This window comes from Hemitrygon akajei, unplaced genomic scaffold (genome assembly GCF_048418815.1).
Source record: "Hemitrygon akajei unplaced genomic scaffold, sHemAka1.3 Scf000167, whole genome shotgun sequence".
Taxonomy (NCBI): domain Eukaryota; kingdom Metazoa; phylum Chordata; class Chondrichthyes; order Myliobatiformes; family Dasyatidae; genus Hemitrygon; species Hemitrygon akajei.
In genome coordinates this window covers 500880-572968 of record NW_027332053.1, presented here as the reverse complement: position 1 = coordinate 572968, position 72089 = coordinate 500880, and the positions used below count along the sequence as shown (strand labels likewise).

Sequence of the window (72089 nt, the reverse complement as noted above, 5' to 3'; positions counted from 1 at the left end):
TCTTGGATAACCTAATTAGAACAATTGAATGCCGATACAAGAAGCTTCAGGTTATGAACTGGTAAACATGTGACCATTCCCAGACAAGTCATGTAAAGAGCGTGGACTCTGAACTGAATCTGGTTCTGGGACAATCTAATCAGAGCAATTGAATGTCGACACAAGGAACTTCAGATCATAAACTGCTAAATGAGACCATTCTCGGAGGGGTAGATACTTATTATGTAAAATGTCAGCGAAACAATCTGTGATCTCGTTAGACAATATCAGTGTTGCCTTACTTAATTAGTTTAGACCAGTCAGAGGTAGAAGACAAAAGGCACAAAAATGGTTGTAGACCTATATAATGACTAGTAAGAAGCTGACCTTGGTCAACTGACCTTGAGCCAATGGAATGGAGATCAATTGATGAGGAAATCTATAAGAGAAAAGAACTCTAAATACACTGGGGCAACAACTCTCCAGCAACCAGAAACCCACCATCGCGGTTAAGAAGGACCACAGGGAGAGATGCAGATTGGGACCACGAGGAACGTATGGGCAGTGTAATCATTTTTCTCTTCATTGACTGTCCAGGGAGGCTCGGGAATCCTAGCAGGGTGCACACAAGTGCATAGTTTGTAAACCCACGTGCTTTTTAGTTGGGAAATAGAAGATACTTCTCAGTAAATGCAGGTTTTCTCTGCCTCACAAATCATTATTACAAGCGGTGATACTTGTATTAGAATTGTCGTCCCTGCCTGGTCTCGATGATGAATCTCTTTGTTTAGCTGGTCACTCGAGACGGACCAGGTGCCTGAAGTACTTAGAGATCTGGTGCTAACACAGGATGAAGAATTCAGGGGATTGTGCAAATCCAAAGTACTTGGATTGCTTTCATTAGAATGGATACTTCTAGAAATACGTGTTGAAGAAGTGGCCGGGAAAAGACGAAATTGTCCCTCACAGAGGTTGGTAAATCTGGGAACTATGTTACCACGAGCGGCTGTGTAGGCAAGGTCATTGGGTGTGTCATTGGGCAGAGGCAGATACGTTCTTGGTTAGCCAGGACGTCAAAGGGTATGTGCTGAAAGCAGGGGAAACGGAATGTCTAAAAGAATTAGATCAGCCCATGGTCGAATGGTGGAGCAAACGCGATTGGCCGAATGGCCTACTTCTGCTCATATACCTTAAGATCTTACTGTCTTGTGGTCTAACACAACAGCAATAATATCAAAGATATGACCATTTCGCGCTAGAGAATATCCCTATACATTTAACTACATTTTTTCTCATCAGAGATCGATAGAAAAACCCTGAACATTAAATTAACTAGGCATCTTGTTTTTCAGAGTGTTCTGCTGGAATGTTGAATTAGTATCAGGACATTCGACCCCTCGGTTCTTTCCCTCCATTTTCCATCATCACAACTAAACTGTAATAACAGCGGCCTTAGCCTTGCTTCAGCGAATTTAAACAACGAAATTTTATGGGCCCTAACACTAGGTGAAAACACGTTGAGGAAAGTTCAGATAATAACACACTCATAATCTGAATGTCACCCTTTTCAACATGTACGCTGCTCTCTGTTTCACGATGCTTTTCTTAAAACACGCAAATACTCATTTTACTTAAATGAATCTTTATTACATGTGTTCCCAATCAGAAATATTAATTCAGTGCACGATAGCAAAGGCCACGTTTCTCTAGGAAGTTTTATCTGCTGCAGAGAGTAATCGCAACCTGCTTTCTGGTTCAGTTTAGTTTGTGTCGGCGATTTGATTTATTGGTCTGCTTGTGTTCAGTTTATTGTCAGACTATAATCTCCAGAGACTGTAGAGAGCAAATACCGCTGTGGCTTTCTTGCACAGACACAGTCAGAAAGAAAGGCTCTGTGAATTGTGACCACATGTTATGCCTTTGGAATATATGTTTTCATGAACTCTAGATACTTCCCCTTCTTCAGATTTAACTGCGTTCACATTGAGTAGACCTGCACTGAGTTCCAGGTGATCTGCGGCTGCTTAGGAAGATAAAAACCATGGAATTAGAGAGGAGTTACTAGCATGGATGGAACCTTGGCTGGTCGGCAGAAAAGAGGTAATAGGGATAAAGGGATCCTATTCTTGCAGGTTGCTGATTACTAGTGAAGTTCCACAGAGGTCGGTTTTGGGACCGCTGTTCTTTACGATGTGTATCAATGATTTGGATTCCGGTATTAATGAGTTTGTGGGAATATTTGCCAATTATACAAAGATAGCTGGGAAAGCGTGTAGTGTTTATGAAACAGAGAGATTGCAGAGAAACTTAGATAGATTAAAGGAATAGGTAAAGAACTGGCAAATGAAATACAATGTTAGAAATTGTATGATCATGCACTTTGGTGGAAGAAGTAAATGGGCTTATATTATTCAGATAGGGAGAGAATTCAAAATGCAGGGATTCAAAGGGACTTGGTAGTCCTTGTACAAGATACCCTGATGGTGAACGTCCGGGCTGAGTTGTAATGTTGGCTTTCATTTCTGGAGGTATAGAATATAAGAGCAGGGATGTGATGTTGAGGTTCTATAAAGTCCTCATGAAGCAACCCTTGGGGTTTTGTGTATAGTTTCGGGCTCCTTATTTTAGAAAGGATATATTGGCATTGGAGGAAGGTTCAGAGAAGATTCACAAGAATGATTCCAGCAATTAAGCGGGTTACCGTATGAGAAACATTTGCCAGGTCCTGAGCTGTATCCACTGGAGATCAGGAGAATGGTCGGGCGGGAGCGGGGAATCTCATAGAAACATTCCGAAACTTAGAAGGCATGAACAGATTAGATATAACAAAGTTATTTTCCATGGTAGGGGATTCTAGGACAAGAGGGCGCGATATCAGAAATGAAGGATATCCTTTTAGAAATGAGATGTGAAAGAATTACTTTCGTCAGAGGGTGGTAAATCCATAAAATCTGTTTCCACGAGCAGCTGTGGAGGACAAGTCATTGGGTATGTTTACTGCAGAGGTAGATAGGGTCTTGAATAGCCAATATTTCAAAGAGTACGAGCTAAGAGCAGGGGAGTGGGGATGACTGTAAGAAATTGATCAGCTCATAATTGCATGGCGGAGCAGTGTCGATGGGCCGAATGGCCTGCTTCTGCTCCTATATCTTATGGTCTTATTGCCTTTTGCGTCTGTGACAGCAACAATCATTTCAAATCACTACCATTTCGCGCGGGTGAATATCCCTAATGCCGCGTCTATTTTACAAATGCAACTGCTGTTCATCATCAGAGATCGATAGAAAAACCCTGCACATTAAATTAACTGGGCCTCTTGTTTTTGAGAGTATCAGTAACCTGCAGCTGACCGGTTAGATTCCTTGTCTTGAGCACAGAACAAGTACGCTGAGACGAGGTTTCGGATGTCTTCTCCCATGGAGGGTCACCAAAACCGCCGACTGTTGAAGGCCTGATTACGCTTGATACCAAGGTGACAGGATACCGTAAATAATGAACTTGCTCTGTTGAGCAGCTTGCATAATGGATTCAATGTCCCATTGCGCTACACCCACAAGTCTGTAAGCAGCGACGATAATATCGGGTACCTCAGGGGTCTGAGAGGAGGGAAATCTTCGGAAGAGGGCATCAGGTTTTCTATTCTTGGAACCGCGGCGGAAGGACAGAGTAAAATTGAATCTTGAGAAAAACAGGGATCAACGAACTTGACGGGAGTTTAGTCGCTTGGCTGTACGGATATATTCCAGATTCCGGTGATTAGTCCAGACTAAGAATGGCACCTTGGCTACCTCCAGAGCTAGCTACACAGCCAGAAGCTCACTTTTTCCGACATCGTAATTCCGCTCCGTGGCAGTGAGGCGGTGAGCGAAGAAGGCTCAGGGGTGTACCTTCTCAGCCCTGGCCGAGCGCTGAGACAGAACAGCTCCTAAGGTCAGACGCATCCACCTCCAAAATGAACTGCCTGTCGGTGTCGGGTAGAATCACGATGGGGGCAGAGGTGAAACGTTCCTTCAGGGCAGAGAATGCTTATATATTTTGAATTGAGTTTTTAAGTGATTACAGAAAGAAAGTGAAAAAAACTATCAACCCTTCCCCCGTCCCCCTAACCCCTCCCCACTAACATATCCCTATAGAAAGAAAGAAAAAGAAAGAGAAGAAGAAAGAAAGAAAGAAAGAAAGAAAGAAAGAAAGAAAGAAAGAAAGAAAGAAAGAAAGAAAGAAAGAAAGAAAGAAAGAAAGAAAGAAAGAAAGAAAGAATGCCTGGATATCAGAAGATCCCCACATGCTCCACGGAGTTCAGAACAGCTTTAGTATATATATTTATTTCTTTCCCCAAATAACCAATAATTTTATCTTCGGAGCACCTATATATTTAATCCTGTCTTTTGTAAATAAGGGTGCCATATTTTCAGAAATGTTTCATATTTATCTCTTAAATTATAAGTATTTTTTTCAAGTGGAATACAGCTGAAAATGTCATTCTTTCAACTATCTATACTTAAGTATGAATCCAATTTCCAAGTAACTGCAATAGCCTTTTTGGCTGCTGCCAATTCAATGTTTATGAATTCTTTCTGATATTTATTCAATTTGGGTTTCGGTTTTATCCCTTCAATATCACCTAATAAAAATAATATTATATGGAAGCTGTCTTCCAATAATTTGTTCCAGTAAAACTCTTAAAATTGTCCAAAAAGGTTGAATTTTAGAACAAGACCAAGTAGAATGTAAAAGAGTACCAATTTCCTGTTTACATAGGGAACATTGATCAGATAAATTTGGGTTTTATTTATTTATTTTTTGTGGTGTAATATATAACTGAAGTAAAAAATTATATTGCACTAATCGTAACCGGACATTTGTTGCATTTGTCATACTGTCAAGACATAGTCTTGACCAACTTGTTTCTTCAATTTTAATATTCAAGTAAGTTTCCCATTTTTGTCTTGACATGAATTCCTTGTTTAATTGCCTGTTTTTGAATTAAACTATACGTACAATAATTTTTTTTTATTTTTTTCCTCTTTGAATTAATTCAAAACGGGCAGAGAATGCTTGTACAGCAGCAGGGGACCAGGAGAATCTGACAGCCGACGAGGAAAGAGCAGTGAGTGGTGCAGTCAGTGTACTGTAATTTCTGATGAAGCGGCCATGGAAGTTAGCAAAGCCCAAGAGGCGTTGCACATCCCGAGGAGTCGAAGGCTGGGGCCATTCAACCACCGCCTTGACCTTCTGTTGGTCCATCTGAAGTTACATACCCCAGGAAGGAGACATTGCGATAAAACTCACATTTCTCAGACTTCACATTGAGGTGTTTCTCTGGAAGGTGCTGCCGAACTCTACGGATGTAGCCTGTGTGTTTAGCAAGGCACTTACAATGAAATAAAAATATCTTCGAGATATACAAAAGCAAATTGGTTCAGCATGTCCCAGCGAACGTCATTTACCAGGGCTTGAAAGACGGCGGGGACATGGGCGAGACCGAATGACATACCCAGATACTCATAATAGCCTGAGGCAGTTTTGAAGGCCATCTTCCACTTATACCCTTCGAGGATTTGGTCAAGATTGTAGGTGTTACAGAGATCAAACCTGGTGAAAACTGAGTCACCTTGCAGTAGTTCAAATGCCGAGGTCATGAGCTGAAGAGAGTAATGCTTCTGAACAGTGACTTCAGTCAGTCCCCGGTAATCAATGCGTGGACCTAAAGAGCCGTCCTTCATTTCCACGAAGGAATAACCGGCACCAGCAGGGGAGGAGGACGGCCGGATGATGTCTGCATGCCTGCAGGCAGAGGATGTTGAAAGTACTTCCTCTTGCTTCGGTTTCAGCTATGGACAGTGAGTACAGGCGGCCCCTTGGGGGAGATGTGCCAGGCTTGAGGTTAATGAATTGAGGAGGGATGGCACTAAAGTCAGAAGATTCCTCTCGGATCTGGGTTTGGAGTCAAGGGGATCTGAGCATGGCAGAGAGAGTAGGAGTGACAGAATGGGTTCTAGGCTACAATCTTGCGACTCAGCCAGTCAATGTGGGGGCTGTGTTCAAATAAACAGGGATGGTCCAGGACAATGGGAGCTTAAAGATTCATTAACGTTGTTAAATATTCATGTTGGTTGCCAGATAAACTGAGACACACCAGAGCCGTGACAACGGCAATATTAGCCATTCTATGGTCTTTAAGGGGGTCGACCATTAATGGTGACCGGAGGGCAGACGTGGATACTCCCAACCGGGCAGCCATGCCGGAATCGAAAAAACCCCCTTGCGCTCCAGAATCGACCGAGGCGGAAACTGCTCGGCGTTGCACGGCAGAATGCAGAGAAGCAGGAATGAGGGTGAGTGATGTCGAGGAGGGCAGGACAGGGGTCACGCTCAGCAGTACTCCTCGTTCTGCTTGTGAACGCTTGTCTTTTACTGGACAGGTGGAGATGAAATGGCCTGGATGGCCTTAGTACAGACAGGAACGGGTGCCGATTCTCCTTTCTCGTTCAGTCGACGACAGGCGTGTACGGTCAACATGCACAGCTTCGGGCTCTGGAACGGGAATTGAAGAAGGAAGTAAACGGTAGGGCAATGTAGATTGGCGATGAGCTTGGAATTCACCCAGTGGGCGCAGGGTCCCTTTGGAACCCTTCCCTCTACCACGCTTCTGAAGGTGAACATCAATACGAACTTCCAACTCCAGCAGGGTTTCAAAGGTGGAAGGAAGGGTCTAGGTGATCAGCGTATCGTTGATCTCTTCGGAGAAGCTGTTCATCAGGTGTTCTACTGTGCCTCTGAATTTTGGCCGCTGGAGGTGGTAGGATCCGGAACTCTATGGCATAATCTGACACAGATCTGAAGTGCATATGCAGCACTTCACGGAAAGCCTCTCTCCCATGTTCAAAGCGATCAAGTACTTTCTCACCTCCCCAGAAAATAACAGCCAGCTACTGGAGGAAGGGGAGCCTGCCTCCCGGCCGGCTATTCACCGTTCTGTTTGCCCGAAAGACAATTGGGTGATGACGTATGTTACCTTGGCTCGATCATTTGGAAATGTTGCAGGTTGAAATTCAAAAATGAGGGTGCACTGGGAAAGAAAGGAACAGCACGTACCGGGCTCACAAGCGTATGTTTCTGGAGGAGGCATAGGAGGCTCTTGGAGGGGATTCAGACAGGCAGAATCCAGGTACGGATTCAGGAAAGACTCAGGAAATTTCTCTGGCAAAATCTGGCAACAAACAGGTGAAAACACAGGACTGAAATACACTGAACAATAAGCAGAACGGCAGACGATAAGTGGAGCACAATGAGAGACAGGTGGCAATGGTAATAATGAGAAACAGATGAGAAACGGAATACTCAGTAATACAGGGGTCGTAGTAGAGCAGGAGCGAGGACAGGAGCACATGGCAATAAAACACCACAGACTGATAGCCGGCGGGAAATATACAAAAAGAAAGAGCTCAACTGGAGGTACTGACAGAAACAGTCCCTGCAAGTCTCCCTTCGACATTCGATACATTTCAGTATTGTTCTGCTGAATTGCAGTGAATAGAGGCCCATGGCCTTTAAACTCTGCTACGATGTCAAGCCACTCAATCCTGCAATCATATTCGAGTAATATCCTTTGAACTATCTCTAATGTCAGCACCGGCTTTCTGAGACAATGGGCCAAAAAACGTTGTCGGTACTGAAAGTGAGGCCTCACAAGTACTTTCTTAATCTTCGACACTACACCTCGATTTTATATTCCATTTCTCAAGAAGTAAATGTCAATGCTGAATTTGTCTTCCTCATCACCGACTGAACTAGAAAATTAACCTTTAGAGCAACCTGCAAGAGGACTCCCAAGCCCATTTGCAGCTCAGATTTGTGTATTGTATCTCCATGTAAAGAAGAGTCATTCATTTCTTTCAACAATGTTGATGACCACAATCATCAGGACGTGTATTCTATCTATTACTTCTGTGTACATTCTTCTCATCAGTATATAAGTATTTCTGTAGCCTCTCCACTTCCTCAAATCCACCGGGTCCTCCACCTACCCTCATATCGTTTGCAAAATTGCCGACAACGCCTTCAATGTCACCATCTCAGTCATAGATCAAACGGTTCCAGCGCAGACAGCGGTTGTACAATGTTAGGCAACAATTCAAAAATGAAATGTCTCCCTTCTTGCCCATATTTGCTTCTTACATAGCAACACGCAGAAAATGCTGGAGGAACAGCAGTTAAAGAAGCAACTATCGATATTAAGAGACAGTTTCGGAAACATTCATATGTTCCGGAACGAGTTATTTTTGAGGACTGAAGAGAAAGGTGGAAAGGTGAAAGGTAAAAGAAGAAGTTATCTATAGAATAGAGAATCCATGCTAGGAGGTTTACGCTCACAGCTTTGGTTATTACCTTATTAAGATCACTATGTGTTCCTTTACAAAGGCCTTCTGAAAATCCACAAATACAACATCCACAGAGTATCCGTTGTCTATGCTGCTTGTTGTTTCTCAAATAATCCCAACTTCTTTAACAGGCATGCTTATCTCCAAAGGAAACCATTCTGTCTACAGGCTGTTTTATGGTGTGTCTCCACTGTTCAGAAATCACATCATCTTCCCAGGCACTGATGTCCCATTATGGGATCTATAATTTCCTTTATCTTCAACTCGCCCTTGTTAACGAAAAGTGGATTTTCCACTCTTGCTGAAACATGCAGAATGTATTGATTTTGAAAGATCATTATAAATGTCACTTCACTCGTTTTCGGCCTCCTCTTTCTGAACACTTGGATGTTAACGATCCGTTACAATTTATTAACCTACCGTCAGACGTTTTCCTTTCCCAAGAAAGTTCTACCTAGTAATGACGACGTCACACATTACAGCCCCCTGAAGGAATTGAACATCTGATTTAATACGATTGTCTTAGACTCTTTACCAATGAAGACGGATGCAAAATACATGTTCAGTTCGTCCGCCAGTTCCGTGCCCCTGTCCCACATTATGAACCCTCTGGCGTTCCAACATCCGCTCTGGCCTCTGGCCTCTATTTTAGACTATATTTTACCGAAAACACTTTTGGTATCCTCTTTAATAATAACGAGTAGCTTACCTTTATACTCGAACATTTCATTGCTAATAACCTTTTTAGTTACCTTCTATTGCTTTTTAAAATATTCCCAATTCTCCCACTTCCCAATAATGTTTGTTCTATTACATGCCATCTCTTTGGTTTTTGGTTGCTTTTGACATCTATTATTAGCTACGGCTGTCCATGTGCCTCTAGAATACTCCTGCTTCTTTGTGATATTGTGTCTTGCTCCTTCCGAATTGCTTGCTGAAATTCAAGCCAATGCTGCAAATCCATCATCCATACCAGTGTTGTTATTCAATCAATACTGCTCAACTCCTCTTGCTTGCCTCTGGAATTCCCTATACTCCACGGCTTTACTGATACTTCGGACGTCAGTTTCTCCTGAAATCTCAACGTGAATTCTATCACGATCACTCACCCCTGAGTGCTCCTTTGATTTCAGCTCTGTAATCTTTGTTGAACCCTTTGGGCTAAATGAGGAGCTGCTCTAAAAACTCACGTCGCAGGCGTTCCAGAATTCCCACTTCTTGGGATCCAGTACCAACCTGATTTTCCCAATCTATCTCATTCTAAGGCTTGGATTTCATTTTTTTTACTAACAGAGTCAAGCAAAACCCTCTGCATAAATTCCTGCTCTTTTAATACATCGTGTATTCTTGGATATTAAGCTGCCAGATTTAATCCTCTTTTTTTTTTTGATGCCCTCTAATTGTTACCTACCTGGTTACCGACCTTATTCTTGTACTGCGTGTGTCCATCACCATTTTCTTTCCGTCCGTCCTTTCCGTTGCATCTCATCCCATTAACTGTAATTTAACCTTCTCATCGCCATGTCCTTGCAAGCAGTATCAATGTACATTGGTCGCCGCCATAATCCAACATAACCGTAAAGTTTTTTCGGTTTGATGAGCGTTTGAAACTATTTGAAGAAAAGCTCCAGACACTTTCACTGGAATCACAAAAACAACAAGCAAGTATTTTGGCTCTTGAAGAAGCCGCCCGCAAGAAAGATCGTATAATTGAAAAAATACAAGAAGAGCAAACTTCGACTTCTCAACAGATGGATCGTTATAAAGTTAAAATTACTGATTTGGAAAATCGCTCTCGAAGACAAAATCTTCGATTAATTGGGATTCCGGAAAAATTTGAGAGAGGTGATCTTACCGTTTTCTTCTCTAAATTTCTAATGGATGTCTTGGGTCCAGAGGTACTGGACTCTCTCCCGGTAATCGATCGGGCACACAGTGTCTCCCGTTTTCGGTCGGATTCAAGTTTGAAACCACGACATGTAATTCTTCGGATCCATTACCCTCATAACAAAGAACGTTTGATTCGGGCGGCTCGAAAAAAAGGTATGATCAGCTATCAAGAGTTTAAATTTCGCATTCTGGAAGATTATAGCCCTGAAGTCTTAAGGGCGAGAATGGCTTTTAGATCGGTTATGTCGAAATTTCACCAGAAAGGCTGCAAGCAAGCGCTGTTATTTCCAGCACACTTGAGAGTCACTCTTGATGACGGAACTTTTCGGCTGTTTAAATCTCCAGCGGATGCTCAAAGTTTCCTGGAACAATGACATTCTATCGGGCTGTCTAATGTAATTTAGCCTGTAGATTTGGATCTGTTACAGAATTATGTTTGGTTATTTTTGGGGGGGTATGGCTTACATGTATTTCTTATATACGGTTAAAGCTCTTTTTGCTCGGTTCATTTTGACTATTATTTTTCCATATTATTAATCTATTAGCGTTGAAAATAACTTATTAGGGTTTTTTTCTCCTTTTTGCTTTACTTGTTAAGCTGATATACACTTTTTTATACTCTTAACATTTAAATATTAAGATTTAAGAAAAAATAAAATGTCGTTTCTTCTTCCCGGCAGACTTTAGTGCTTGGAACGTCATATGTGTTTTGATGTGTTTGAAAGTTTTAAACTTTCATTTAAAATACCAATCCAGTATTAGTCATTTATGGGTTTTATCGTTTTAATTCTTTTTTAACCCTTTTGTTTATATACATTTATAATACTAATTTTATATTTTAACTTTTGTTATACCAACCCTCTCTTATAATGTGGGTTGTTTGTATTTTTTTAAACTTTGTTGCGTTTGAGTTGCCGTGTTGAGACACGGGGGTAATTTTAGTATTAGATTGCTTGCTTGCCTCTTTTTGGCATTTTCCTGGGGTTTTGAGGGTGGAGGGAGGGGGAGTTTTCTTCTTTCTTTTCTTTTTGCTGGCTTTGTGCTTAGTTTTATTTCAAGGGCTTGTATGAAACTACAAAAATGGTCGCAGTGCCGTGACTTCCGGTTTCTCCTTGAACTTACTTCCTTCTTCCAGGTTCATGAGTTCACTTTTTTTTCAAACTTATGTGTTAATTGTAATAAATATTGTCAATATGGATAGGACTATTAACTTTGTTTCTTGGAATACTAATGGTTTAAATCATCCGATCAAACGGAAAAAATCATTCAAGGTATTCCATAGAATGAATGCTAATGTTATTTTTGTACAAGAGACTCATGTAAGGAAGGTGGATAGTCAACGGTTGTTTAGGTTTTGGAAGGGTCAACCGTATCACTCAAATTCGCAAGCCAAAGTGAGAGGTGCTTCCATTTTTATAGATTCATCAACTTCTTTTATACATCATGAAACAATTTCAGATCCGCAAGGTAGATTTTTGCTTATTGCTGGTCTACTTTTTAATCAAAAAGTTGTTTTAGTTAATGTTTATGCTCCAAATTTTGATTGTCCTGTATTTTTTAAATGTTTATTTACATCCTTTCCTAATTTGAATCAATATAGATTGATAATAGGTGGGGATTTTAACTGTTGTTTAAACCATTTGATGGATAGATCCAAGCCCACCCTAACTCTTCCGAATAAATCGGCTTCTCTCATTAACTCTTTTATGATTGATTCAGCTATTTGTGAAATTTGGCGTTTTTTATACCCTAACGACAAAGAGTTTTCATACTTTTCCCATGTTTACCATAATTACTCAAGAATTGATTACTTTTTCATTGATCACCATTTACTTACAGATGTTATGGATTGTAAATATGACTATTACCATATCTGATCATGCACCTTTGAAGTTATCTATTAAGATGACGGATTCATATATTAGTACTAAAGGTTGGAGGTTTAATCCTCTTTTATTGCAGGATCCTGACTTTGTCAACTTTATTAAACAGCAAATTGATTTGTTTCTCTCAACAAATTTTACAGCAGAGATCTCTAGTGGAACTCTGTGGGATACTTTTAAGGCATATATTTGTGGACAGATTATTTCATATTCTGCTGGAGTTAGGAAACGAACTAATTCTAAAATATTAATAATAGTTGATAAAATCAAAGCAATTGACAAGATTTATTCAATGACCCCTAGCAAAGAAATTTATAAAGAAAGAGTGGAACTTCAAATGGAGCATAGCTTACTATTATCCTCCTCGATTGAAAGTCAGTTAATTGAATCAAAAGCCCAATTCTATATATATGGAGATAAGTCTGGTAAATCACTAGCTAATCAATTGAAAATTGTTTCAGATAAACGACAGATTACTAGGATTCGTAAACAAGATGGTACTTTGACGATCGATCACAAAGAGATAAATAAAGCCTTTCAAGATTTTTTATAATTCCTTATATCAATCAGAATGTACTAAAGACTCTTCTATAATAAATGAATTTTTAAGGAAATTGAATATTCCAAAAGTAACTGTTGAGGATAGTGTATTTTTGGATACACCTATTACGGAGTCTGAAATAGAAAAGGCTATTTTTTTCAATGAATTCGGGTAAAGCTTCTGGTCCAGATGGTTTTTCTACAGAATTTTTAAAATATTTTTCTTCCATACTTTCTCCTTGGCTTTGTAAAATTTTTAAAGATGCATTAAGTATAGGTAAACTACCACAATCTTTTTATGAAGCTTCTATGTCTTTAATTCTTAAAAAAGATAAAGACCCTACTGAATGCGCATCCTATCGGCCTATATCCTTGTTGAATACGGATTTTAAGATTTTTAGTAAAATTCTGGCTATTAGTTTAGAAAAAATATTACCTCGGATTATTTCTGAAGATCAGACTGGATTTATTAAAAATCGCTATTCATCTTTTAACATTAGAAAATTAATTAATATTATTTATACCTCTCCATCTAAAATACCAGAATGTGTCATTTCTTTAGATGCCGAAAAAGCATTTGATAGAGTCGAATGGCCATATTTATTTAATACAATGCAACATTTAAATTTTAGTTCAAAATTTATATCATGGATTAAATTAATATAACATAAACCCCTAGCTTCGGTTTTTACCAATAATCAAAGATTCCCTTTTTTCAGCTATTTCGTGGTACAAGGCAAGGTTGTCCTTTAAGTCCTTTATTATTTGACATTGCTTTAGAACCCTTGGCTATAGCTAGTCGTGATTCACCCAATATTTTCGGTATTACCCGTGGGGAGACGACATATAAGGTATCATTATATGCGGATGACTTGTTATTATATATATCTTACACTGAAAGATCTATTCCTGCTATTTCTTCTTTGCTCGATCAATTTAGTAACTTTTCTGGTTATAAATTGAATTTTAATAAGAGTGAACTATTTCCATTAAATATGCAAGTTCCAATTTATAATCATGCACCATATAGAATTGTTACAGATTATTTTACTTATTTAGGTATTAAAATTACTAAAAACATAAAGATTTATTTAAAATTAATTTTCTACCTTTAATCGATCAAATTAAGCAACTTGCTAATAGGTGGTCTCCATTATCTTTGTCTTTGTTAGGCAGAGTTAATGCCATTAAGATGATGATACTACCTAAATTTTTATATTTATTTCAAGCATTACTAATTTTTATTCCTAAATCTTTTTTTTTGATATGGTTGACTCTAAAATATCTTCTTATTTGTGGAAGAACAAAAATCCTAGACTAGGCAAAAAATATTTACAGAAGCCTAAGAAGGAGGGCGGCTTGGCTCTACCAAACTTAAGATTTTACTATTGGGCAGTTAATATACGGTATTTAATATTCTGGACACAAGAATTGACTACCGCTGCTTGCCCACAATGGGTAAATTTGGAATGTAAATCTGTGCAAGATTTTTCATTGATCTCAATCTTAGGATCTTCACTTCCTTTTTCGTTATTTAAAATGAATAAACAGATAACTAATCCCATAGTCAAGTATACATTACGAATTTGGTTTCAAGTTCGTAAATTTTTTGGCTTGAATAAGTTTATGCTATAATATCTATAATATCTAACTACTTCTTTCGGCCTTCATCTATAGATCAAGCTTTTCTATTATGGAAAACAAAAGGTATAACATTTTTTCGTGATCTGTTTTTGGATGATAACATTATGTCCTTTGAACAGATATCTAATAAATATAATTCACCTAAAACCCATTTTTTTAGATATTTGCAAGTCAGAAATTTTCTGTATAATGAATTAAAGTCTTTTTCAAAAGAATGTCCATTGGACATTACAGAAAGAATTTTAGCCCTCAATCCTTGTCAAAAGGGTTTAGTAGCTATCATTTATAATATGATTATGAGTGTACAGCCAGATGTATCAGAAAAAATTAAGAAGGAATGGCAAGAAGAATTGCATTGTCCTATATCTACTGAGAAATGGGAAAAAAAATATCATTGGTAAATTCGTCCTCTATTTGTGCTAAACATGCCCTAATTCAATTTAAGGTTGTACATAGAGCTCACATGTCTAAAGATAAACTTGCTCGATTTTATTCTTATGTTAATTCAACCTGTGACAGATGTCATTCTGATGTTGCTTCATTGACTCATATGTTTTGGTCTTGTCCTTGTTTACAAAATTATTGGAAAGATATTTTTAATATTATTTCAAGAGTTTTAAATATCAATTTCCAACCGCATCCTTTTACTGCAACTTTTGGTATACCAATGATAGATAATAATCGTTTATCCGCTTCATCTCAACGAATGATTGCATTTGTTACATTAATGGCTAGAAGATCTATTTTACTGAATTGGAAAGAAATTAACCCTCCAACTGTATTTCAGTGGTTTTCTCAAACTATTTCTTGTCTGAGTTTCGAAAAAATTAGAAGTGTGGTTTTTGATTCTTCAGTTAAATTTTAGGAAACTTGGAGACCATTTATTCAACATTTTCATATGAGTTAAATGGTCTGATCCTAAACCTTACTGTTATTATCCTTAATTACTTGGATGGAGGTTCGGAGTTATCGGCACTACTGTATGTATTTAACATTATGCAATTGCCCATGTTGGTTAGTTTTTTTTTAAGTTTTCTTTTAGTTTTTTTTTGTTTTTTTTTTCTCTTTTTCGATTCTTTTACATTAATACTATGAGTTTGGGATGCTTTATATATTGATTATTACATATCTGATTGTCTATTTAAACTATTAATTTTGTACTCTCAAACGTTTTGTATTCATATTTCACTTATGTTTTTCTTAAAATTAATAAAAAGATATAAAAAGAAAAAAAAGAAATTAATGTCTGTCTCTCAAAACACTGTAATAGCAAAGTCTAGATATAGATGTAAAGTTAACTAAAGATTATACCTTCCATGCGGAACATCACTATCCACTGTCCTCCAGGCAGAGTGCACTCCATCCACTGTCTCATCAGCCTTCGCATGGTTAGCCAGTTCAGAATCTATGATAGATAGATAGATAGATAGATAGATAGTTAGATAGATATAGATAGATAGATAGATAGATACTTTATTCATCCCCATGGGGAAATTCAACATTTTTTCCAATGTCCCATACACTTATTGTAGCAAAACTAATTACATGCAATACTTAACTCAGTAAAAATATGATATGCATCTAAAATCACCCTCTCAAAAAGCATTAATAATAGTTTTTAAAAAGTTCTTAAGTAGTTTACTTAAATACATTGAGTCCTAACCCCGGCACTTTAACATATCTTACTCCTGGCGGTTGAATTGTAAAGCCGAATGGCATTGGGGAGTATTGATCTCTTCATCCTGCATGAGGAGCATTGCATCGATAGCAACCTGTCGCTGAAACTGCTTCTCTGTCTCTGGATGGTGCTATGCAGAGAATGTTCAGGGTTTTCCATAATTGACCGTAACCTACTCAACGCCCTTCGCTCTGCTACCGATGTTATACTCTCCAGTACTTTGCCCACGACAGAGCCCGCCTTCCTTGCCAGCTTATTAATACGTGAGGCGTCCCTCTTCTTAATGCTGCCTCCCCAACACGCCACCACAAAGAAGAGGGCGCCCTCCACAACTGACCTATATGCAGCCAGTTTTCACTAGATCCCAAGCCACCTGACTTTCTGAATGTGCGAACCATAGGGAACCCAGTCTAACACCTTCCAAGATTAATATATCCCTCATCGACTCTTCTGACTTGACCTGCCGATCTTTTACTTTTTCATGGAATTTATTCATGCTCATTAGGGACACAAAACCATGCTGACTATCGCCAAACAGAATACTGTTCTCCGTAAATACCGTCTCTAAGGAACCTCTTCAAAACCTTACCCACTACTGACCGAAGACTCACTGGCCTGCAATTCTCAGGACTACCTCTATTACATTTCCTGAACGAAGAAATAAAATTTGCCATTCTCCAATCCTCTCTAATTTTCTAATTACCTTTTATTCTAATTACATCGATTATATCCCTTCTAGCACCGGGAAATGGTTTATATTCATGTTTACCCAGTTTCCAACTCTCAATTCTAAGCATCTGCATGCCCCAGCACATCTGCCTTTTTCGCTGTATCCACATTCATCAAGGTCTCACTCACTGGTGAATACCGAAGCAAAGTATCATAAACGGTTTTCACTGCCTCCATGTACTACAGACACATGTGTCACTTTTATCAAATATCTCTCCCACTCTCTCTCCTCATCCTCCTGTTTTTCACCAACCTTAATGTGGCTCTCCCATGCTTTCTATTTTCCTTTTGATTATTTTCAGTATATTAATAAATACCTCCTGGCTACATTGTAATTTTCCATAGCCCTGTTTGCTCATTTCTTCCAAAATCTTAAGTATATTACTTTCTTGCTCTTGATGAAGTGTGCAATATCTCTTTATCAAGCAGGGTTTCCCGACCATTTCCTTTCCAGTGCCTGCAGACAATTGAGGAATTCTGTCACAACTAAACCTTTTAAACAGAGGAATTGCCGATGAATATCTGTAAAATTTTTGTTGCCTGTGACAACAGCCGTGTTAACATGGCATCTGTCGAATTTCTATCTCCCAATCTGTCACTGTCTCTCGGTGTTGCTTTCGTTTTGGCGATGCGAGTTCTGTATAGAATACTCTCAAATGGATGTTTCATCCCCTCCTTCTTCGGAGTTCCACTCAAAGTCTATCAACATACAATACCACCGCAGTGTCCTCCCTTTCCGCAGCTGTGAAACTATCACACGGCCCCAGCGTTTAGAAGGGTTTGCCTGAACTCTCTTTTATCTGACAATCAGCATTTTGAATCATCTCAACCCCGAAAAGCCCAAAAGTCATTCCTCCCCTTGTGGTTCAATTGACTTTATTTCTTACATTACTCACATGCATGAGGAATACAAATCTATAGGTTACGTCTCCGTCTGAAGGAGTAATCCTAGTAATTTATAATAGTTTATAATAAATATAGCAGTCAATATAGCATCAAACACACTCAAATCCGCCTGAGATCTCACCTGCCTTTTTTCTTGCTGCATCCACATTCATAAGGACTCACTCACTGGTAAATACCGAAGCAAAGTATCAGTAAGGACCTTCACTGCCTCCTTGCACCCAGGCACATTATTCCTCTTTTGTCGCTGATCTCTCCCACTCTCTCGCTCTCGTCATCTGCTGTTCCTCATCTACCTTAATGCGGCTCTCAGGCGTTCTCATGTCCCCTAAGCCCATTGTTATATTCCTCCTGGCTGCATTGAGACTTCCCATAGCCCTGTCTGATTCTTTCTTCCCAAACCTAAGTATATTCCTTTCTTCTTCTTCTTCTTATTCTTCTTCTTCTTCTTGAAGAAGTGTTCCATATCTCTTGTCAAACAGGGTAACTTTACGGGGCCATCCGTTCCACGCCTCAATGAAAGAAGCCAATAATCTACCCCAATCCAATGTTCCATTAGCAATCTCCATATTTCTGTTGTTCATTTGAGGGAACACATCACTTCCCAAGTTCCTACTGTTACGTTCCCCAGTAACCGGGTAGTTTTCCAGCAAAGATAGATGGAGCCACCGAAGCCTGATGCTACTATTTTCAAACGTTTTTATTTATAAAGGGGCATAAACGTATGGTTAATACCAAACATTCAGATCATATACGTCGTCACAACTCAATCTAAAGCACAGGTATAGTAATAATCAATCAGAAATAAGCTCTACAGTTGTCTAGGGGTAATGTAGATATATATTGTTTACTGGATATTTAAAAGTCTTTTTGCGGTCACTGCAGTTCCACCAGCCGCCGTCGGTTGTGGTGTCGCGTTGGTGCACTTTTGTTAGAAAGAGAGAGAAAATGTCACATTTACCCGACAGGTTTTCCAACCTGTAGGAGGTAGTCGGAAGTCTCGTTGGGGAATGGATTCTCATCCGTGGCTTCCCCTGTAGCTAGGCCGTTCTTCCGTGGGGAAGTCGCCAATCCCAGGCAAGGGAAGGACGCACACGAACCCCACCACCGGCTGTCGCTCTCTAAGCGCAGTCACAGGAATTCTCGCGTATCTTCTGGTGCGTCTGGCGCCCCGCCTCGGCAGCCCACCTTTTATCTGGACTGGCAGGGTTGTAGATGTCCATCAGGGTAGGGGGGCGAGGCAATCCTTCCCCTTTCACCCATCTCACATTGCCCTGAGATTTTGCACGTAGGCCAATTCCTTATCCCGCAAAGGTGTTTCCCAAGACAATGGCTATGTCCGGGGCTTTTGTCTTGTTGAGCGACCAGCCCACTTTGTCCGAAGGCTTTACACGTGGTTTTCATGAGACAATAGTCAAAGAGTCGCTTTATTCTGCTTCCCTGGGGAACGTGGTCTTCAGCACGTCTCCCTCTCTCTCTTGGGTCATTTGACCCCCCCTTGACTAGGGCTCTTGCGAATCTCACAAAGGAGGGGGCTGGGGTCATAACACTACATAATAGCATCAATTAAGTACATTTCATTCTGTCTGTTCCTATCCCAGTGTAAGCTATTCGTAAATGCGGAATAGCTATGCCCTATCGTTCTGAAATGCTGATCCGTTTCGCGTTCTTGTACTAGATCCAGGATGAACTGATCGGTAGTCCACCTGCCCACTTATTATGCCAGGACTCCTTCCTGGACACATCTGAGAAATTCAGTCACTTCTAAACCCTTTAACTTGAGAAAGTTTCAATGAATATCAGTGTTTTATGTTACTTGTCACAACAACACTGTTAATACGGCACCTGTCCAAAATCTATCTCCCGATCTGTCACTGTCTCTGTGTGTTGTTTTCGTTTTTGTGATGGGAGATGTGTACAGGATACTCTCAAAGCAGTGTTTGTTCGCTTCCTACTCCTAAGTTCTACTCACAGTTTATTATCGTACAATCCCCCCACAGTGTCCTCTCTTTCCACAGCTGTGATACTATCACACTGTCCCTCTGTTTCAAAGATACGTCTTTTACTCTCTTTCACCCGACTATGACCACTTTGAAACATCTAAACCTTGAAAAGTCCGAAAGTCATTCCTTCCTTTCTGATTGAAATTACTCTACTTCTTACATCCTTCACATACATGAGGAGTAAAGATCTTTACTTTAAGTCTCCGTTGCAATGTGCAATCATAGTCATTTATAATGAATAGAACAATAATTGTAACATAGAAATACACTTACATCAGCTTGAGTTAATCAGTATGATGGCCCGGTGATTGAAGCTGTCCCGAAGCCTGTTGGTCCTGGCTTTTATGCTGTGGTACTGTTTCCCGGATGATTGTCAAGTCTCTGCGATAGTTTGGAATTTATTCATTTCAGGATCCCCAGGCACATGATTGTTTGAACTTATGACATATTTGCCAAACTTATTCTTTTTTGAAACTGTTTTATTCGAAAACTCTACTAAATTGCAATTGGACCTGGACGTTTCTACACAGTTGTCCATTTCCCAAGTTCAGCTCCCAAGTTCCTACCTAGTAGCATCAACTAAATACATTCCATACTGTCGCCTCCTATCCCAGTGTAAGGTTATAGTAAATGTCCAATAGTGGAACCGCGAGGAGACCTGTAACCTGACCTGTTTCATTTTCTGGTACGTGATCGTGGATGGACAGTTCTCTATTTCGCCTTCCCTCTTATTGTCCAGGGACACCTTCCGAGACGCAACTAAGAAATTATGTCATATCTAAACCCTTTACCCTATGGAAGTGCCAATGAATATTCGGGAGATTAAGTTGCCGATAACAACAGCCGTCTTAGGATGTCACTGTTCAGAATCCATCTCCCGAATTGTTCCTCGGTTCTCCGTATTTTTTTTTTGTTGATAGGATTGTGGGAGGTGGGGTCTCGACAGAATAATCTTTCTAAGATCAACTTACAGTCAATCAATACACAATGTCTCCACAGTTTCATCCGTTTCTGCAGCTGTGTTACTATCATACTCTCCCTGTGTTGCAATGGCACTCCCTTTACAGTCGGGGAGGTTTTGAACCCGGGAAGGTTCAGAAGCCATTTCCACCCCTGTGGTTGTCAATTCTCCGTGATATATTGGAGTGTGCTACAATATATTTAACAAATCAAGCCAGCACAATTAACGCTTGTCCAGTTTTCTACCTTAACTGCAGAAGGTATGCAATATGGATTTTGCAACCTCTGGATTATCAGGCAAATGATTATTTGAATGTACGACTACCCTAATTATATTTAAAACTGTTTTATTCGAAAACTCTTCTCAATTGCAATTTGGACGTGGTCGTTATCTACACAGACGGCCATTCAATGTAAAGACATAATTCAGACCATTCTTCAGCTCTTTTATAAATTTCCTCTGTGTCAGTGTGTAGATACAAGTATTGGTGCACATACTCAGAACTTGGAGCATGAGCCCAAATTGTTGTAGGATGTATAAAGGGGAACTGAAATATCTGTCCTCATAAAAATAATTTACGGTTTGCCAATTCGTGGAAAAAGTTACATAGGGTATCCAAAACAATATGAAATTGACTGATATTGCAAACAATAAAATCATCGATTTTCTGCGGTTTTCCATCTCGGCATCCTTCTGATTATCACTGCTGTTCCGAAGCCCTCTGCGGACTCTATTTGCCGCAATAATATGTCTTACTGTTAACCCATTGAACACAAGAATTAAGCCGATTGGTAACAACGGTGTTAAAATGCTATCCAGCAATTCGATTCCTTTCCACACGGGTAAAGTAGAGTATTCATATGAGAAGACGCAACGCCACGGTATGTTGTCAATAATGGTGTGCAGTTCAACGGCAAAGTAAAACGGGACACTTCTCCCGCAGCTCACTATAACCACGGTCACCATAATCACCGTTGCTGTTCTCTCAGTGCAATATCGTTCCCCGAGCTTTCGACAACATATTGCGATGAAACGATCGAAGGTAAAACTGACCGTAAACCAAACAGAACAGTCTCTCGTCACCACAGTCAATACTTCTGTCAGAGCGCATACTGGAGTGATGAGCAGGGATCTGGAATAAATGTAGATATTGTTGGTCTGTTCCACTAAAGCGAAAACTAGAACCACCATCAGATCCGCTGTTGCCATTCCAACCAGGTAACGGGTGATGCATTTGGAGAGTCCGCATTTTCCCCGAGATAGGATCACAATCGCCGTTAAGTTAACTACAGGAAATTTGGAGAAAAAGATACAACACGGAATTATCGTCAGCTCCAAATGCCCGATTGCTATGCAGGGTATAGATTTTTTTATCAGTGAAAATCATAAATTCAATATATGCAGACTCCGTCAGTGCACTCCTGCCGGAGGACAATAATGGACAGAAGTGGCTGTGGGTTGGCGATTTTTAGAGAATTTAGAGGCGGGGATCTGACTTCCATGACTCCCGTACCGGTAAACGGTCCATCTGTACATAAACAACAATATTTCCATTATTTGAGTTAAAATTGCTGAAGCGATTATTTGCAGTGAAAATATGAGATTCAATGCATACATTATAATTTAGTGGCTTATGGAAGATCAGACTTGAGTGCCGACATTCGACTGGCCTGGCAGTTCAAAAAACTTATTATCTGGAAAAGCGACCAACATCGGTTCAGAGAAACAAGTAAGGTGAAACTATGAAACTATGGCAATTTCGGCACCAACATAATTAACGAAAGAGGAAGAAAAAAACATCACATAGAGAAAAAAAACATATGGAAACTGAATAACAAAACAACCAGATGCTTGAGTCCTCTATTCTAGAAAGACATTTCAGACGACGGTCGCACTTGTGCTCAGTAACAGTCCAAACAGCGCAACGGGTCTAAAGCTAGGAGACGACGGCACCATACATAAGGCGACCAGCTCCAGTACCTTACCAGGGATACCGATCGCTACAATTGCAGGATAGAAAATGCCCGCGATGTAGTAAATCGCTGGATATCCCATATTCCGTCAGATGCAGCATTCAGTTACACGGAACTTTCCCACTGCTCATATGGACTGGTGGCAGGTTTTACAGAGTTATATGCAATTCAGAGTAATTCCACTGAGGCAGTAAGCGTGGTTATCACATGAGTCGCATGAGGGACAACCAGCTATCCACACAGTTACGTTAAAGTGTTTTTCTCAGTTTATAACCGTGCCATGAATTCGTATCCCCAAAGGATGTTACAAGAATGATAACATGAACGTTGCCAATGTACTTTCCAAGACATCTGACGGCATCTGCTGAAATGGATCATTTTATGATCATTGGTGTTTCTAACATTGACAATCATCCTGAACAATCTTCATGGACAAACAGCTTCAAACAGATTTATTTTGTCCCATTCAGCAGACCACATTCGCTTCTGACATTGAGGGTGGGGCATTAGCTTGGCAGGTGAAATGTAGCACATTTTATTGAGAGGGAAGGTAGGTTCATTTTTTCTGTTGCTTATTCGAGTCATTTCGAGTAATTTGAATGACGAAAGTCACAGTATCGCCTGATAACGCATCCAAATAAAACAGATAGATAGATAGATAGAAAGATAGATAGATAGATAGATAGATAGATAGATAGATAGATAGATAGATAGATAGATAGATAGATAGATAGATAGATAGATAGATAGATAGATAGATAGATAGATAGATAGATAGTTGCATAAATAGTTAGATAGAATGAAAAGGATTACATTTACGACACAGATAATTTGATTCACTTTCTGGGCAGTGAGGAGCAACTGGGATTATTTCCCTTCTTCCAATGGACCCACTACTGCAATGAACAGGACTGTCACAAGTCTACAGGCACATCACTGACAATATGGATGGCAGCAGTGCTTACTCTGACACGACACCGGCCACATGGATAATGTATCTGCTTGTCGAGATCCCTCAATTCGGCAATATTAATACCACATTTCTTTCCGTCCCACGAACTCTCACACAAAGAATGTCACTGCTTATTCAGAATCATCTCCAAGTATACTGGTAAATTCATTGCTTGTCCAACATCAAGATGGACATATCGAAAACGAGACGTTTGACTATTATTCCATATCAATATCCCTCTTTATAAAAAAAAAGTTCTACAGCACAATCCAGTTATTGATGATGCCCTGCAATCAATATTCACACAGTCGCTGCTTATCAGGATATATTGGTTAAACGTTTATGTGTCAATGACAGCTCCCTTGCAGCAAATAAAATGTTGATAACACACAAATTACAAACTGCAGAATCAATACCTCAAATGTGTAATCACTAACGGCATTTATAGTACCTGCACAGCAGGAGATGGCTACGTAATCTGGACAGTATTATTAATGTGTAATCATTAATGGCATTTATAGTACCGTGCACAGCAGGAGATGGCTATATAATGTGGACAGAAGCTCCGTGCAACTTATCGTTCAGAGGTGAGAGTTAACACTTCATGGAATATAATTAACGTCATTTCAAGAGTGGCTGTAATATGACCTGAAAGATATTTTCTCTATTTAAAACGCTTTCCGTTTAATCTGCCAGGAAATGCAGAGGAGGCTTGAGCCAAAATCAGAACAGAAGAGCGGATTAAGCGGGGAATGATAACTTCCATAAGAGATCACAAAGTAATAAAGCAGAATAACACCAGAAGCCTCAAAGCAAGGGACAAGGGAAATTAAACGTCATTTGCGACAAGGTAAACGTTATGCAGGTCGAGTGCAATCCGTAAAATATTGGTTGAGGCCGATTGGTTTAATTAGTGAGCAAAGATGGTGGTTGAAAACTGGGGGCTGCAGATCACGTGTATGGAGCGAGTGGCAGGTGAAGCCTATCGGCTGGGCGGAGACAAGGATATGTCAGCGAGAGAAGGCCTGATGGAAATCCGACCACCATCACCCTCCATAGCCCTTCCCCGACCACCTTAGCTGAACTGGATGGGTCCGCTAGAACTTATTGATGAACAATTAATCCAAGATGGTGTTACGAAGGAAGATATTGATTACTAAAAGCTCATTAATCATTTACTAACCAACAGCAAGAACTGTGGCAAAACTTGCAGCAGAAAGTCAGACCCCGATTTCCTTGGAGAGCATTCCCGCTATCTTTGTATTTCAACCTCTGCCAATAATTTGGAATATTTCATGGGATTGCGAATTTAATCTGGATGCCATGTGTTTAACAGCATTTGCCGTGTACACGCGACTAAAAGTAATCTTTGGTCACTTTGTGCATTTGTTTTAATATTTCCGTATATAGGATGAAGTTCAGGCCAGAACATCGAAAAAAAAGGATTCCGGAATTATCGGAGTGTGAATTCTCGTGACCTGGACATTGTCATAAGAAAACTCTCCATAATATTACTCTTCACTCTATCGGGCACCTTCATGTTACTGAGTCTCGCAGCATCTGGGGATTATCTTATGCCCTTTTTTCGCCATGTTTTCAGATCCCGACCATTATTCCTCCGCAGATATCATTGAACAAATCGGAAACATGCTGACGCACATCATTTCCTTTGTAAACATCGATCTTTAAGCATTTACCCACGATAAATTCAGAGAGGAGTCAAAGACTTTGATAATGTCCCCATGCACGAGCATTCTGACATTGACCATGACCAATGCAATTCAAACCAAGTCGTCATATCTTCGGTAGCTTTTGGCTCGATTTCATGTCCTCAGTTACCACTTGCACCATTCTATCCGGAATGCCGATTGTTATTGAGAGAAATAAAAGTGACATCAAAACAAGGTGTAATTCTTCCTGGCTAATTGCATTATCTATACATTGTACAGAGTGATTGTGCATAGTGTAATGTAACAGGAAAAAATTCAACGAGCAGGATCGAAGGAAGATGAGTCCTAAGGCAAATATTCCATCGGGGCCACCATGGATCATAGTCAGAAACTGAAGTCAGAGTTAAGAAGAGTTTCGGTAGACGTGTGTTTTACTTTGATTTTTCGCGAAACAACACAATTTAACAGTCAGTAGTTCAATTGTTCAATTTAATATCAGAGAATCAATAAAATATACAGCATGAAATTCTTGTTCTTCGCAGATATCCACGGAAACAAAAGCATACGCCAAAGGATGAGAGACGGAACAAAATTTAGAACCCGAACGCATCCCCCTACTCGTCCCTCACACGCACAAGCAGCAGCAAAGATTCGACAGTCCCTATCCTACACTTATTGCAGCAAAACACACCGGCACCCTCCAGCTATCAAACAAGCAATAGCAAACTGCCAGGGGGGGTGGGGGGGGGGAAACGACATGATTTTACAGCACAACAAAAAATTAATCATTAAAAAAGGACGAGTTAACATACCGCCACTCTCTCTCCCCTCCCCCTCCCAGTCCCCCTCCCTCTCCCGCCCTCCCCCTCCCCCTCCCTTCGTAATAAAAGAGCAGAGAAGTGCCGCAAATTCAGATAGGAAACTAATGCAGCAACAAAAACAGATTCACTGATGGAGGACGTTAAAGAATGATCAATTTCTTCGACTCGAGAATCGAAAACACACCCCTTCCCAACAACTCGAGAAAGAGAGCGCAAACGGGAAATGCGAGTACAGAGGCCTCCAGCGGGTGATCCGTTATTCGCGATATTCCATTTTCTCCCGAGCTGCTTCAGGCAACGACACCTGCATAGAATCGGTTTCTTCCGGATTGCCGCTATGCTCGGAAGCTGGAATGTGCCCTTGATGCGATCCCGCGTCCTTAGGATATTTAAAGACAGCCGGTTCGTAAGCCCCGAGAGTGGACACCATTGTCGTAAAGAAACTAAACTTGACTGCCCCTGTATGACAGGCAATTCCCCGAACTCCACCCACCTTGAAAAGGAACAGGCAGAGGTTAGAGGTTGAAAGTAAGCTGTTTCTGCAAATTAGCTTGAAGAAGCCGCTTTTTCGTGACATCACCCAATCACGCCCCCCCCCCTCCCCCACCCCCGCGGCCTCTCAGGCATTTTCTTGTCGGGTACTGAAAGAGGGAAGAATCGGGATGTTTTATCCGAATCCTGGTGACAGGGCAGCCTTTCACCAAATACAATGGGAATGAAGAATACACTCGATTATGTTACTGCAATTTGTGAAGAAAAATCATGAATAAGTTCATGTGACCTCTCAGTATATGCCATTTTATTTTAACCTTGGTAGGCTTATGGGGTCACTTATCTGACGCTGAGTTGGTCGTGATTGAAAAATTCAGCCATGAAACTGACTGTTTATTCCGGACGCAACCCAGTGCTCATTACATACCTCGAGCGTTGAATAATGTTTGTTTTCATACGAACAATGGTAACAGCAGCACGAACCGGCCATCCCGCTGCTCAGAACTCTCCACAATTTAGTGAGGCCGTAACAGCCATTTAGCACAATAGCTCAGGTTCCATAGGTCGCCAGTTAATGGACTAAATGTCCTGACCATATCTCTTTGCGCATGACACGGATGATGTTGTGCAAACTCGTCACAACATCAACGCCCGACCACACTCGGTTTCAGCTCACATCCATTGGTGAAGCTTAGGAAAACGATAGCGGCATTTTGATGACACTTCCAGGAACAGTTCTGTTTCTATCTTCGAAATCTCCTTTTCTTCCATTTGAAGGTTCATTTGAAGACCCTGACCTGGGGTTACACGGTGACCTCGGTTCTTTGTGGAAATAGGAGCTGCCTCGTGGCCGTACGACCGGCCGCTTTTCGATAAACAAAAGATGCGGCCTATAAGACTAGCGTGCATTCAGGGTTCCGGTTTATCGTGGCTCTGGAGGTGGGCCGATTTAAGGCCGGTGCCGCCGCCGCTGCCTTATGCGTCGTGGGAGACGCAACAACGCAAGTAGCGAGCTGGCTGCTGGCCGTGTGCCCAGAGACCCAATATCTTTGGACACAGATCTCGGCAGAAGTGACGGAAGAGTCATTTATGGGCCGCAACTGGAGTATTGTGTACAATTCTGATTACCATATTAGAGTCAGGACTCTGTGAAGAGATACAGGTAATATTTACCAGGATTCTGCCTGTCTTAATGTTTATGAGCAGAAGCTAGACTTTGAACGATCATGTGTTCTCATTAGAAGGCTAGGTCTAGGCGGGAAAATTAATAATTTTAGGAAATTAGTAATATTATGGAGCATTGATACTGTGGTCCGGGGCTCCCAAATGTTATTGTTACGGCCAATTCCATTAAGCAAGGAGTCCGTGGACATGCAAGAAGTGAGATGACGAGATCAAAGAGGATGGGTGGGGCAAGTTTTCTCCATCCATTTTCCCAGTATTCAATGTAACCTAAGACTGTCCTCACTATCAACACCACCATAGTTTGTGTTGTCTGCAATATGTTTAGATTGGTTTAACTTTCCATAAAGTTACCTTGAGATACGTGTGCATTAGCGTTCACAACATCGATAAATGAGCGTAATATCCCAGCTGCAGTAAAGCAGGAGCTCTTGCGCAACTGTGTATATGAAACACAGAAACAATTACCCACGCACAAGGGGATACCATGAAATGTGTCTGTCATTGCTAGGTTTTATCCACACATTCAATCATTGACAACTAATGGACATTGGCAGAATGGAAACACCCATGCCCTTGAACATAAAATCCCATAAAAAGTAGAGAATACAGCCTAGTCTATCAGGGGCAAAGATTTCAAAGCTATTCCACACACATCAGGAGCAAAGATCTCAAAGCTATTCCACACATCTAAATGAAGTGTTATCACAGGAGGGCAGAATCCGGTGCCATTAGGAATCCCAACCTCTCTCCTCCCTGCTGCCATCAAATGTTGGTTCAGGAGCCTCAGGTCTCACACCACCATGTCGAGAAATTTACCAACACTCGAGCATTATGTTCTTAATCCAAAGGGGATAACTGCACTAAGTTCCATTTATTCATTATTTAAATGTACCCCCAGCCAATTGGTTCACTTGAAGAACTCTTCATCTCATGTTCTCAATAATTTGTGCTTGTTTATGATTATTATTTCTTCTTTATGTATTTGCAGTTTGCTGCCTTCTGCACTCTGATTGAACACCTTAGCGGGGTTGTCTTCCATTGATTCTTTTCTGATTATTATTCTGTAGATTTATGGAGAGTACTTGGGAGAAAATGCATCTCAGAATTGCCTATAGTAACATAAATGTACTTTAATGATAAAATATATTTCGAAGTTTGAAAAGATTAACTTGTTTATCAATAAATTTAGAAAATGCAGAATAACGACTCTATGGATAATTATGCATTTTTGCTTAGGTTCCTCCACCTGTCACCATTCTAGGTTCACCAGCACAAAATTTCCCCACCACCACCCCAGCCGTCAATATACTGGTTGCAGAGATACATTGGATGACTGCAATCCTGGATTTCCCGCATCATGTCTTCTTCCTCTTCCTGAGTTCTCTGTTCCGTTTAACTTTTCAACTTGGACAGGACGTACTTGCAAGGCGTCTGCTCTCTCAGCATCTCACGTACCTGTGGAACAGGGCAGTCCGATTATGTGGAATGTGTGAAGAATCATGTATGATTTCAACTGTCAAACAAGAAACAATCTGCAGATGCTGCAAATCCAAGCAACACACACAACATGCTGAAGGAATTCAGTGGGTCAGGTAGCATATATGGACAAGAGTAGAGACAATGATTTGGCTTGAGACACTTCACCGGAATGCACTTATCATCAAGGATCTCCACCATCCAGACCATGCTCTGTTCTTGCTGCTGCCATTGAGCAGGAGTACAGGAGTCTGAGGTCTCACACCACCAGGACAAGACAATTATTATCCTTCAATCATCAGTCTGCTGAACCAATGTGGACAACTTCACTCACCTCAATATGAACTGATTCCACAACCTATGGACTCACTTTCACTGATTCTGCAGCTCATGTTTTCAATGTTATATATTGATCTATCAGAGCCCCCTAAAAGTATTCAGCCCTCAACTCTTTGTTCACATATATGAGTATTACAACCAGTGGTTTTGGTCAGTTTAATTGAGTATTTATGAATCACATGCTCCTTTACCACTGTAGAACCTCTGAACAGGGAGAATTGGAAAGTATGAATTTCAACAATATTCTTTTCCATGGACACTGCCTGGTCTGCTGAGTTCTCCCAACATTTTGTGTGCAATACGCATTGTGTTAGGTTCATTAGCCCTTGTTCGACAGCAGAATGCTTCCCTCTACCCACCATCATCCACTGAAATCCATCACCTAACACCATGGGAATCCCTGTCCTTCACAAGAACCACATTCCCGAAACACTGGGAGACTTCATCACTTTCAAATCAGACCATTCATGTTCTATTAATCGCTAACCAACCAATCATCTTCCAACACACTAGAACCACACTTCTTCACAACTCATGGAAACCAACCTGTGTGGACACCATGGGAAGCATTTTCACTTTCGCACCAAGGAATCTTATTTCCAAACCAATGAGATCATTCACTCTGCATGCAAGGCTATCCTTTTCCTCGTAAGACATTCCCTGCCCCAAAGCAGAAATAGCTTCTTCCTACAAAATATGCATTTTACTTTCCTTTGATTGGGGATCAAAGCAATTATTCAAATCCCTCCCCCCAGGAAAAGAAGAAACAGACACATGGACTGTATACCGCAATTCCAGAAAGTAAGCTAGAGATCAGTTTCAACTCCCTCAATCTGGGGCATTCAACAGCCCCTTCAAAGCAGCTAAATTGCTTTTTCATATATCAGAAAAAAACCAATCATATTACAGACTGCCTTTCGCATTACAATGTGCTCCCGTCTCTCAAACAGAACAATGTTTTTCTCTCCCAACCCAGACCCCTTTCCGAACCAGTTCCAACAAAGATTATTGAGCTGAAATGTAAAGTCTCGTTCTCCTTCCCTGCGCTGCCTGTCCTGACCGGTGAATCCAGCCTATTTTTTGTGTGCATTCTTCAACCATCCTCCTACACCAGTGGAAGGAAAAAACTGAAACGGGTGGAATTCCCACCTACTGCCCAGCCATAACTGCAAATTCCATTTCACAAAACAAGTGAAATTGCTACTTCCTTTACACAAGTTGGGAGATAATCTTCATTCCAAAATTGACGGAAACATTTCAACTCATACCATTGAATACCTTCTACTCCACAAACCTGGGGAAACAGATCTGCTCAAAGCGAAGGTAAAACTATCTTATGGAACACAGGACTATTCAGTGACCACCACCACCGCCGAACTCTGGCAGCTGTAGCTGAGTGGAGATGCCGGTCATTGAGAAATGTGATGGTAAACTCTCTGGTATCTGGAGTGGGGCTGACTGACGAATGGCTCATTATGAAATGTAGGGTGGTAAAACATTGATGATAAATTTAGTAATATCGATTGTGGGAGTGAAATAATTTCAAATACGACAGCGAATTAAGAGTAACATCTGTACTTCCCAGAGTAGGGGCAGGTAGCATTCCCTAAGAAGCACTGGAGTTAGCTGGTTACCGGGTATTCTCTGCAATTGGCAGACTGAATGAGCAACAGGTATAAGCATAACTTGCAGAAAATACAAAGGCTCGATGGATAATCATACAATTTTAGCATCAATTTTCCACCATCATCGCAGATTCCCCATCACCAGCAACTCCATCCATTATCCAGTGAAACGTTGAATGATTGTAATTCAGTATCCAGAGTATCAACTACTTTCCTTCCTCCTGCATTCTCTGTTCTGTGTAACCTTTTCACTTGGACAAGAGGTACTTGCTCTCTCAGTTTCTCACCTGTTGAATAGGGCAGGCGATGTGAGGGACAGATGAAGAAACATTGTGGGACGGCACTATGTGGGGATGATTACTCAGACCAGGACAGCAGAGTCCCCCCTCACAGCTCCCCCATCTCCGACAGAATCCATAACTGGACATCAAGAGATTGTTTCTCCTTCACACCAAGAATAACACAATATATACAAAATACAACCTGAAATTCGTACTCTTTTCAGACATGCACAACTGCAAGAAATGAATGTCAAGAACCGTGAGAACCTGAAAGCCCCATCGCTTCCATGCATAAGCAGAGGCAAAAACAACAACACACCCCTCTCCCCATCCCCACACTGGCTTCAGCAAAAATATCAACACATCACCACCCCCCACCCACCATGCGAGCAATACAAACTTTTCTACAGAAGTGCTTTGCCATCGCCTTCTTCTGGGCAGTCTTTAAAAGATCCTAGCCATTATTGATAAACTTCAGATTCCGTCCGTCTGTATTTGCATTATCAAGATTTGTGATCTGCACCAGCTGCTCATTCACCGCCTGCACCCAGGGTTTCCTATGACCCTGAACACGGTGCGTAAGAAGGTGTTATACCTTGTCCAAGGGTAACCTGCAGGCCAGCAGAGGCAAAGATCACCCTAACACCTCATTTGGTTGAGATGTATCTCTAAACTGCCTCGCAAAGATGATTGCACTAATCCCTCAAACCAGTTAAAGCCCCTTCCCAGCAACAGAAATCTCAGTTGTATCTGGAAATGAAGGGGAGATGCAGGCTGGGAAAGTGCAAGCTATGAAAAGGTGAGTCAGTTAATCTGCAGTGATGGAGAGTTTAAGTAGCTTTGATTGCGGTAGGGAAACAAAGTTAACTACTTCGACAGCGCTTCTCCCGATAAATGCTGCCTGGCCCGTTGTGTTCCACCAGCATTTTGTGTGTGTTGTTGTGTTAACTACACATGGCAATTTGAGAGTGGCAACTGCCGCTTGCATTCAATGAGAAAGAGTGGGCACAGGGCATAGGAGATAAGAGGGGAAAATTTAGGCCTACTGGGATGGGGTGGTACAACCACAGCTACATTAGTCAGAATTTTCAAACGTGAATAAACGTGAAGTTAATCTCACCAGACGGAGATAATCCTCAGAGCTTCCCTGGTTGTTCTGCCCAACATATAACACTTGGACCTTGTTGATCATCTTCTCACAATCCTCCTTCGTTGGGAGCCTTTTGACTAGAAGATCAAAACAGTTTTGAGTCATATTTCCACTGGCCTCTCCCAGAAGCAGCAACCCCCATATTTATGGGGATTGTGCAGGTAAGATCGGAAACCACATTGCCAGAGGTTGAAGCACATCATGATCTGCACTTAAATGCAAAGAGGGCTCAGCAGGGGAAGAAGGTTGAGTGGGCTGGGATGGATGGCAATGGATAGAGACAGGTGTCAGTAAGGGTTCTCATCTGAGTTTAATTTGAATGCAACTAGTGGGATGAAGTGATCTTCACAGATGAGACATACGGACTGTCACAGAAAGGTGCAGTGTGAGCTGTGTGGAGTAAAGGGTGGGGGCATACAGTGAGAAGATATAGAGACCACCAGAGAGCAAAGGTGGTGGTGGAGCATAGAAAGTATGGACTGAGGAAATGTAAGCAAAGGTGTGCTGTGATATTTACACAAGGGATACAATTGTTTCAGAGGGGGTCTCCAACAATGTGGCAGCAACTCTAACTGAGGACTCTCCACAAAACCACCCCCACACACTGACACAATATACCTGAGCACGGTTGTTTCCCTTGGGCAGAGGATGTTTCCGGAATCCATGTTCGAGTTGATGACTCGCTGTGTCTTTCACCTTTGGAGGTCAACAGATGTAGACGAGAAAACAAAGAAAAAATAAATTATATCAGAGTGAGACAGGAGTTGGAGTAATGGAGGATTTCCAACAGCCGTGAAATTGCTTTCCCAAATCAAATTGCTTTCCCAAACAACTGTTACTGCCTTCAGCACGAAATAGAGTGAACTTCCAGGTGGCCATATCCTTTTCAGTAATCCTCACCACCACCTCACAAGCTTGCAGACGCTTTTGGTGCAATGGTCATATCGAGACCAGGTTCTCCAGTCACAGCTCTCTGGAAATCCCATACTGTGTCTATGTGCAGGTCAGAAACAAGTGAGGTAATTGGACAAGAACACCGAAGAGATGCGAGGTAACATCATGTAACATCAATGATTGATCAGTGTCAAACAGATTACAATCTCAACCTGAGATACACAATCCATTCACACATCCATTTTCACTTAACGCTACTGTCTCACCTTGCATCCCATCACTCAATGTTCACTGCCCATCGCCATTTCCCAAGGCACCAAAATCCCTCTCAATTCTCACCCACTCCACAGTTATCACCTCTCAGGATTCACTCTATATTACTCTGAATAGTCATTCCAACTATCACTCCGTTCTCCCTGCTTTATTTCCTCCTCAGTCACTCTATCATTTAGATACTCCATCCTATGGCTGGTCACACAATTCCTCCATCCTTCCTCACCGTTCACTTCATTCTTTATTGCATACTCTGCTGACCATCCTGCCATCTCTACTTGCTCCACTCCAGAATTAGTAGGCATTCTTTCCTCTATCTCTATCAGTGTTCCCTTCCAGTCCCAGTTACTCAATCTTCACTTTCTAACACCAGCATTGCCTCAGCTCTCTGAGCCTAACAAAACCGGCCCTATTCGTCAGTTCATGATACTATCTGCAACACATTCTCATACATTTTTTCATTTTTCTTTGGATATTTTGACTTCTTTTGCACATTGGTTGTTTGTCAGAGTTTGTTATTTATGGTGTTCCACAAGTTTGATCATAGCTCATTATTTTCCACTAAATGCAGAAAATATAATCTCAAGGTGCACACGTATTTACTTCGATAACAACTTTACGTTGAATTTTGAACCTCTCTTCACCCTATTTATTACTCCATGATACAACCTTTCCAAAAGGACCTAACATTGCTTCAAACCATTCTCCAACACTCAAGTCCTTCCATGACCTCAAATGCAGCAACACATCAAATTCTGCCCATTACTGGAACATGATGTGCCGTTGTTGTCACCAGCTTTCCTGTATCCTTCATTTCCCATGTCCCCTATCCAGCCTGCTCCTGAGTATCCATCATTCTTCATTGATAACCTCATCAGTCTCCTATCCTGTCAATCTCCTAGCCCTCAGCTACCCAATCACAATTCCGTCCATTTGATAAATTTGTCCAAACCCGGTGATATCTTGACACGCCTATTATTTGCCGCTCATGCTTCTGACCGCATTGTCATTCGTGAACCTACTGTTGGTTGTTATTGCTGACTGTCTGCTCAATCACCCAGCTTGGAATCAATCCTGAAGGGATTGGAACCATTCCAATGGAATACTTCAATGTCATTGTCCATTAAATCCCAGGTTCCTGCCCTTGTAATCTGGCTAACAACCCATCTCACTCGGGTGCATGAGCTCAACCTTATACCAGCATGGTGACAAACCACCATGGAGATGGACACTGCCATTCTGAGTGATCTGAGATGATGCTGATATGTGGCAGAGAGGGGAAAGATGAAAAACTGATACATTTCACCCCTTCTTTACAGGATGTCCAGCAGGTGAATTAATCCATGAGACACTCTTACTCAGAGTGGGAGAGACAGAATGAATCCCATAAGCACAAGGCTTGCTACCTGTGGATGTGTCTCCCGCTCGGACAGATGAAGGTTCCTGGGTGGGTTCTCCAGTTGATGAATCGTTGGCTTCTTCACTTGTGGATTTTTTGATATCTGGAATAAAATAACAGAGGGTGGAGAGTGTGTACTCTAGGAAGAGTAATCAGTCTGGGCAGCTATTGGGGAAGCAGAGGACTTGATACAAGCAGAAATTGACATACCTCTACCTTCATCTTTCCCTCCCAAACAATTGATGATCCCTTCCTTCCGATTCGGGATGAGTTTCATAATGAAATGTGGGACTCAATATCCCCAGTAATGACACCTGAGCTTGAACTCCCCACTGTTTACATGGACAGTCGCAGACTAGGTTCTTTCTTGTCATTCCTGCAACTTCTACCATACATCATGGCATGATTCCCATCTAATATTCCTGATTCCTCTCCTCTTGATATGAGCTGAGGTGAAATTTTCAATGTCTTTTACCTGAGGATGTACCACTTGTTGGATTAAGGGATGGTTCCTGGAAGATCTCACTCGTCAATGTTCCTTTTGGACATCCATTTGTGGGAGTTTCAAGGTCTGGAATTAATGAATAAACAAGGGAGAGTGTTTAGCATTAGACTTGGAGCATTTACCAAACTTGTTTCACCAAAACCCCCTCCACAGATTGTCATTCTGCCTCATCTTCACAGTCTTGGCACATATTAAATTAGTGGAATGATCCTGAGCAAAACCCTACGCTTGATTGATTGCAAACACTGAAACATGAAATTTCATCCCCTGGTGAGGTGCTGTTCAACCCTGGACCAAATTGAGCTTCTATCTCATTTCTTAATAATTTTTGACAGTTGATCTGGAAAATGAGAAAAAAACACCAGGAAATTTAAAGGATTAATAACAATTTGAACAGGTTCTGAGGATAGAATTTGACTTCAGAGAAGAAGGCAGACAATCCCAGGATTATATTCATCAACAAGTGGTGTCTAAGCTGGCAGCACAACAACACGTAGACATTGAATACAAGTCATGCCCCACTCCCGTCTCCTGTCATTCATCTCAATATATCTATCCCTCACAACTGAAAACTTGACTATCAAATTTGTTCCTTGACTTTTACAATTCTTCCTGAGTCATTCAAATTCCTCTCCTCAGTCCTGCAGCTCGGCATTCACATCCCTCAGTCATTTTAATCTCACCCATCTCCTATCGCACTTCATTAGTATCTATCCCTCACATCCAGCAACTTGGTACATTCAGTCAAATTCCTCTTTACAGTTCTGTACATTGTCATTTCCATGCTCTGCATTCACTTCCCTCAGTCACATCACCCGGTTCACCCCACAGACTAGTCAATGCTTCTCCACAGAAACTTGGGGGAGGCTATTTTTCTACAAACCCTACAACTGACACGTGATTATGAATGTGGACAAAGTCACAGGGTGCTTCCGTACTGTCGGTTCCCAGGAGAACCCGTATCTGTTTTAACTCAGGGACACATGGTAAGTCTAAAAGAGGAGATATTGAGCTAGTTTGAGATAGGACGAGACTACAGCATGCAACAAAACCAGCCTTCCATCGTACCAAAAATTCCCGTCACACCCCGAACTGTAAGGTTATAGAGCACTTACCCAGCCACCAGTTCCTGTATTCCGCATCCTCCTCCCATGAGAGGTCCACTCAGCTGACCCAAGGCATCCTATCCAGATGACCCCAATCTTTCTAGCAGATGCTGGAACCCTCTTTGAAAGTTCCCTCCATTCCCACTCTGAGACACTCCTTCTCTATATGTCAGACACTCCAGAGTAATTCTCTCAGATGCAACATCCAGGGATACTCAGATCTGACTCTATATGCTACAGTCACTCAATTATCCACAGCATCTGTGCATTCATTTACCTTCATGTCTATTTCAATCCACGACCTTACGTTCAGCCCACTCTCCCAAGTAGCATGCCCAGTGTCACTGCAGCTCATGGTAAACATGAATATTTGTGCCCATCCCCATTATGCAACTCTACAGTTACTCTATCACTCCTCTCCCATTTTGCTTCCATCTCTCCAGAATTCAATCAGCACATTTTCCTTCCATGTGTCACTCCCCCTTACTCCCTCCCTCAACATATTGCATCCTTCCGCACCCCACTCTCCTCAGCCACTCCATCACCACTTTGGTCCTCTCCCACCAGTCTCTCCTCTGTCACCTTGGTCACATCGTCACCCCATCAGTTAGGTCAGTCTATCACCATTCTCCCCTCAGTCAATCCCACACACTTCTTGATTCTGGTTCAATCAATTGGATAGTAATTTTAGAGAGGAGACTTTATCAAACAATCCACACAACTGATACCTGAGTTTGTATCTGGGTCCGTGATCATAGACAAATTATTGCCTGGCTCAGGTGTTGTCACCTTGGTTTTTGCGGTTGGTACAGATGCTGGATCTGTAATAAACAGGGGTACATGGTCAGAACAGAGGAGCAGACAATTGACCACCCAGTTGGGACTTAATTAAAGAGAACAACCAACAGTAAAAACAGAACTGCAGGTGCTAGGAATCTAAAACTGAAGCAGAAAAAAACAGGAATGCTCAGTTGTTCTGTCTTCATCTCAGAAAAAAGAACTGAATCAACATTTCAGGTTGGCGGTCATATGTCAACAGTGTTTGAAACCAGACCTATAAACTTGCTATTATCAATGTATCCTCATTCTCCAAGCAGAGTGCACTCCTTGAGTTATTAGAAGACATTCGCCTTCCTCACTTATCACTTTCCACATCACTCCTTCCCACTATCCTACTGTGAAGATGAATGGCATTGATCCCAACACCAACAAAGACAGATATATGAAACAGATAGTACAGCGCTCCCCTGTGGCTATCCCCTCAGAATAATTTGTTTTGATACTGTTGAAGAAGCTGATCACTCAAGGAAAACCATCAGCAGCAGAGATTTCAGTGGTTCAGGCTGACTGGGGAATGATCATCATCATCATGATCACGCGCCATGCTTTATGATGTCGGCCATGATGATCTCTATGGCCATGAATGCTCTTGGCATGTTTTATTTTCTACAGAGGTGGTTTGTCATTGCCTTCCTCTGAGCAGAGTCTTTACAAGATGTGTGGTCACAGTCATTATCAATACTCTTCAGAGATTGTCCTCCTGTGTCAGTGGTCACATAACTAGTACTTGTAATGTGTACCAGCTGATCACATGACCATCCATCATCTGTTCCCATGGCTTTTCATGGAAAAAAAATCAGGCAGGTGCAGGATCCTAAGACAGGTAATTTGGAGAATGCCGATGAGATGGATATTTGTAGCAGCTTGTGTTTGAGCCCACGAAGGGCAAAACAATCCTGAAGTGGGTGTTGTGTATTTAAACAGCTTTAATTGGGGAGATTAAGGTTAAGAACGCTTTGGAGGCAGTGACCATTATATGCCGGCATTCACTCTGCAGTTCCAGAGGCAGATGTAGAGGTCGGATGTGTCATCATTACAGTTGAATAAAGAGAATTCCAAAGGCATGAGAGAGGAGACAGCTTTCAATAAGTTTTGTGCCTCTTTCCTGACTTCCAAAAGAATGTTCCATTTAAAAACTCAGAATCCAACAGAAGCTTTAAAAAAAAACACAAAACAACTATAGTCCCATAAGGAGAGAAACAGGAGATAAGCTATCCAATAACATAAAAGAGGATTAAAAAAATCAGATATATAAGGGGGTGAGAGTTGAGACTGGATATTGGATGACTGGAAAATTACACTGGAGAAGCAGTACTAGGGGATAAGAAATGGCAGTCGAACTTAAAAAAATGCATTTTTTGCAGCATTCCCTGTGGAATACACTATCAGCATTGAAGAAACTTGAGAGTGTCGGTGATCAAAAGTGAGTGCAGTTGCTGTTACTAAGGAGAAGATGCTTTGATACCTGAAAGATTTGAAGGCAGGCAGTTCACCAGATCAAGTGTACTACAGCCCAGTTTTCTGAAGGAGGTAGCTGCAGATAATGTGGAGAATTAGTAGTCTTTCAATCTTTCAAGAATCACTAGATCGTGGAATGGTTCCGGAGGACTGGAAATTTAGAACAGTCACTCCCTTTGTAAGAAGGAACAGAGGCAAAAAGAAAGGAAATTATAGGCACTAGCCTGCTTTGCATGGTTGGTAAGATGTTCAAGTGCATTACAGAATGAGGTTTCGAGGTTCTTGGAGGCACCTGATAAAATATGCTGAAGTCAGCATGATTTTCTTCAAGGGAAATGTTGCCTGACCAATCTGACGAAATTCTTTGAAGAAATAATGGAGAGTCAGTGGATGTTATTTATTTGGACTTTCAAAAGGCCTCTGACAATGTGACACACATGTGGCTGCTTGACAGGATAAGTGCCACTGGTGTTACAGGTAAAACAGCACTATGGATAGAAAAATGGCAGATTACCATAAGGCACAGAGTGGGAATAAAGGGAGTCATTTTTCATTGGTTATTGGTGACTATTGGATTAAAACCTACAGCATATTGAAAGACTAGATGGAGTTGATATGAAGAGAGTTTTCTTATTTTGGTTGGGTCTAGGACTAGAGGGCATATCTTCAGGAGAAAGGGGTATACTTGATGAGGAGGAATTTATTTGCTCAGAGAATGTGGATCTGTGGAATTAATTGCCACAGATGGCCATGGAAGCCGAAATTGGGTATATTTAAAGTGGCAATTGGTAGATTCTTGTTTAATTAGTGCAGGAAAGGTTAGTGGGAGAAGGTCGGAGAATAGGGTTCAGAGGGAAAATGAATAAATTATAACTGAATAGTAAAGCGGACTTGGTGGGCGGAATGACCTAATCTTTCTCATATATCTTATGGTGCAGTTGCTGCCTCAGATCCTGAGCGATAATTTCTGCTGAATTCTATAAAGAAGTTGCATGATCTCCTAGTGATCATGGATGTTTTGCCTAGTTTCCTTTCCCATCCTAAACATCATTTTCCTTTTTGGCAAGTGGAAAAAGGGAATGATATGCTCCTCTTGGTGACTGATTGTGGAAGAAGAGATGTTAGCTCAGTATGAGGGCTGGAGGATGGGTGATATGGTCCTTGGATAGATGGAGGGGACTTCTTAGTCCCTCATGAGAGGCAGCAGAGTTGAGTCAAGCTTAGATTTCAGCAGTCATGTGGTACAGACAGTGGATGGTCCATGTGAGTCTCAACGTGGGAGGGGACAATACATGTCAGACCATGAGGATGAGATCCTGACATGGCAGATTGAGTTGGACTGTGGGTACAGGGGAAATGACTGAGGCAATTTACGGATCATGCAGTAGACTGAAATATTCAGCATATTGTATGATGATCATTTGGCATGTCTCAACATTTCAAAAGAATCTCCTACCCCTCCCTACCGTGCATTAATGGAGAATGGTAACGTACCTGTACAGTAAACTTTCTTACAGCAGTCTGTCGGCTTCAGCCAGTACACAAAGAAATCACCACAGTTTCTGACCTTGATTGTCCGATTTGTTTCACAAAAGTTTGACCAGAATCTGAAGCAGACAGTCCTGTGAACCTCACCCTCTTTCACGCTGGGATGGCGTCCTGGGATGGGGTGGGGGGGGGGGGTTATAAATATTGTAAAATATACCTTTCTCCACAGTACCATGAGAAACATGCAACTGGACCCACTGCAAAGCCATTGTCACAACCCACTGTCCGGACCAGGCTCAGGCAGTGTGAGCTGCTGTCCTCCCAACAGCCACACATCATATCAGAGGAAAGCTCCTACTTGGAGGTCCCTTGTGGGTGGCTGTTCAATGAAACACTGAAGCTGACAAACTAGTGAATACCTCCAAAGAGAATCAAAGACATTTGCAAGCTCAGAAAAGATCTAAAACTGATAACAATCACTTGTTGCAGATGTTAAATTTCATGTGTTTTATATATTTTCTAGGCACATTTAAATATAAACATAACTTGGAATTTGACAAGAACCAGGAATTTTAAAGTAATTGCAAACTGAAAACTAAGGAAGGGGTTCAACTGAAAGCATTACAGGTTTTGTGGAAAAATAAATTGATTTATGAATTACTTCATGAACTGTGGGCTGCATGGAAAACACTCAACTCCCTGGGTGCTGCACCTCCACTGAAATTGCACCAGATCTCAGCTGGAGTGGGCTTAACCAGCAGATCCAGAGCACAACTGGAGGTAGCAGGAATATCCGGGAAGCCAGTGCACCACTGCCAGATTCCATGTAGAGCCAGGGCTTCAGAGCGGCTGAAGTGACTAGGGAGCATTTCTCAGGGATGTAGAGATCTGTTTCCATACAAGGGGGCATCTGACATGATCCTTGTCTAACGTGACCCAATGCGATATGTAACTAAGCCCCGCTGTTGCACACTATGACCTTACCGTTTAGCCAGCCTGTACTTGTCCCGGAGCACCTTTTCATTGGAACGACAGTCTCAGGAATCCTCCACCCACCAGAACTGAAAAACAAAATAATAGCATGTCCGTCCTCAACTAAGCATCTACTATGAGAATGAGCAGGAATTGGAGCCCATTCCATTGGTTTAATATTTTCCCTCATCTCAGGATACCCCATTTGACCTTATGCAGATGAAAGAAATCTTGACCAATACTGGCAAAATGCTGCAGAGACACAGCAAGTTAAGCAAAGTAAAGTTTATTATCAGAGTGTACATTTTTCACCACATGCAACAATGCTTTTCTGCCAGTATACTTAGCAAATCGATAGAACAGTAACAGCAAACAGGATCTGTCAACGTCAGTACTGTAAACTATGATTGGTGGAAGGGGAGTTAGTGTGGAGGAAACAGGTAGGCTGCTGAATGACTGAGACAGATTAGGAGAATGGGCAAGAATGTGGCAAATGAAATACAATGTTGGAAAATGCATGGTCATGTACTGTGGAAGTAGAATTAAGCGTATGGTCTACTTTCTAAACAGGGAGAAAATCTAAAAACCTGAGATGCAATGGGACTTGGGAGTCCCTGTGCAGAACACCAAAAGGTTAAGTTGCAGGTCAGTCGATGGTGAGGAAGGAAAATGCCATGATAGCTTTGATTTCAAAATGTCTAGAATACAAGGATATGATGCTGAGGATTTATAAGGCACTGGTGAGGCCTCACCTGGAGTATTGTGAACGGTTCAGAGCTGCTCACCTTACAAAAGATATGCTAGCATTGGAAAGGGTCCAAAGGAGTTCCCAGGTATGACTCCAGGAATGAAATGGTTTTCATATGAGGAACGTTTGATGGCTCTGGTTCTGTACTCGTTGGATTTCTGAAGGATGAGGGGGGAATCTGATTGAAACCTTTCAACTGATGAAAGGCCTAGACAGAGTAGATGTGGAAAGGATGTTTCCCATGGAGGAGAGTCTAGAACAACGGGGCATAGCCTCAAGACAGAGGGGCACCCTTTCAAAACAGAGATGCAGAGACATTTCTGTAGTCACGTGGTGGGGAATTTGTGGCAATTGTTGCCACATGCAGCTCTGGAGACCAGGTCATTGGGTGTATTTAAGGAGAGATTGACAGATTGTTGTCTGGAATGGTATCAAAGGTTACAGATTGAAGGCCAGAAAATGGGGTTGAGGAGGTGTAAAAAAAAGATCAGCCATGATTGAATGGTGGAATAGACTCGATGGGCTAGATGGCCTAATTCTTCTCCGATGTCTTATGGTCTATGGTCCAAAGAGGATCTGTATGTCAACATCAGGACTGTAAACTACAAATAAACTGTGTAAATGCAGATAATAAATGCAGCATCTGTGGTGAAGAATGAACGTCTGACGTATTCAGCTGAGACCCTTCATCAGAACTGGAAGGGAAGGGAACAGAAGCAGAAGGTAGCTGACTAACCCCCTTCTCTTGTCCTCCCTGCCCTCGTGCCCATCCATCACCTCGCTCTGGTTCCTATCTCGTTCTTTTACTCCACTGTCCACTCTTATCAGATTCCTTCTTCCTCAGCCCTCTGCCACTTGTAACAATCAAACCTCAGCTTCTCATATCGTCCCTAATTACACTCTTCTGGTCTCATCCAATACCTTCCAGTTTGTAGTACAACTCCCCCCATCTTCTTAGATTATTCCTTCCTTTATGAACAAAGGCTTTGAAATAAAATTGTATTTGTTCCTCACCATAAACTCTACTCGACCTGCTGGATTTCTCCAGCATTTTGCATGTGTTGCCACTTTTATACTTTGTGCTTTTATCTATTCAATCAAAGTTTCATTGTCCGTGAATAGGCTGTGAGCTCCCCTCTTCCTACATTTATTCTCTGCCACATAACTGACTAATGACGCCAGATTTCCTGCATCCACTCCCTTTTCTATGTTTCTGTGTATCCACAAACTGCCCTATTTTTATGAGCAACGACTCCAATCCCTATGTATTCATTCCTTCCAATGTTATGTAACTGATGTCCCAGAAACAATGATGTTTATGCACTCTGCCACATTCCTGTAAACAAATAAGTCAATCTCCCTTCACATGCGCCTTGCTTCCCTGTAAAATTAGTTTTCATTGACTCATAATTGTCTGCTCCCATTACCTCTTAAATCGGTACCATCCTTCAGTCCGGATTTCATCATTCATGTAATTACTGCATTCTTCCAATGAACAATCCGTGCTTCTCCAGGGCTGATCCAGGATAGTGTGGTTTACACACGGATCGCCAAGCGTGGAACCTGCAGCAGGAGTATGCTCAGTGTCAAGTGTATAAACAATAATGTTAATTAGGATTATTAATTAACATCAGTGTTAATGCCTCTTGTAACTCAACCCCACCTCCACCCATCTCAGCTGTACTCTCTAAACTAATGGTCATCTACTCACATAAACACTGTCAGTGCAGTTTCACCTTTCAGCTCTCTTTATTGAATCGGTGGCGTTAACACTGAATCATGTAGTATAGAATCATCCGTGCTGACAGTGGCCACCCCTCAGTCCTATCAGGCCTAACCTGGTCCATAGCCCTTCTTTGACCAAATAATTCTTACTCACCTGGACACAAATTCTGTCAGCAACCAAACTCTGAGACAGTGCATTCCAAGCACTTACTGCTGCGAGAGTTAAGGTCTCCTTCACAAACCCTCTAAACTAAAGTTATATATTCCGTAGTTTGATCTACCTCTGATAGATGCCCATTGGACCATAAGATAGAACTGGAGAATTAGGTCATGAGTCACATGAAGTCTTATCCACAATTTCATCATGGCTGATCCCTAGACCCTAGTCTCCTGTTTCTCTCTCTTTGTATCTCTACTGTCCTGACAAATCAAGAATCTATCATCCTCTGTCTTATATATACATAAAGATGGCCTCCAGAGTTTTCTATGACAATGATTTCTACAGATTCACCTCTCTCTGGCTAAGAAAATTCCTCATCTCTGTTCTAAATGGTCATCCCTCTATTCTGATGCTGTAAATTCTGGTCCTAGACTCTCCGACCATACGTAACATATTCATCCATCACCCTATCAAAGCCCATCAATAATTTATAGGTTTGAATTAGGTCACCCATAATTCTTCTGAATAATATGAAATACAGCCCCAGAGAAATCAAACACTCTTCATATCAGAAGCCATTCAATCTTGGAATCATTTTCGCAAAACCCTTTGAACCCTCTGCAGTTTCAGAACATTCTTTTCAAATCTTTCTATTATTATTATTATTATTATAATTCAAAAATAGCACATGTACACCAAAGTAACAACACTTCAATGTCGATATATGAAGAACGTTCTTTATATATGAAGTGCCCAAACCCACTCACAGTACTGCAACTAAGTCTTTACCAGTGGTTAATAATGCCTTAAAATTACATTCTTCTTTTATTTTCTTGTCCTCTTGAAATTAACGCTAATATCGGATTTGCCTTCTTCACCACCCTCAACCTACAAATTAACCTGCATAAGGACTCTGCATCTCATATTTTTGATTTTTTTCTCCATTTAGAAAATATCCTGATCTTTTATTTATTCAATTAAAGTGCATGATCATACACTTGCCGACACTACAGTCAATCTGCCACTTCTTTGCCCATTCTCGTCATCTGTCTAAGTCCTTCTTGCATCTTTTTTACTTCCTCAAAACTACCTGCCGTCTACGTAACAACTGTAAACTTTCAACAAAGCCATCAATTCTGTATCACTGATATGGAAAAGGTTACCTGCAGTCTACCCTTCTGGTACCTTTTTTATCCACCAATCTTATATTCCTGTTTCACCTCGATTGCTCCAGGAGAACAAGCCTAGCCTCTCCACACTCTCATCGTAACTGAAACACTCCAACCTGGTGATGTGCCATTGCATCCTCCCATGATCTGCATAACAAAACTACCACCGATGTCTGACAAGGTTTTTTATAAAAGTTTTGTATTCTGTATCCTGAGTAATGAAGGTTTGCATCACATTTACACTCACAAATTGAGTGACTTATTATTTTTTTTCTTTCTATATTATCATACGTTGCATTGAACAACTGCTGCTAAGTTAACAAATTCCACAGCATATGCTGATGATACTAAACTTGATTTTGATTCTGATATGACATGCACAGAGTGCAAGAGTTCAGTATTCACATTGGAACTCTATGAGTCACTCCACCAAAGAAAAGATGCAGTGGTAAAACTGAATGTGCAGAATCCACCTACAAGGAAACACTCTCTTGTTTGGAGATGTAATACTTAAACAGAGACTAAGCTGTATAATATTGTGATCATGTAATTTATAAGGATGAGCCTCATGTGCAGACAATATGCTAAATCTGGCTTCAGAACCACATCCTGGGCAGTTTGCTTCAGAGGGACATAAAAGGCAGGGGGCACTGCTGGTACTGATGAATCAGGGCATCCTGGAATTCCCCATCACCCCTTACACCTCTGTGTGAATGAGAGCAGTGACATACCTGTACAGTACACTGTGTGATCACTAGGTTCCGGCTTCAGCAGATACACAAAGTAGCCAATGCAATTTTTGACCTTAATATCCAGGCACGAGTTGTTGCTTTGACTTGAACCACTTGTACTCATGCCAGATTCAGGTATGATGTTTTCATTCCTGGTGAAACAAACCCTTCTCTTCACCTCCCCCTCTGTCACAGAGGGATGGGAACCTGGAATAAGGTTTACACAAGTTTAATTGTCATTCAACTGCACATGAATAGCTTCGCATACAGCCAAACAAAACAGTGTTACTCCAGGGCCAAAACACATTGCTAACAGTCATACACAGCACAAGGCACATATAACATATATAAAATAGCAGTTACACAATCACACAAAACTTATGAGTTAATGTTTGAGCTATACAGGACCCTGATCAGACCCCACTTGTAGTACTATGCTCAGTTCTGGTCGCCTCACTATAGGAAGGATGTGGAAACCATAGAAAGGGTGTAGAGGAGATTTACAAGGATATTGCCTGGATTGGGGAGCATGCCTTACGAGAATAGGTTGAGTGAACTCGTCCTTTACTCTTTGCAGTGATGTAGGATGAGAGATGATTTGATAGAGGTGTATCAGATTATGAGAGGCATTGATCGCCTGTATAGTCAGAGGCTTTTTTTCCCAAAGCTGAATTGGCTGGCATGAGAGGACATAGTTTTAAGGTGCTTAGAAATAGGTACAGAGCAGATGTCAGGGGTAAGTTGTTTTTTTTTTAAATGAGAGGGTCTTTTAAGAGACCCCTCCCCACCCCTCTCCTTTCCCCTCCCCTCCCCTTCCCTCCTATCCTCTCCTCTCCCTCCCTCCCTCACCCCAACGGTACCACAACAATTACCTCGAACTACACTAATCTGAACTGAACTCTGCTTCACTTGAAGACTGATCATTTACCCCTAGACTTCGATAGAGCTTGGCTGATTCCTATTCCTATATTTCTGGGTATATGTGTATATTATCATTGCTAACCTGTTACATTTATATCCCTGCATTTAGTGCACTGTATTACTTAATTTGTTAATAAACTTTATTAGTTTCTAGTAATTACAGACTCCAACGAGTGTTCAATTTCTGCTGGTTTGACAACCCAGTTACAGGGTACGTAACATAGCTCAATGTCCAGAGCCTATGAATGTGGCAAGAGCAAACCACTGCAGTCCAGCTAATCTTCCATTTAGTGACAACTAGAGGGCAGCACCGAGGTCAGCTTGGCTGTCACATCAACTGCCTCTGGCACTGACTCCAAAGCCTCTCTCCTGGATGGCTGCAAACTTTGGCACGATGCTTGCTCCTCAGTCCTGGCCTTGTGATCATAAGGGAAATGACCAAAACAATCACAGGATATTAGACTGCACACCACCTTCGCACACCAACTCCAACAGCTTTCTGTAGCACGGAGCCCAACAAGTTCAGTTCCTCCACAAAGCAACAACACGCTGATGAAGTAGACCGATGGTATTTAAAGTAATTCTGAATGTCCAGCTTGTAATTGAAAAAAAAAGTACAAATGAGGAGTAAGCTGGAAGCATTGAGAACTGCATTTCACAAAAATCAGTCCTCAGGCGAATCAGGAACCCACTTGTTGCAGCCCATAGCCTCAGAGTGGTCAGCAGGCAGGCCCACAGTACCACTGCCTGGAAACACCAGGAGGGTGGCATTCCACTACCTGACTCCATGAGGATTCAGGGCCAGTGTGTGGTTTCAGTGACTGTGGGAAGCAGCTAACAGTGTCTTGGAGATCAGTGGCCATGCTTAGGACGTTGTGCAGAGACCTGGGCCATCAGTTTGACGCTCCCTAAAGCAAAATGAAATCCCTACTGCTGTGAACACTGAACCTACCTTCTAACCAGCCTGGGCTCTTTCCGCAGTAGCAACCCACTGGATCCTCTTCCTCGGGAATCCTCCATTCGCCAAAACTGTAATAACAATTGGAGAACAGGCTCTTCAACTGAAGCAACTTATTCACTGAGAGAATTGAATGCTATTCACAGCCTGTCTGCTTTGAATCCTCAGCAATGCCTGCTAATTTTCTTTTTTGTTCTCCATTCCTATCTTCCTTTTTTCTCGTTCTGTCACGAAGGCACTGTGCAGAATGCGTCAGCTCCCTTATCCCTACAGTTGCCTGCTGCCCTATTGTGATGACTGATGATCTGGTCACCCAGCATTTCCTCTTCCCACACCCTTCAGTTGCCCTTCGTGCTGAGTTTGAAGTGATTATTTCCACATTACCTGCTGAATCTGTACCATCCCTGTTCAAGACTTGTGTCAGACGTACATTTTTCACTCCTGCTGGGCGAATTCATACTCCTCCAGGACTGATCCAAGATGTTGTAATTTACACAAGGATCACCCAGTGTGGAGTCTGTAACTGAGGGACAGGGTAACGAGGATTAGTTTAAGGTTTACCAGAAATCATGAAACCTCTTTTATACCCAGCCACTTCTCTCATCCCCACAGGACAAGCAACAGTCTTGTTCTCCAATCAGTGAACAAATCCACAAATCAATGGTAAAAACCTTACCTCATTTCAAAACTTGGCTCCATTGCACTTAGTCCACCAGGCCCACAAACTCACACCAGTGATAATCTGATGGGTTACAGCAAGAGCAAATCCAGCCATTCTCTATATCATTGGTGAGAATGGGTCAGCACATTCTCCATGGGCCAAAATGTCAGTGTCCCTGCCACATGACTCTATAACTCTTCAATGTAAACAGTGTACAAATGCACCAAGGCAACCCACTGACCCATCAATAAAAAAGAAAAACGACACGGAAACAGTAATATAAACAGAGCTAAACATTGCCAGTGACGTCAGCATATCTCCTGTCTCACTGAGGAACCGGATTTTCAGTGGATGTGGATGAGATGTTTTCTAGGTTGGAGGCTGTAGTCTCAGAATACAAGGAAATCCATTTAGAACAGAGATGAGGAGCAAATCTTTAGCCTAGAAAGTGGTGAATCTGTGCAATTTGTTGACAAAGGCGGCTGTGGTGGATAGATTATTAATTTGATAGACTTTTAATTAATCAGAAGATGAAGGGAGCAGAATGGAGCTGAGAGGGGAATGATTCAGCAACGATAAAATGATGGAGTACTTTTGATGGACCAAATTGCCTATTTCTGATCCTATATCTTACTGTCCTATGGTGTTCACTAGTCTCAAATAACTACTTTAGGTCCCATTCTGTGTGTTCACTCTGGCCATCAGCATTCACAGCAGAAAACAAGAGCTGCATTCATGTTTTGCTGTTCAACATGGGAACCCTGCAAGATGTGGGAAGCCCTGCAGGGAACAGCCAACCTTGCCTGGTGTAACTAATAGTGTACATGGGATATCAGGACAGATTCCAAGCCTCATAACAGTCATCTATCTTTGATGTTTTCTGCCGGAGTGCTTGGTGTGTTTTAACTGTGTTAAGCACAATTCAACAAAGCTAGTGTATTTCAGCTGGATTTAAATTTTCACAAGGTTTCCATACCTGAAACATACAAACATGGGAACAAACTGAAAATGCAAAGAGAGACCACACTCTTAAGGACAAGGTCGTTAGCATTGTTGCTGAGCAGAGAGATATTGGGATCGCAGTTCATAACTCCATGAAAATGGCTACTCAGGTTGCTAAGAGGGTTGTGGTAGTTTATGGAAAGTTTGCTTTTATTAGTTAAGGAACTGGGTTCAAATGTCGGGAGGTTATCTTGAAAAATAATGCAACTCTGTTTAGGCCACATCTGGAGTATTGCACACAGTTTAGATCGTTCCACTATAGAAAGGATGTTGAGGCTTTGCGGAGGGGGGCAGAAGAGGTTTACCAGGATGCTGCCTAGTTTAGAGGGCATGTGCTATCAAGAGAGGCTGGATAAATTTGTATTCTTTTCTCTGGGGTGTGGAGGCTGAATAGAGATTTGATTTAGATCTATCTGGATGGGGATGGAAGAGGAGTTAAACACTTGAAACCGTGGAGGTGGGGGGGGGGAGTGAAAGGAACGGCAGATTGCGACCTAGAGTAGTGATATGAACCAGAAAGCAAGGGAAAGAGTGGATATCTGACAAGGTGGAGCGAGGAAATGAGGGGACATCCCTGGATGTCTAGATTGAGGGAATGGATGGTTGTGAGAGGGGCCATGGAGGGGAACGTTCGATCCTTGGTGGAGATCATGTGAAAGCCGGGACATATGGGCCCCAGGAGAGGCAAGATAAAGGAAACAATCTGTTTTAAAATCAACAGCAGATGTTATGAAAGATGTTGTTTTGCTGCAGTAGTATATTGCAATACACAGTAATAAGAATTATCAATTACCATAAGAAAAATATATCACAAATAATTTAAATAAGTAGTCCAAAAAGAGGTAAAAAGAAATAAGATACTGAGGAAGTGTTCATGGGTTAAATGTCCATTCAGAAATCTGATGGTGGAAGGATGATGCTGTTCCTGAAATGCTTAGTGTGTCACATCAACCTCAGGCTTCAGCACCTCCTTCTTAATGGTAGCAAAGTGAAAAAGGCATGTGCTGGGTGATGGAGATCCTTAATGATGGATGCTACTTCTTGTAATTGCGTCTGTATATTGAGCCAAGTATAGATCTTCAGAGATGCTGATACTCAGGATGAAACTGCTCACTATTTCCCTTTCTGATCCCTCAATAGGGCTGGCATGTGTTCCCTCACCTTGTCCTTCCTGAAGAGCTACAATCACTTCTTTGGTCTTACTGGCATTCGGTGCAAGGTTGTAGCTGCAACAGCACTCAACCAGCTAATCTATCTCACTCTTACACATTCCCTCGTCACCATCTGGAGTTCTGCTTTGTTGCTTCAGCTGTGCCTAGCCACTCATTTGAGGGTGCAGAGAGAGTAGAGCAGTGGGCTACACACACATCCTTCAGGTGCACCACTGTTGACTGTCATTGAGCAGATTTTATTTCAGCAAGGGAGAGATGTTAAGGATGCAGTGATGCCGGGTCGATGGAGAAGGAAGAGTTGTCTGGGCCACAGGACATCAGTAGGACACTGAAAGAAGGGAAGGAATGGATGGCAGAGCCTTTAGGGAGGCAAGGGGCTCAGTCTGGGGGAAGGGAGGAACTATTCTGTCCTGAGTGAGAGCAGTTTTCATTTTCAGTGAAAGGAGTTGTTATCCGAAAAGGAAAGGAGCTAGTTTGAATTGAGGTCACAAAGGCTCCACACAGTTTATACTTTGTCATACTGTTAAACAGGTGGTTCCCAGGCTGGAACATTTCCCCGGTGCTGCTTCAGCCACCACAACTATCCAGGCATGTGTTGTCGTGTTCAATGCAATTTCAAGGCATGACCAATGCAGACAGGGCAATAGGAGGAGTGGGTGTGGGAATTGGGAAGGTGGGGCTCCTGGCTTGAACTGCACCTGTGACTAGCCACACAGTCGTGGGTGTAGAGAGAGTAGAGCGGTGGGTTGTAACATCAGATAGATGCTTCAGGGAGTGAAGCAGAGAACGTAACATGTCAGACAGGGGAAGTGAATTTCTGTCAAGGTAGAGAATGCTCGGCTGAGGGAGGAAAGTTTTGGCCTAGCATCTTGCCTCACTCTGGAGGTCAGAACAATCTAAGTGATCTAATCACTGATGGCCAAGTTGAAAATTCAGACCACTTCAGCTGTTGAAAGGCTCCAATGGCCCAGAAATTCAATGGACTTCACACAGAGCCAATATGAAGAGAAACATACCTGTACAATACACACTATATAAGCCCGGTGTCGGCTTCAGCTTGTACACAAAGTAAGCTGTGCAGTTTTTGACTGTGATTTCCATTTGCTTGGTGCAAGTTTCTCTGTTTGGGTTATCTTTGAGCCAGTTGAAACAGATAGTCCTGTTCACTTCGCCTGCTCCAACATCAGGATGGGGTTCTGCAATGAGGTTGAAAAACAATGGAAAATGAACCCACTTCCATGTTGGGATGGGGACCTGGAATGAGACTTACAAACACTGTAAAATGATTGTGATCCCACCTCGGGACAGGGACATTGAATGAGTTTTATAAACACTCTGAAATGTACCAACTCCCACGGTACAGCAAGGAATGGGAATCAGTGCCTACCAAAACAGAGTGGTTCACAATCCACAGCCCGGTCCAGCCTCAGTCAAATTAACACCCTCTTCACCACAACCTATGCACCCTGAGGTCACTTCAATCTGGTAATGTCCGATGGACAGTGTCTCCCAACCTGCGGTCCTCAGAGTGTTGAATAATGGTAGGAGCCCATGGCATAAAGGAAGCTGTGAAGTCTTGTTCTACAGGTTCATGTGATCATAGACTAGAATCACTAGCTCTGTCCCTGATGTGCTTTGATATCTGATGTATCCTCAGCTCAGCAGCTGAACCGCCATTACACAGTTCAATGTCATTAAGTTCCAGGGATATTCAAAAGTTTATTGGCATAGAAAATGCACAAAACCTATTGTAATGGAGCTAAACACATGCTGCTTGACTTGCGAAGTCCTGCTTCCGATTGTTTGTTACTGATACAGACTGAACTCCCTCCCCTCAGAGCTGTGCAAGAAGACTTTTTTATATCTCTTCTTGCGGAAGGCACTGATCATGTTGAATGCTCCACTCCAGAGGTTTGGGAATGCTGGACAAATGGAATTATTACAAGGGGGTGATATTTATGAAAGGTAAGAAAACGGAGTTGTGTGGGGACTTGTCACATAACTAGAATGGATAATATGCTTTATTTTAGGTTCCCAGTATCTGCATCTATTTTTTTAAATTTGAAATTGCTGTAACATTCTGACTGATTGAATCTTCCAGTCATTCACAAGCTCATGGACATGTGCCATGTCCCTTAGACTCCAGGGCTAGACTTCAGGAGGGCACGGAGCGACCACATCCCACTGTAAATTGACGGCTCCTCGGTAGAGATCATTAAGAGCACCAAATGTCTTGGTGTTCACCTGGCAGAGAATCTCACCTGGTCTCTCAACACCAGCTCAATAGCAAAGAAAGCTCAACAGCATCTCTACTTTCTGCGAAGGCTGTGGAGAGTCCATCTCCCACGCCCATCCTCATCACATTCAACAGGGGTTGTATTGAGAACATCCTGAGCAGCTGCATCACTGCCTGGATTGAAAATTGCACCATCTCGGATTCCAAGACCCTGCAGCGGATAGTGAGGTCAGCTGAGAAGATCAGCGGGGTCTCTCTTCCTGCCATTATGGATATTTACACTACACGCTGCATCCGCAAAGCAAACAGCATTATGAAGGACCCCACACATCCCTCATATAAACTCTTCTCTTTCATGCCTCTGGGAAAAGGTACCAAAGCATTCGGGCTCTCACGACCAGATTATGTAACAGTTTCTTCCCCCAAGCTATCAGACTCCTCAATACCCAGAGCCTGGACTGACACCTGCCCTATTGTCCTGTATATTATTTATTGTAATGCCTGCACTGTTTTGTGCACTCTATGCAGTCCTAGGAAGTTCTGTAGTCTAGTGTAGTTTTTATTTTCTCACTGTGTTGTGTTTTTTTTTTTACATATTTCAGTCTAGTTTTTGTACTGTGTCATGTAACACCATGGTCCTGAAAAAAACGTTGTTTCATTTTTACTATGTACTGTACCAGCAGTTATGGTCGAAATGACAATAAAAGTGACTTGATTAAAGTCTTCTAAGCTTCCCATTAGTTCTAATATTCAAATACGATGAATACACTTACAACTAAAAGATCAATCAGGACCACAAACCTGTTGTGGTTTGAAGGTTTGTGTACCTCAATGACCCAGAGAGCCTCTTTGGCTGGAGTCAGATCTTTATGTTTTGGCTCTTGGTAGGGTCACCCATGCCTGACAGGTCAAAGGGTAAAGGCCAGAATAAGGTGGTCCACTGGTCCTCCAGGCTCAGGAGAACAGCTCCGAGCTGACCACCCTGCAATGAAGAATCCAACATGTGAAGCGACGGAGAGCCTTCATTGCTCCCCTAAACACCAGTGGTGTGATGAGCAAAAGAGAACTCTTACCCAAAGAGGAAATTTGGGAAGCGGTGCAATATTTCAACTGTAAGCGGATAAGTAGGCTGATCCACAGCACAACTGCCAGACAACTACTGCAAACCCACCCCTCTTTTGAACTTCATGAAGATCTATGATTGGTGTGAATTCAAAGAAACTGTGAGGTACTACCTCAGTAAGCCCATGTCTGCTCCTGCACATGAGGTTGCTGCCTACCCTAATTCAGCTGACTAAAGACCTGACTCCAGTCAACATAGCTCTCCAGGTCAAAAGAGACTGAGCTTGTCAATCCTTCTCGACTCAATAATAACTGTGGTAAGTTCTTGTAGACCTACCTTTTAACCAGCCTGTATTCCATGCAGAGCAGCGAACGAATGGAATTGTAGCCTCGGGAATCTTCCCATTGCCATGACTGAAACAATGATCATAGAGTCAAAACCAGTCCAGGATCTGTGGTCTATTATATCCGCACAATGTCCAGCTCTGGTCACATCACAGGAAACTACGTTTGTCCTCTTGCCCCATACAACTACTTGTGTGAATATCCATTTCCTCATAGATGAATACAGGAGTTTCCTCTTCTCTGAACCCTTACCCTGGCTCCCGAAAGAAGTGATATCTTCTGAATTCCTGTGTGACTCATTCTAAAACATCTTATCCACATTGATGTACACACTAAATAGCAGAAGGAAACAACTCAGCCCATTAGGTTCGGACTGTATCCTTCGGGACCAATCCTTTCCACACCATTCACCACCTCTTCTACCCAAAAAATACCTACCAAACAAACCTGATTCATTTACAGTTTTTTTTTTAAATTATTGTGTGCCACGTTGTATATCATGGACGATCACGGTTTGTCAATGATTGTTATTGACAATTTTATCTGCACAAGTGGTTTGCCATTGCCTTCTTCTGGACAGGGCCTTTACAAGATGCTGGCCGCAGCCATCATCAATACTCTTCAGAGATTCCCTGTTTGGCATCAGTGGCCGCAAAAGCAGGACTTGTGATATGCACCAACTGCCCATACGACCATCCACAACCTGCTCCTACTGCTTCATGTGTCTGTTTGCTCAGGCTGAGGAACTTAAAGCGCAATTTACCTTCCTAGCTCACACTTAGATTATGGAAGCAGCCTGAAAGAAAATGGAGAATTCACTGAGAGCATCTGAGTAGGATGTAACTGGGAACACGGGAGCTGCTGAACCTCACGAACCTCACCTGCTAAATCTGTACCATCCTTCCGTAAGGTGTCCATCATCCATCCACCGACCACTGCACCGAGTTTCAAAGCAACTCAAGCTCCTCCAGGGCTGATCCAGTATGGTGTGATTTTCACATGGGTCATCTGTGGTGGAGTCTGCAACTGTAGGACAGAAGGATTACCTACTTTCATCTGATATTCACTGGTCATTCAGCCTTTGTTAACACCCACACAACTCCCCAGATCCATGAACACCAATCACATGAGATTTACCCTCCAGTCAGGAAGATGGGCAATTCCTCTGCCTCTAAGGTCAGTCTCAGAAGTTTCCTAGATTATATTCAGAAGGCAGGAAAGACCATTGCCAGATTGCATGCCTGCTCGTAGAAAAATCACATCAATTTCATTCCCCTCTCATTATTACCCTTCAGCTCCATAACTTGCTCATCAAAACACATTTGCTTCCTATTCCCAAATACCTAAAGTTTGGGGTAATTTATAATGATCAATTATCCAACCATTCCTACAAGCCTTTGTAATGTGGGAGGAATGTTGAGAACCAGGAAGAAACTATATAGTCATGCAGGAAACACGAGAAAATCTGCAGATGCTGGAAATTCAAACAACACACACAAAATGCTGGTGGAACACAGCAGGCCAGGCTGCATCTATAGGAAGAAGCACTGTCGAAGTTTTGGGTCAAGACCCTTTGTCAGGACTAACTGGAGGAGAGATACTAAAGGATTTGAAAGTAGTGGAGGAAGGGGGGAATGCGAAATGATAGGAGAAGACCGGAGGGGGTGGGATGAAGCTAAGAGCTGGAAAGGTGATTGGCGAAAATCCTTCCAGGTGAGGCGACACTTCACCTGTGAGTCGGCTGGTGTGGTATACTGTGTCCGGTTCTCCAGATGTGGCCTTTTATATATTGGCGAGACCCGACGCAGACTGGGAGACTGGTTCGCTAACACCTACGCTCGGTCTGCCAGGGAAAACAGGATCTCCCAGTGGCCACACGTTTTAATTCCACGTCTCTTTCCCATTCTGATATGTCTATCCATGGCCTTCTCTACTGTCAAGATGAATCCACACTCAGGTTGGAGGAACAACATGTTATATACCAGCTGGGTATCATCCAACCTGATGGCATGAACATTGACTTCTCTAACTTCCGTTAATGCCCCTCCTCCCATTCTTACCCCATCCCTGACATATTTAGTTGTTTGTTTGTTTTTTCTCTCTCTCTCAGCCCATCACCCTGCCTGTTCTCCATCTCCCTCTGGTGCTCCCCCCAACTTTCTTTCTCCCGAGGCCTCCCGTCCCATGATCCTTTCCCTTCTCCAGCTCTGTATCAGTTTCGCTAATCACCTTTCCAGCTCTTAGCTTCATCCCACCCCCCTCCGGTCTTCTCCTATCATTTTGTATTTCCCCCTCCCCCCACTATTTCAAATCTCTTAGTATCTCTCCTTTCAGTTAGTCCTGATGAAGGGTCTCGGCCCGAAACGTCGACAGTGCTTCTTCCTATAGATGCTGCCTGGCCTGCTGTGTTCCGCCAGCATTTTGTGTATGTTGTAATGCAGGGAACATGTCTTTTTTGGGAGTATTCGGAAGGTTCACGTAGATAAATCCCAATATGAAATAATATTCTAAAACGAAGATGAGGCAGCTGTGGCTGATAAGGGAGGTTAAAGAGCATAAAAGCAACAGCGAGAGCATATAGTTGAGCAAAAATTAGTGGGAAGTTTAAGAATTTGGAAAGTTTGAAGGATCAAGTATTTAAAAGTGTTTTAAACCGTGCATTGGATCACTGGTACCTTCCTTCCCCAGGCATCTCCCTCAGCTAGCGGTTCAGGTGCTGTCACTGATCTGGCTCCAGTCACACCTCTGCCCCACCATGACACTCGCCTCTGTTACATCACCCATCTCCACCTCTATCGACATCACACAGCTCCGCCTCTCCATCAGTCCATCTCTCAGTCACACCTTCAGCCACCTCCCTGCCCTGCCCTCTTCTCTACACAAACTCCGCTGGCTGTGCCTGAAATTGCCCAATGCCCCTTTTCCCACCATCCCCATGTTCACTAATTTGTTTGAGTAACAAAAACACAATTTTGCTTTCACATCCAACATAGCCTCATCACTTCCTCCCAGGGTAATATCATCCGGCCTCTTAAAACTCCCTCCAGACCCAGCCTCTCGGAGTGTAATCACTGCATTGCCAGCCATGGCTTCTTCTCAGACTTAAACCTGAAATTCTCTGCTAAAGATCTCTGCCTCCCCAACTGTCCTTCAATACATTTTTCCCCATGAAATACAGGCTGTCTCTGCTCAGGTGCAGAAACAATAAATAACATCCACTTCCTCTTACTGTACACAGCACGCAGTTTGTCCCTACAACACATTACTCACCCAGAGAACCCAGGATCAGCAGCAAAATGATCTGTTCATCCGGTAACATTCTGGAAATGAAAGACTGGAATTACCTCTGTGAGAAATGGCACACTAGGGCTGAGGACAAAGTGTAAATAGGGATGGGAACTGAGGATCAAAACGGTTTCCATTTATAGTGGGATAGATACCTCCCTCCCTCACTGAAACCCCACAGGCAGAGGTGGATCTCCTTTTCTCCTTCACTAAGACTCCATGACAAAGGTGAGGTCTCTTTCAGTGAGACCCCACAGTAAGAAATTTCATCTCTTTTTTCTCCCTGACTGAGATGCCACAGATGGAGGTGAGGTCTCCCTCACTGGGAACCCACGGACAGAGTTGAGATCTCCCTCACTGAGGCACTAAACAAAGGTGAGAAATCACTTCCTGAAACCTTACAGATGGACGAGACAGAGGAGGTCCATCAGCTTTAATTTATTTACACTCTCTTCCCCCATCCCCACACACTGTCTCTGTGCAACACACACATATACAAACGGAGCACAAGCCGAATTTCAAGTTCTAGCAAGTTTGCGGATGTCTATTCACGTGTAGATGAGGTGTGCGTGTGTGACAGGAGGGAGATGGGACCACCTACAACCTCCTCACTCTCTGCTATGAGCGGTGTCAGGCTCAGCGACAGGTCGACTACTTTCCGCATCGGCTTCTCGAAGCAATGAAGTCTGAGCTGGGCAGTGTAACAGTCGATGTATGTTTTGGAAAAATATGCAAAATAAAACTAACATCATCTATTCTAAGCATCTGCAATGAAGAGCCTATTGTTCCCTGTCAGTCCGTTTCCCCTAACAACCATAGGATCAGTGATGGGTCAGTATTGAGCAGAGGAACAGGAATAGACACAGGTGCTGGAGAGGAAATAGTCACAGGATAACAGTTGTTAGGTTTAAAATGGGCAGAAATGTGGAGTGGAGGGTGTGTGACTGGACATATTCTCTGTAATGGACAGCACACATTAGTGGGAGTAGACGCAGAATAAACACATAGTCAGGTTTGCAATGGATCAGTACCACGGAGCAGACTGTGTTCAGGGCCTGTAACTGAGAAGGGATTTAGAGAGAATTTTATGAAAGATGGAAGGACTGTCATACAGATGTAAGAGTGTAGTCACACTGGTCAACCATAGGGTGTTTATCTCAGACTGCAAGAAGAGCCAGACGTAGTTAGGAAGGCAACTGGCAGGTTGACCTTTAATATATTGGTGGGGGAGGTGTGTTGGTCAGAGAGTCATGGAGCACTAAAGCATAGAAACAGGAACTTCAGCCCATGCCAGCCTGTTCTTCTCTCTGGTCTCATCTACCTGCACCAATACCACACGTCTCTCATCTCATCCACCGACCCAAACTTTTCCAAAATGTTACAATTGAAGTTGCCTCTACCACTTCTCTTGGCAGCTCGTTCCTCTCACACCACCCCCTGAGTGAAGTCCCCACTCAGGTTCCTCTTAAACATTTCATCTTTCCCACTAAACACAGCAGTAAATAAATTCCTAATGTATTCAAACTTCCCTTGTAATTCAGATCCTCGTAAATTTTCTCTCAGCTCTTTCAACTTAATCGATATCTTTTCCTTCTGCACACATTACTTTGAAATCTGCTTCACTAACGTAATTTACAACCTTAACATAACATCACAAGTCTTGTAATCAATGCCCTGATTTATGAGGACCATTATACCTAAAGCTCTCTTTTGAACCGTATTTGCCTTTGAGGCTGCTTTCAAGGATACAAATCTGTATTTCCAGGTTCATACACCTCAGAGCTCTAACATTCAATATGTAAGTGTCATCCTGGTTTGTCCTCCCAAATTGCAAAATCTCACCCTAATCTGCAATAAATTCTACCTGCCCCTTTTCAGCCCATTTTCTCAGATGCTCCAGATCAAAGCATTGATACCCTTTCTTGTTGTCCATTAAACCCATAATCTTGACGTCAGTGGCAACGTTGCTTATCCATTTTACTACATTATCATCCGGATTGTTTTTACAGATGACAAACAATGGACCCAGCACTGACCCCTGTGGACACCACTAGCCACAGGCTTCTAGTTGGAGAGGCAACCAACGCATTCCCACTCTCTGGAATGTCAAATCTAATGGACTAGGCCATCCGGAATTCCAAGCAAATTAACCACCTGACCAACATCCGAATGTGGGAAGCTGTATAAAGCCTTGTGAGAGTCCACATAAAAACATCCATTACCTTTCCTTCATCAACCTCTTGGTCACCTACTCAAGAAACCCAGTTGGTTCAGTTAAATATGACCAGCCATGCACAAAGCCTTGTTGACAATCTCTAATCAACCCTCTTTATCCAAATATTTATATATCCAGTTCTTTGCAATACCAACTAATAATTCACCCACTATGATGTCAGGCTGACTGGCTTATAATTTTCTGGCTTATTCTTGGAGGCCTTGCTGAACAATGCAACAACATCAACTATTCTCCAATCCTCTGGCACTCTCGCTTGGCTAGGAAAATTTGAAATCTCTCTGACAGGGCCCTTGCAAATTCTACACTAGCCTTCCACAAAGGCTGAGGGGACATCTTGACAGGACTTATTTGCCTGAAAACAGCAAACACTTCTTCCTCTGTAATCTGGATATGGTTCATGACTTCACTACTCTTTTGCTGCAGTTCCTCAGTGTCTGTATCTGGGTCTGGCTCCATTCATAGATGACCACGGTGATTTTTATGAAGACAAATTTTGGCTGTTGCTCTCCTTCTACTTTTAATGTATCTTTGGAAGCCTTTGGGATTGTCTTTTACCTTGTCTGACAGAGAAACCTCATGTCCTCTTTTAGCTCTCCTAATTTGTCACAGGAAAGCAACATCTATCATCAAGAAACCCCACCTTCCAGACTATGCTCTCCACTCACTGCTGCCAGCAGGAAACAGGTACAGGAGCCTCAGGACTCACATCACCAGTTTGAGGAACAGTTATTACTCCTTGCCTCATCAGTGAAATGTCTCCACAACCTATGGAATCCCTTTCTAGGATTCTTCATCTCATGATCTTGATATATATTGTTTTGATATTTATCAATTAATTATTATTATATCCTTGCACAACGGCTGTTTGACCATCCCATTGGGAGCAGTCTCTCACTGACTCTATCACGGTTCTGTACTTGCTGAGATTGCCTGCAAGAAAATGAATCTCAGGGTTGTATGTGCAACATATCTGTACTTTGATAAGGGAATTACAATGAACTTTGAACACTGAACTGTGTACACCTTATTTGCGTCTCCTTTTCCCTTACCAGATTCTGATTATGTCTCAATAACAGAGGTACCCTAAACCTGTCAGCTTTGCCTTTTATTCTAACAGGAGCATTCAGATTCTATACACTCAATATTTCACTTTTGAAAGCCTCCCATCCACCAGGCATCTCTACCATGTCAAATCCACATTCAGCGAATCCCGTCTGATGCCATCAAAATTTGTTTTTCTCCAATTTAGATTTTCTCCTTGCCATCCTAATTTCCTTTTCAGCCATTCCCTATACTTTTTATACTGTCTGTATCTATGAAATATCTTTCTTCTTTCTACCTAACCCTTGACATTCCCCATACCAACTTAGGTTTTCTGTACTTGTTACTTTTGGTTCTTACATTGATGGAAACATGATAATTCTGAATTTGTTATTTTTTCATAAAACTTCATGAGAGAATTAAACCATTTGGTCCATTGAATCTGCTCTACCATAATCCCAATCTCCAGCATCTCCCTATAACATTTGAACCCTTACTAATCAATAATCTATTAACCTCTGCTGTATCTATACCAAAAGACTTTATATTTCCAGCCATCTATGACAATGAACTCCACATATTTACCACCACGTAGCTAAAGAAATTTATCCTCACCACCCCACCCCCAACCCCATTCTCCTAAAATCCAGTGAGTACAGACACAGAGCCATCAAATGATCCTCAGTCATACTTTAACCCTTTCACTCACAGAAACATTCTTGTGCTGCCTTTATGGCAGTTATTTAGTTTATAATATTTTCGCTTAGTAATTCGTTTGTTAGCATTTTTTAGTTAAAGTTAGAATTGTTTAAGTAAATTCATTTGTCTGTAATATATCGCGGCATGCGATGATGTCACATCCGGTTTCGCCGCGTCTTGTGGGAAATACCGGTTTGGGATAAACGCAAGTGTGGGAGCCAGACATGTGCCAGTTCAGCGCAAGCAGTCTTCTCTCTACGCACCCGAAACACAGTGAAAGCAGCGCTGTAAGTCATGAGATAATCGATAAGTTGAATTAAAATGTTAACGCTGATTCTGTCAAAAGTAACGACGGTCGATAAAGTTTATGTTTTCGTTAGTTAAAGAGTTGGGATAGTTTGTGTTGAAGTGTATTTGAAGTAGTCAATGGAGTAGGTAGATTCTGACTGTATGCTGCACTTTAATGTAATGTAGTTATTGTAGTTTTACCTTTGCAAGTATTCACGATGTAAATGTGATATCTAGAAGGAAACAAATATTGTACCAATTTTGTATTGTTTTATCAACAGTTTTCACCATACGTTAATGTGAGGAGTGATCAGTAAATGGTTAATCTTACTGCGACCTTGTTTTCATTGACTACGGTTTACCTCGACGTTTAACTCGGGTTTCGTTACACCCGAGCGAGAACGTTACAGTGAAAAAGCGGCATTATCAGGTGTTTCAAGTGCAGCAATGACAACTCGGTCCAGCATCAATTCCCTGCCACCCAGCGACAAGAGCAGTAGGGCATCAAGTAAGGCCACCCAAGCAAGAGCTAACGCAGAAGTCGCCATGGTGCGAGTGCGCTATGCCAAACGAGAAGTAGAAATAAAAATTGAAGCGGCGGCCAGAGAAGCCGAAAACCAGTTGGAAAGAACAAGGATATCGGCAGAGTTAGAACTGCTGACGCTAGAACGAGAAAAAGAAGCTGCCAGGGTGGAAACAGATTACATAGAAGAGGCTGAAGGAATGCACGATCCGGTTGACAGAAAATCTACTTCAGAAAAGATCAGTTGGGAACTCACAAGCGACTATGTCCAATCTCAAATAGAATGGAAGACTCGTTCTTCCTATCCATACTTATTTGATAACATCCTATGTCATGAGGAGCCTCAGAGAGGCCCAATTGCCTCACATCCATCCGAGGAAGACAATTTACCCTCGCAACCCCGCAATGAATCCAGGAATGAAAGGGCTCACGACAAGTACTTCTTGACACCAAACTTACCAGATTTGGGGAGAAGAGAGGCAAAGACCGAGTCCAGAGCAGCAAATTCCATAACAGATGTACGCCCTCAGTCATATACCCGCAGACATGTTTCCTCAGCCCGCATGCCACTTGCAGTCGAACTCGTAGCACGGTATTTAGCACAACGGGATCTCGTCACTTCAGGACTATACCAGTTCGACGATAAACCTGAAAATTACCGTGCATGGCACTCCACATTCACCAACGCTATCGACGGAGTCTAGCTCAGAGCAACCCAGGAGTTGGATCTTATGGCGAAATGGCTGGGAAAAGAATCATGCGAACAGGTGAGACGCATACGTTCACTGTACATCAACAAACCCGAGCTAGCATTGAAGAAAGCATGGGAGAGATTTCAGCAGGGCGATGGGGCCCCCGAAATTATTGAAGCGGCGCTATGCCAACGTTTGGGAAATTTTCCTAAGGTGTCAGCCAAGGACCACACTAAGCTAAGAGAACTCGGAGATTTACTCATGGAGATTCAAGGCGCCAAAGAAGATGGCCACTCAGCTGGTCTAGTATACCTAGATACTCCAACCGGGATTAGACAAATCGTGGACAAACTTCCATTTGGGCTGCAGACAAGTGGTTGTCCGTTGTATCAGAGTACAAGGAAGATCGCAGAGGTAGATTTCCTCCCTTTGAGTATTTCACTAGGTTTGTGCGCAAGGAGGCGAAGAAGCGAAATGATGCTAGCCTCATAGGTCCAGGAAGCAGTACAACTTGCACCAAGCCAGATAAATCCTCTTCGAATAATTTCAACATTAATAAACCAGTCTCAGTGCTTAAGACTGAAGCCTTTACAACTAACAACGACCCTAGCAAGAATTGTCCATTGCATAACAAACCCCACCCCCGCAAAAGATGCAGAACGTTTAGGGAAAAAAAACCCTTGAAGAGAGGAAGGCCCTTCTCAAGGAGAAAAGAATATGTTTTAAATGCTGTTCCTCGACCTCTCACTGTGCTAGAGAGTGCACGATCGCCGTGAAGTGCCCGGAATGTAATAGCACTAATCACGATGGGGCCATGCATCCCGGCCCGTTACCGCGAACCAACAACGCTCCTTCACCCCCACAACAGGACGGCGGGGAGAGAGAAGCTCACTCCAGGACAACTGTTGTCAGCTCGAGCTGTACAGAAGTTTGCGGTCAAGCTCAGGCAAGCCGTTCTTGTTCAAAGATCTGTCTCACTAAGGTGTACACTAAGGGAGCCAAAGACAAGGCCATCAAAGCCTATGTAATTCTGGATGATCAGAGCAATCGCTCGCTAGTCAGTCCAGAGTTTTTTTAACTTGTTCAACATTGAGAGTGAGCAGTTCCCATACTACCTTAGAACTTGCTCAGGCAACATGGAAACTTACGGAAGAAAGGCTGAAGGCTTCCAGATCGAGTCCCTGGATGGTAAAGTCGTCATCTGTCTCCCTCCACTCTTAGAGTGCAACGAAATCTTGAATAACCGCACTGAGATCCCGATGCCAAGTGCGGTGCTACACTAGCCACATCTCCACCACATCGCCAAACACATCCCAGAACTGGATCTAAAAGCAGAAATACTCCTGCTATTAGGAAGAGATGTTCTCCGGGTGCACAAGGTTAGGCAGCAGGTCAATGGACCACACGACGCCCCCATTGCGCAACGCCTGGATCTGGGCTGGGTGGTGATAGGAGAGGTGTGTCTCGGCAATGTACACAAACCAACAGTTAACACACTCAAGACCAATGTGCTAGAGAGTGGCCGCCATTCAATTTTTCAACCCTGCACAAGTTTCATGCGTATCAAGGAAGCACGACAAGGCTTTAACAAATGTAAAGTAACCGACAAGACGCTGGGCAAGTCAGTCTTCGCTCAAACTGAGCATGATAATAAACTTGCTCCATCAGCTCAAGACGCCATTTTCTTAAAAATAATGGACACCGAGGTCTTCAGAGATGAAGCAAATAATTGGGCTGCCCCACTACCTTTCAGAGAACAACGCCAGCGACTGTCAAACAACAAAGAGCAGGCAGTCAAGCGGTTCATGTCCTTGCAAAAATCCCTGAAAGGGAAACCTGAGATGCAGCAACAATACATAGCATTTATGGAGAAGATCTTCGCTAACGGACATGCTGAAGTAGCACCGCCACTGAGGGAAGGCGGGTAGTGCTGGTACCTCCCAACATTTGGGGTTTACCACCCACAAAAGCCCAATCAGATCAGCGTGGTGTTTGACTCCAGTGCTCAGTGCGCTGGTATCTCCCTTAATGACGTGTTCCTTACAGACCCCGACTTAAACAATACCCTTCTCGGGGTCCTGCTGCGCTTCCGGAAGGAGAAGGTCGCAATCTTAGCGGACATCCAGCAGATGTTCCATTGTTTCTTAGCGAAGGAGGACTATCGCGATTTCCTCCGTTTCTTATGGTACAAGGACAATGACATTAACAAGGAAGTCATCGAGTACCGGATAAAAGTCCACGTTTTCGGCAATAGTCCATCACCTGCCTTGGCCATCTATGGGCTACGAAGAGCCATTAGGGAGGCAGCACAGGAGCACGACGACGACACCGTTCAGTTTGTAGAAAGACACTTCTATGTCGACGACGGCTTGATATCACTACAGAAAGAAGACGAAGCAATCGATCTGCTCCGACGTACACAAGCCTCACTCGCTGAGTCAAACCTCCGCTTGCATAAGTTCGCATCAAACTGTCAGGCAGTAATGGAGGCCTTTCCACACGATGACTGTGCTCCGGCAATCAAAGACCTAGATCTAGATGGAGAAACCATACCCACGCAAAGGAGCTTGGGTCTCCTCTGGGAGATTACGACCGACTCATTCACATTCTCCGTGCCGACCGTGATCAAGCCATTTACCCGCCGTGGAATTCTCTCCACTGTTAACAGTGTTTTCGATCCCTTGGGTCTACTGGCACCAGTTACAATCCAAGGAAGAGTCCTTCTCAGAGAACTTACCTCTGACCTCTCTGACTGGGATACTCCCTTACCAGAAGACAAGCTAAGTAAATGGGAGGTTTGGAGAGATTCACTTCGAGGCAGCGCACATAGAATTGTGTATTTTTTCGGATGCGTCTACCAAGGCCATCGGTGCTGTGGCTTACTTGAAAGTGGTCAGGCAGGGTGGTCAAGTCGAAGTAGGATTTGTAACCGGTAAAGTGAAGCTCACTCCCCTGTCCAAGCCGACAATTCCAAGGCTTGAACTGTGTGCAGCCGTCCTGGCCGTGGAAATAGCGGAGCTTATCCAGGACGAGCTAGACTTAGAGTTCGACGGGGTCAAGTTCTACACAGATAACAAAGTAGTGCTTGAGTATATTTATAACCAAAACGCTTCTACTTGTACGTTCATAATAGCGTTCTAAGTACCCGCCTGTCATCAAAGCCCAAACAATGGCATTATGTACGTACCGAGGATAACCCTGCAGACCATGCATCAAGATCCTTACCTGCATCCCGCCTGGCTCAGACATTCTGGTTCACCGGACCCCCCTTTCTGTATCAGCCACCAACGGAAAAGACTCAAATGAGCGAGACATTTGAGCTGATCGAACCCGAAAGAGACTCGGAAATTCGCCCGAAAAATAGAAACAGAAAACAGAAACCTACCTCGAAGAATCGACACGTACTAACGAACGCTTTCAACAGTTCTCTACTTTGCATTCTTTAGTGAGAGGACTTGCGCTCCTCATTCAAATGGCCAATTACAAAAACATTCATCCCGAAACAGTAAATGTAGGGGATGGCACAAATGTAACTTAACTCGCGCTGTGGACGAATTGGCCCAGGAAAAGGATGTCATCTTTAAAGCAAATCAAAGTGTGGCTTTCGCAGGGGAGTTTTCAGCTCTCCAAGTTAATAAACCAATACCAAAGGACAGCCCTTTGAGGAAATTCAGCCCAATCCTGAAGAACGATATCATCTGCATCGGAGGCCGGTTAATACACTCCCAACTTCCAGCTGCAGAAAAGAGTCCAGTAATCCTGCCCAAAGACAGCCATGTGTCCTTACTGCTCACTCGCCATCACCACGAACAGGTAAAGCATCAGGGCCGTCACCTGACGGAAGGAGCAATAAGGGCAGTGGGACAGTGGATCTTGGGAGGTAAAACACTGATCAATTCAGTACTCCACAAATGTGTAACCTGTAGGAAACTGCGAGGCAGGTTGGAAGTTCAACGTATGGCGGACCTCCCACCAGAACGCCTCGAAGTCTGTCCTCCTTTTACATATGTGGGGCTCGACGTATTTGGTCCCTGGACTATCACTACGAGGCATACCAGAGGGGGACAGGCAAAGAGCAAGCGGTGGGCCATCATGTTTAGCTGCATGAGTACAAGAGCGGTACATATTGAGGTCATCGAATCTTTGGATGCCTCCAGCTGCATTAACGCTCTCAGGCGCTTCTTTGCGCTAAGAGGCCCTGCAAAACAGTTAAGGCCTGATTGCGGCACAAATTTTGTTGGAGCATCTAAGGAGCTGGGGATGGACAAAACGGTGCAAAAATACCTCTGTCAGCAGGGATGCAACTGGGAGTTCAACACACCACACGCCTGTCACATGGGAGGTGCATGGGAGCGGATGATTGGTATCGCCAGAAGAATTCTTGATTCAATGTTTCTGCAGCAACGCACCCGATTGACCCACGAGATACTGTGCACACTAATGACAGAGGTCACAGCCATTATAAATGCCGGACCACTCCTACCTGTGTCTTCCAACCCGGAAAAACCCTTCATACTCTTGCCATCAATGCTCCTTGCACAGAAGGCAGGAGCTGCCCCTCCAGCAGGGGACTTCTCTGATAAGGATTTGTACACAAAGCAATGGAGACAGGTCCAGGCTCTGGCAAATCGATTCTGGTCTCGTTGGAGACAGGAATATCTACCTTTGTTGCAACACAGATAAAAGTGGACAGAACCCCGCAGGAATCTTCAAGTTGGAGATTTAGTCCTGCTCAGGGACAAGCAAATCGCCCGCAACTGCGGGCCAATGGCCAGAATCACTGCCACATTCCCTAGTCGGGATGGACACGTCAGGAAAGTCGAGGTGAAAACTACTGACCAAGGTGATGTGAAAATTTACCAAAGGCCGCTTACAGAAGTCATTCTACTTCTACCTAATGACGGATTTAGAGACTAAAGTTTTGTATTTACGAAGGTCAAGCGGGGAGTGTGCTGCCTTTATGGCAGTTATTTAGTTTATAATATTTTCGCTTAGTAATTCGTTTGTTAGCATTTTTTAGTTAAAGTTAGGATTGTTTAGGTAAATTCATTTGTCTGTAATATATCGCGGCATGTGATGACGTCACATCCGGTTTCGCCGCGTCTTGTGGGAAAATACCGTTTTGGGATAAACGCAAGGGTGGGGGCCAGACATCTGCCAGTTCAGCGCAAGCAGTCTTCTCTCTACGCACCAGAACCACAGTGAAAGCAACGCTGTAAGTCATGAGATAATCGATATGTTGAATTTAAATGTTAACGCTGATTCTGTTTAAAGTAACGACGGTCGATAAGGTTTATGTTTTCGTTAGTTAAAGAGTCGGGATAGTTTGTGTTGAAGTGTATTTAAAGCTGTCAATGGAGTAGGTAGATTCTGACTGTATGCTGCATTTTAACGTAATGTAGTTATTGTAGTTTTACCTTTGCAAGTATTCATGATGTAAATGTGATATCTAGAAGGAAACAAATATTGTACCAATTTTGTATTGTTTTGTCAACAGTTTTCACCATACGTTAATGTGAGGAGTGAACAGTAAATGGTTAATCTTACTGCGACCTTGTTTTCATTGACTATGGTTTACCGCGACGTTTAACTCGGGTTTCATTACACCCGAGCGAGAACGTTACAATTCTCATTAACCTCCTCTGGATGATTTCCAATACCAGCACATGCTGTCTTAGGTAAGCATCGCAAAGCTACTGACAACATTCTAAATACAGTCCAGTAAATACCTTTAAAATCTCAGTGTTCCTTCCTTGCTTTGATATTTTTGTCGTCTAAATAAATGCTATTATTGGATTTAACTTCCTTACCGTCAGTTCAACTTGGAATTTAACCACGAGGATTCCCAGGTCCGTTTGCACCTCTAACGGCATTCAGCATACCACAGTTGCTGAGGAGATGTTCGGTTGTGTTTAGCAGGAGAGGGATTTCATAAGTGAGTGGGGAAGGTCGAGACTTTCCGGAATTTGGTGAGAAGCGGTGAAAGTTTGCTAGTGCTACTGCACGAGGTGGGGGGGGGGGGGAGTTTGGGTGGAGGTGGTGGAGCTTAAACTCAAGTTGCAGGGGGATGGGAACCCGAGCAATGGATCACATAGTGGAGAGGTTGTGGGAAAATATATTGTTACGCCTATATATGAAGTCAGGAATCAAAAGGTTGAGAATGAAAGGTTAATTTTCTGAGTTCTGTACATTTCAGTTTAAATTTTAATGCAACGAGTATTATAGGAGAAGCAGCTGAACCCAGGGCATGGACAAGCATGTGGAATAATGGCTCCATAGCCATTAGTGAGACTTTGTTGACAGAAGGGACAGGACTGGCTGCTCAGTATTCCATAGATCTGTTGTTTCAGACAGACCAAAGCAGACGGGATTGAAGGGGAAAGTGGTGGCATTACTAGTCAGGGAAAATGTCACGGCACTGTTCCAACAGGACAGGATGGAGAGATCAATGACTAAGGATAAATGGCTGGAACTAAGAGATAAGAAATGGGTGACCACATTAAAGGGATCAGATTACAAATCACTCAATAGTGAGCTGGATTTAGAGGAACAAATTTGTGGAGATCACACACTGTGACAAGAAACACAAGGTTGTGATAGTAGGTGATCTTACTTTCCACATATTGACTGAGATGCCTCTAGTGTAAAAAGACTCAATGGGATGGTTTGGCAAATGCGTTCAGAGTTTTTCCTTAATCAATACATAGAGGTCCCTGAGATCATGTGGGATGTTACAGTAGTAATTGCATTTATATACAGTATTTAGGTTAGTAGTGCTTAAAAAGAGCCAAAACAAACGAAAAAGCAAACAGGTTGAGTATGTGAGTTCATTGTTCATTCTCAATGCTGATGTTGGTGGGCGTTGGGAAGAAGCTACTCCTAAAACAATGAGTATTTGGTTTCAAGCTCCAGAACCTCCTCCATGATGGTAGCAATGAGAAGAGGGCATGTCCTGGGTGATGGAGTCCTTAATACTGGGTGCTGCCTTTCTGAGGCACCGCCTGTTGAAGATGTCCTCACTGCTGGGGAGGATAGCACCTTAGAGGAAGCAGGCTATTGGCAGTTTTCTGCAGCTTTTTCTGAACCAGTACAGCCCGCACCCCCCCCCCCCACCGCAATACCATTCCAGCTAGTGATGCAACCAGTTAGAATGCTCTCCGCTGTACATCTGTACAAATTTCCGAGAGTCTATGGTGACATATCAAGACAATGAAATATGGCTACTGTCATGCCTTCTTTGTAATTTGATTAATGTTTGGCCCAGGATAGATCTTCAGAGATTTTGACACCGAGGTACTTGAAACTGCTCACCCTTTCCACTGCTGATCCCTCAATGAAGGCTGGTATGAATTCCCTTGAGTTCCCCTTCCTGATGTCCACAGGCAATTCCTTGTTCTTACTGATGTTAAGTCCAAGGTTGTTGTTCAGACAGCACACAGTTCGCTGATCTATCTCACTTCTGTTCATCAGCTCATCACCACTAAACTTCTGCCAACAACAGCAGTGCAATCAGCAAATTTATAGATGGTGGTTGAGGCACCCACACCCACTCTGACCCCTGACACTCGAATTTCTGCCATACTGTCTTCCACTGTGAAGAGAGACACAAAATACATTTTCAGTTCATCCATCATTTCTTTGTCCACCATTACCTCTCCAGCATCATTTCTAGTGCTTTAATGCCCACTCCCACTTTTATTTTCCTCTTTATGTATCCAAAAAAATCTCTCTGTATCCACTTTTATATGATTGGATAGCTTGCCCTCATATTTCACTTTTCACCCCTTACTGCATTTTAAAGGTGCCTCCTGTTGGTTTGTAAAAACTTCCCAATCCTACTGCTTCACACTAATTTTGCTATCTATGCCTTGACTTTTGTTTCCATGCATTCTTTGACTTCCCTTGTCAGCTCAACCTCCCGTTAGCCACATTGTATTTTGGATTGCTTTATTCTGGGCTTACCAAATTGCTCCCCGAACATCCCACCGGTGAATATCTGCCATTACCCCTGCGAGTGTTGCCTTCCAATAAACTTCAGCCACCTCCTCTATCAAGCCTCTGTAGTGTGCTTCACTCCACTGTAATGCTAATCATACATATGATTTTTTTCTTCTCCCTCTCAAACTGCAGGGTGAATTTTGTTATGTTATCCTCACTGACTCATTATACAATACCTAATCCAGAACTGCCTTCTCCCTGGTGGGCACAACCACACGCTGTTATACGAAGCCATCCGTAGGCATTGTACTATTTCCTTCTTTTGGGATCCAGTACTAATCTTAGTTTCCCAATCCACCTGCAAAGAGAAATTCCCCTTGGCTTGGTTCTGTGTTGTATGACTCTGACTCTCTCCCTTCCTCTCTCAGCTCTACGGTCTTACACTTTCTAACTCCTCCCCACCCCCGCAGCTCCTCACATTGTAGCAATACCTTGTGTTTCAACTTGTGATGTTTTACCAAATGTTACCCTTTCTAGGACATGAAACCCCTCTGTTCTCCCTCTGTTTGCATCTGTTGACAAATAGGAGAAGAGAACAGGATAGAATTAACCGGAGGGATGATCCTATTACGTCTGTAATGTCCATGGAAGCAAGAGCAAATAATTTGGAATGTTTTGCAGAGAAACAGAATATTCAGCCCCACAAAATACTTTGCATCTCTCTGACCTTCTCTTGTAATTTACCTTTCTATCCCCTGTTGTAATTTGTAGCCGGCATCCCAGCTACTGTTCAGAGACTGGCATATAATTCCTGTAGGGTCTTTTTACTTCTGCAGTTTCTTAGCTTTACCCACAAGGATTCTGCATCCTCCCAATCCTGTAAGACCACAAGACCATAAGGCACATGAGCAGAATTAATCAAATCAACCCACCGAGTCTAATCCACCATTCCATCATGGCAGATCCTGGATCCCACTCAACCCTATACACTTATATTCTTGCTATAT

General features: G+C 42.5%; 1 protein-coding gene across 1 annotated transcript; it reads right to left on the bottom strand.

Annotated features, from left to right (window-relative positions):
• Nucleotides 1–32880: 32880 nt before the first annotated feature.
• LOC140724144 (uncharacterized) lies at nucleotides 32881–58327 on the bottom strand. The gene is made up of 14 exons (XM_073038623.1): nucleotides 58218–58327; nucleotides 57651–57700; nucleotides 55262–55406; nucleotides 54373–54449; nucleotides 51754–51933; nucleotides 48287–48425; nucleotides 47897–47973; nucleotides 46024–46230; nucleotides 43666–43801; nucleotides 40525–40637; nucleotides 35597–35692; nucleotides 35129–35224; nucleotides 33174–33251; nucleotides 32881–32945 (listed from the first exon to the last, which is right to left on the bottom strand). The coding sequence occupies exons 2-14, from the start codon at nucleotides 57697–57699 to the stop codon at nucleotides 32881–32883; spliced, it is 1458 nt and encodes a 485-aa protein (XP_072894724.1). The 5' UTR covers nucleotide 57700; nucleotides 58218–58327.
• Nucleotides 58328–72089: the final 13762 nt, after the last annotated feature.

What these genes read in the sequence shown, in the direction of transcription:
- LOC140724144 (XM_073038623.1), bottom strand. Translation starts at nt 57,699, where the DNA reads ATGTTACCGGATGAACAGATCATTTTGCTGCTGATCCTGGGTTCTCTG. An exon ending in GAATACAGGCTGGTTAAAAG is followed by an intron (nt 51,934 to 54,372) that starts GTAGGTCTACAA and finishes ACCTCATTGCAG; the next exon opens with AACCCCATCCTGATGTTGGA. An exon ending in AGCGGGAGACACATCCACAG is followed by an intron (nt 33,252 to 35,128) that starts GTAGCAAGCCTT and finishes TGACCTCCAAAG; the next exon opens with GTGAAAGACACAGCGAGTCA.